We start from the raw sequence: 67,290 nt of genomic DNA, 5'->3' as shown, positions 1-67,290 counted from the left end.
CTTGCCACAATTCTGTCTCTGAGCTCTTCAGGCAGTTCCTTTGACCTCATGATTCTCATTTGCTCTGACATGCACTGTGAGCTGTAAGGTCTTATATAGACAGGTGTGTGGCTTTCCTAATCAAGTCCAATCAGTATAATCAAACACAGCTGGACTCAAATGAAGGTGTAGAACCATCTCAAGGATGATCAGAAGAAATAGACAGCACCTGAGTTAAATATGAGTGTCACGGCAAAGGGTCGGAATACTTATGACCATGTGATATTTCAGTTTGTCTTTTTTAATAAATTTGCAAATATTTCTACATTTCTGTTTTTTTCTGTCAAGATGGGGTGCTGAGTGTACATTACTGAGAAATAAAATGAACTTTTTTGATTTTTGGAAAATGGCTGCAATGAAACAAAGAGTGAAAAATTTAAAGGGGTCTGAATACTTTCCGTACCCACTGTATTATCATGTACCTCAGAGACTTTGCCGTGAATTGGACGCATTCAGAAGAAACCAACAGAGTGATTTAGATTTTTTGTAACTTTAATTTCAGGAACTTTACGTTTATTAACCCGCACCCTGGCCACATATTTTTTGGACACGTGAAATAGTCACCTAAACATGTGAATACACTTAAAATAATTAAATTTTAGCCTACAGATGGGCCACATGACAGAAACTGGCCTATTATTTAATTAAGATCTCCTCCCTAAAATCACGAGGCTGCAGGGCTCGATGTATGAACGTAATGCTGTTGTGTAAAGAATAACTTAATTTAAGCTGCAACCCCAGTGGAACAAGTCAGGATGAAATCTAAAAATATTATATCAAGTGGTAGCCTATATATTAATAGCCTACTTCTCATCATTAACACTGAGTACAGAGTACAGTTACCTGGATAAGCCAGTTACCTCACTGAGCAATACAGGCCACTGGTCTGTATATCTGTCTGTTTAGACGGTTCGCCTGTCTTATTTTGAAATGGTCTGAGTTGGGTGTTTGATTAATGCTTGGTTTCTGTCTGCCAGTGTGCCTTGGTTTGTTTGCTCTGATCCCTGTCACTTGTTGTGCTACCGTCCTGCTCGTTTGTCCATGTATGAATGGCTGACTGTTCTGTTAGTCTGTGTCTGGTCATCATCGTTAGTCGGGTGTTTTGTTCCCTGGTGTGTTCTTCTGTGGGTTTTTTTGGAATACACGGTCTGTTATGGATTTTTGCTTTTCTCACCCAGGCTTTAGATATCACCACTTTGTGTATGCCTTGAGTTTTCATCAGTTGAAATAATTATTGCAAAGAGAACTCTGCTGGCATTTGGGCTCAAACCTCTCAGTCACTCGCCCGACCCTGACACTTGTGATGTCACCATGAACACTGTCAAAGTTCATTTAGAAAAAACAACCTTGGCACTGTGTTTAACCCCAACTTTTTGCTGACACATTGTCAAATTAAAGAGATTACACTCGAACCAGAGTTAAATGAATTTTTCATAAAGCGACATTTGTGAAGGTTCTCATAAATAGAAATATAATTCTCCTCAATTTGCTGTGCTTTTCTTGTTCGTTACATCCAGTGCAGAATTTAAAGTTGTCATATTATGCTCATTTTCAGGTTCATAATTTTATTTAGGGGTTGTACCAGAATGAGAGGGAGCGAGCGGCAGAAAGTGACGGGAAAAGCGAGTGAGTTTGTTGTCAGTCTGGCAGTAAATGTACAGTTTAGGTCACAGTGTGTGCGTTACTAAAATGGATGTCTGGAAAGTGAAGCCGGTTAGCGCTAGCTAACCTCTGCCTGACTCCAGTCAGAGACATTATATATAGCCTATAAGGACTTTGGACGGGGGCGGAGTCACGTGACCACACACGCACACACACAGTAGGATGTTAAGGGGAAAGTACATGAACGCACACTTCACTTTGCAAACCTATTACATGTACAAAAAAGGTATATAACTCAATTAAGGAGAGGGAAAAAGCCAAAAAGCACTATATGACCTCTTTAAGAAGCTCTTATTTTAGGCACTGAGGGCCCTGCTGCTCTTGGGGCATAATTCTTAGTGCAGATAGATTCCATTATCTGATAATTCCCCCCTTCAGAGTCATTAACAATTTGAGATCCATTAATGTCTAAATTTAAAATAAGAAATCTAGGCAGAAGAACTGGACAAATTGGACAAAGGAAGGACAGATAAAGAAACATCCTCTGAGGTTGACTTAAAGCAGATATATTGCAATTGTACAGTGATATTTATCCTGGCTTGAGACACTCAGTTCTGTTTGTTTAATTCTGAGAAATGTGTGTGCAGCCTGATGTTAAGCTCCACAAAGGTACTGGCTATTATAAAAGACAAACAGTCAGCCATGAAGAGTTAATAAATCAAAAGAGTTCCTGCTTCAGTATGAACCGCTACAAGAAATGGCACAGTGGAGCAATGGAGATTGTCAGCATGTATTCACAATATTAGATGAGTCATCGCTGGAAGGGGGAAAAATCCCATTGTAATATAGAACTGAGTATGATTAGGGCCGATGTGGATGAATAACCCTCTCGGTGTTATGCAGATAAAATGGCAGATACAGGAAGGGGAATGACACAGGCTCGTCTATCAAAACCAGATGTGTCCTGATTTCCAGAGCATCTCTATCTTATCAGCCTTATGGATCCCTGAGGGACAGGAGCTGCTGGCTGGTTCTGGGGTGTTTTGGGGTTCTCAAGGACAGGGAGAAATGAATAGAAGATGCTGGGATGGCAGAAAGAGAACTCCTCAAGTTTAGGGAGTGTAGAAAGAGATTCAGTGGCAGCAAAGCTTCAACTAACCTCGACAAACTAACCACGTCACTGCTACAATACTTTTTCCAGCAAACACACAAAACTGTAGATAATATGTTGGCCTTCAGTCAGCAAGGTTTGCTTGTACAGTCTTTTTCCAACAATGGAATGACTCATTGAGTTAAATAACTGTTTGACAGCTTTGAGACATCAAAAGGTTTCAAAAAGAATTCATTCTATATTGCAACCTGCAGCAGTAAAAAAGCAGCAAAATAATTCAGGCCACTTATCTTCAGAAAGTTATTTTTGAAGCTTTACTCTCAGATCAATTTTATTGTTTTACATCAAAAAGAATACTAACACAGGTAAAGTCTGGTAATGTTAAAAGAAAGTAGTTTGACAAATTGGGAAATATACTTATTCATTCTTTTGCAGAGAGTGAGAAGATCATTACCACTCTGATGTTTGTCTGGTGAATATGTAGTAGAAATCAGCAGGCAGTTAGCGTATAGCTTAACATAAAGACCTGAAACAGGAGGAAATCAAATGGCTTTGATTAAAAGTCAGTCTACCTACCGACACCTCTAAAGCTCACTAAATTACAAGTTGCATGTTGTTTGTTTAATTGGTACAAAACCTCAAAATATATTTGTTTAAACTTGAGATGCCTCCTCAATGTTTACCTCCACCTTCAACTATTGATTTGTACTGATTGTTTACCTTATCATGTCCACTAGCAACTTTTGTTTTGCCCACAGCTTTGGTGATCAACAAAGCCACAAATTAAAGGAGCTAACACTTTTAAACATGTTTCTGTAACTTGCTTTGGAGTAAAGACAGAAAGAGCCTGCCTCTCAGAATGGTGGTTTTATTACTTCTACCAACCACTCTTGTGTTTTTAAATGATGGCGTTTTCCAAGTACTGCTTCATATTTTACTGACATCCTCCACTTTCAATTTTGGTCCATTCCCTCTGTACTTTCTGTCCCCTACCATCATGTGATAAGTAGTAATTTTGCTTTCGGAAGATAAATGGATTTCACATTTTGAAGAGAAGTAGATGGGGGGAAGAGAGGGGCGGGATCAGGGTGAAGGAAGAGAGAAAGGAAGTCAGTGGGTGGGGAGATAGAGAGAAAGTTGGAGTGTGGGAGTATTCTTGAGAGATACATTTATCATTTTATAATTTCATCCTCTTTTTGTAAATTTAGAAGTATATCATGTGAAGAACTGAGCGTGTGAAGAGTTGCTTTGAAGATATGGTGAAGATCATCTCTCAGCATGAGAAGATTATACAAATGTAGGCAGTGCCAGCAGCGCTTCAGCATCCTTCAGTACCATATGGATTTTCAGACCATGTTACTCTTGGCCAAGGCTTTAAATAGCAGTAGGGAGATTACTGTATGTGGCATCCCAGCCCGTAGCTCACATTGAGGACACTGAGTTCATGTCCGGTGTATTTTTTCTGAACACCATATTGTTGTTTTTTTTGCAAATAACAATTACATTTAATGTATTTTATTTCTTATTTTAATAGGACATATTATGTATTGGTATATATTTAATATAAATACTGTACATATATGCATCTTTAAAAAAATTTAATAGAACTTCCTTGAATCTGGGGCCATATCAGTAATTTTGAAAAGTCAAACTTTGCCTAGCACCTCTTTCTTCCCTTGTAATGAACATGCCATTTCTGTTGGGTGTAGCAAAACACATTTTGTACTGTCATGCCATGTGTTACTTTTGGATTATGGCCTATTGTTTGGATGAACTTGAGTGTTAGAATACTTATCAGGTAATTTAGGGCAAAGCCTGAAATATATTGCAATTGTGCTCCTCTGCTCCATTTGTTTGACAGTAAAAGGGATTTCAATGCAATGAGAAACTCAAATGAAAAAAGAGTAATTTCAAAATTTGTGACCACTAGCATTTTATTTCTAATAATCTGGCTACATCCCTGGTGGCATCGATGAAAAACCATTGCAGTGTCCAAGAGACACAGGCAACAAACATCAGGAGTATTTTATCTTATTAGTACAAATTCTACTTAATGGTACCACAGTGTGCCCCTTAACAAAACTGCTAAGAGCAGCTTTTACTTTAAGGAATGGAGAGAATGTCACATCTTGGCTTGGGTGGCAGTGGCTTATAGGAAGAGTGGGTTGTCCACTAATCTGGAAGATTGGTGGTTCAATCCCCAACTGTCCTCAGCCAGTATTTTGAAGTGTAAGAACAGTAATGTAAAAAGTTGTGGTTTTACTGTCGCTGTTCATATTGCTTAGAATGCCTTGAAATAATTATAGCGAATGACCTTAATTTTGGAAAGAGGAAGTGGATTTGCTTGCACTTCAGCTGTCAGAAGAAATCAATATTCACATTTATCTCACATTAAATTCACTTCGGAGCAGAATCCTTTGAGAAGGGGAAAATTGATAGCCTATTAATTAATTTAGTCTCGATCTGAAGGTTGCTTCAGAGTTCTTAACTCATGTACATATTTCACACAAACCACATAACAATCAATTTCTTTATAAATTAATTTTAAACTAACTAGACACATAACAAACACCAACAGTAAACTAACTACACATTACTAATATCTATACAACAAATGAATGAACAAAGGCAACCATGAATAACTATGGTTAAATGTGAATGAATGCAATGAATGCAGCGATGAATGATTAATCAACTTTTCTCATTGAATATCATACCCTCTAACTCAACACACATGTAGGCATGATTTAATATTCCCTCCTTTTGAAATTTGCATTTGGCACCTTTTCAATGATAAATGAATTAATTTTAATTCAGGTATAAACGCCTGGGCTTTAATAGCTTCTTTGTTTCAGCAAGTTTCCTGCTCATGTTCAAAACTTTCTGTACATTCAAAATCTATTCCACAATAATAAAGTTGCAAAAGAAAGTGGTAATACCGTATTACGAGTCATAAATCTCACCACAAATCCACAAAAATGTTAACATTAACACCCAGAGCTAAGAGCTAACAACAGAGCAAAGGTGTGGAGGGGAACTGAGAGGCAGCAGCGACACAGAGCTACCGGTCAGAGGAAAGATGCCACACTGCGGTCCAAACTTTTTACAGGTCTGTATAACTGTAGACTGCCAGGAAATAATAAAACATATTCTATTTGTTGTTTCCCTAATATACTTGTAGTTGACAGACTACATTTCCACCTTTTGCTTTATGTTCTCCGCTCTTGCCAATTTGTCCCTCACGGTTTGTGTACCAAATAAATTGACTAGACACTGATGTTAAACAGTGGTTAAATTAAATATTTTTTTTTTATCAAAATCACTGCTAGGGACAATTCAGTAGTTGCTCGATATTGCGCAGTCGATTCTAATGAGTATATTTCTCACTTGCGCATGTGGCGCTCCCAAGAGTCAATATTTCATGTGCGCTCTATGGTACATCTTGCTTGAACCGGAAGTCGTTCTGCTCCGCCATCTTGCAGGCAGTCCCAGTGCTCTTATTTGTGCTCTCTTAGGAGCCCTGAGGGAGGATACACAAGAGCAGCCTTTGCTGAAGTGTCAGTTCTTGATTGGACGCTGGAGCTAATCAGACTGGTCATCATACATCACAGCATCACTGGAGTTTCATACTGGGGTGAAGATAGTAAACTTAAGTGTATCACTCACAAGTTGTTTTCTGATTCACCCTCTAGTTAAAACTAGTTTCTGTTTTAAATGTAGGTCGGAACAACAAAGGACCACAAACAACTTTCTTAAATGAATAGAAAGATTTCTCTTTTCATCATCTGTTATTTCCCCCATTAGCTTTTATTACAGAGACAATTTAAGTCACAGAGAGTCGGAAAGCCTGTCTGTCAGCAAGACTCACTTTTTACATAATTTATCGTCATTTCCATTCAGTCACATCAGTGGGCCTGACAATTTTTGAGTGTTGGGTTTGATATGAGTCACATCATTTGTAATAAATAATAAATCATTTCCACTGTTCAAAAGACACCTTAATCATTCTGGGTTATTCAATCAGAATATCAACAAATACTGATGAACACAATGAATAAATAATATAAACATATTCTGCCAGTAGAAATGATCATGTGCCTCTGAGCAGGGCACAGTACACAGTACAAATACAGAATGTATATTTTTATTTATGTGCAGAAGTGTGCAGACACAAACTCCATGAAAAAAGTCTCTACAGCTGTTAGAGCCGACTGACCGCTGATCCAGCTGCGATCAGCTGCTGCTGTTATCAGAGATGGACGCTGCTTCACATGAGGCTTCGGAGGAAAGGATGTCTCATTTCTCACACACAGGCATAACTTCACCCTGAGATTCATTCATTTTATCAGGCAGGGTGGCTTTTCAACTTACATTTTCTATTATTGCAAGCTATGATGAATTTTCCAATTAGACATATACTCATTTACCTGTGTCATTTACCTTATTATCTAGAGTCTAAACACTGCAACTAGGCTACAACAAGTGGAGTGAGGACATAATGAAGCCATCATAACACATCCTAATAGGCCAATGCAAATTATCAAGTAACCTTATACAGATATATATTTAATTAAACAGTTACGGTTAGGAAGTAATGACCTACACTGATGTAACTGTGTGTCCCGAATTACCAAACATGTCACTAAAAAATATTGAACCATGTTTTGTAAAAAATATCATACACACTTATTTTACCATATAAAGAAACAGTTCTTGATAGTTTAGGGTTATTGTCCCTGCATCCAGCAATGTTAACTCAAAACTTTACATTATCTTTATATGGTTACATAACATATTAGTTAATACATTTTGATTCTGCATGGCAAAGTCATTTCTTAGGAGTCCTTGATGAAGTCCAGATCATGGGCTATTGGCCCATACAAGAGTCAGTGATCGGTCGGTACTATGCCCGATCCGTGAAAGTAAGTCATAAATAAATAAAATGGCTAAACATATCTCCATGGCTCTCAACATTTCAGATTTTTTTTAGCACTTTATTAAATGTCTGTTTCAATACCTCTATAAATGAATCATTGATCGTCCCTCTGACGTTTGATAATTGACATATCACCAATATTGTGGTGAAAGAATGGTACAGGCTCTATAAATAACCACAGCCGTGCGTAATGTGAGCTGCTCTGGTGCTGTTGGAAAACATTGCTGATGCAACTCAGTCTGTGAAATTGTACTTCTTTGCCGTTCTTCTCATTGACAAGTCTAATGAGTGGTGGAGCTTGCACAACTATCAATATGTAAACGGATGTTTAAGCTTGTTTGCATCCATTTATGGCAACCGGTGGGTGTGAAAATGAGGCTCATGCTTGTGCAGCCACAGTGACTGAGATTATAAAACAGAACCAGGCATACATGCAGCTTTATAAAACTGTTTTCAGTCTTTGTGCATGCACACACTTTTAGTTGGGAATCAACAGAGTTGTATCTGGCCCCTGGTTGGTATTAGATTAGTAGGTGTTTCCAGTGTTCATGATGAGCTAAGCTAATCGCTTTCTAACTCTAGCTCTGCACTGAAGACATGAGACTGTTGTTAATCTTCGCATCTGACTCTTGATAAGAAATTAAATAAATATATTTCATGTCAAACTACTCTCTCAAAAGAAGTCAGTGTTGACTGTAGATTTGACATGAATTGTAACTAGCTCTGCTCTCATCATCAACATACACAATACCTTTAATACATTTTTTTTTAAACCTGAAGGTTTTAAAGTCTTTCAAAACTATTGAACCATTTGCTAGATGGTTGCCAGCAGCTTCCATTTTCCAATTTGTGACTTGTATTTTTGTGACTTTTGAGTTGTCTTCACTACCCCTAACTTTCTACAGACTCAGGAGCTGTTCTTAAAATGATACATGAGGACAAAAACATTTTATTAAAGTAATAAAGTTTGAACTGACAAGCCTATCATTTTGAGATGTTTCTCACAAATTGGCCTGTTAAGAGCTACTCATAGCCCCAAGATGTATTGTGACTATGGCCCCTGCTCTCCATTTGATGTGCTCTATAAGAATGTGTGCCAGCCAAAGCTGCCTTGGAGCAAAAGCCATGAGATGCAGTGGAGAAAGGACTTTCTTGGAAACTGACTTGCATCCCTTCACATAGACGGGAAAAAAGAACAAGTGGATAGTTTTTCCAGGAGCTGACTAAGCCTCTCTTTTCACCTGATGTGTTTTGGTTTATCAGGTTTTACCTCTTATCAAGTCTCTCACCGGGATAAGTGTCACATTTTGACATTTCGTTTTCACGAGCAGCGGATATAAAATATGATATGATATTATTTGTTGTTCCACAAAAAATTCATTTTGCAAGACCTTCACATCATAAACAGAGGAGGGAAGCAGATCCTAGCAATTGTTTTGAATGATAAATAAATGCTGATTCGACAGATGGCAACGACGGTGAAGACCTAGAGTGAAAGTTGAGATGACATCTGCAGTCATCCAAAGCTGCTCCTGGCATTGTTTCTTGGGATCAGGATCTACACTATATACCTCTGTTCAGTATGTTTCAAAAAATATTTGGGTTGATTGCTCAATGTTTCTGTGAAACCACATTCACAGCTTTTACATTACATTCGCAATCAGTTGCATTATCCATCTGGTCATTCTCGAAACCAAATCTATACATTCTAATATTATTACTTCAAATCTCTAAAGACAGAATAAAAATATGCACTTCATTATGAGCCCTGTAGCAGACTGTTTATCGCTGTCTCTTTTTTTCAGCTTTTGCAACCGTGCAATGATGCCTCTGCATACTTAATTCAGAAAGTCCTCTTAACTTCTGCCTCTTGTCTTATCCAAAGGGCTGAACCTATTCTGACCCGGATGAAGGAGGATCATACCCGCATCATCCTGCCCGCCATAGACAACATCAAGTACAACACATTTGAGGTGCAGCAGTACGCCAACGCCGCCCATGGATACAACTGGGGGCTGTGGTGTATGTACATCATCCCTCCGCAGGAGTGGCTGGACAAGGGCGATGAGACGGCCCCTATCAGGTGAGGGCCTCGGCTGGCGAACAGCGTCTATTATAGATGAAGATGTTTGATAAAATATGGATAGCCTCGGGGTATGACTTATTTATGTGTGGAACCATCAAACCAAGGTGCTCAGTAGTCTGACGTCCCACCCAAACGCATAAATAAAGCCTTCCAGTAGAAAGCTGTAATCACCATGATGAATATCCTTATTTTGATGCAGGATCACGAGGCTACGGCGATGCGGTGTCATTAGTGTAATTGTGTGTTGAATATGAGCAGGGCATTCCATTATACCACCGCTGATTGGAGGACAGCACCGGCTTGTATCATGTTTCTGTATAATCCTAGAATTCATTATGTGTGTCCTAGGTCAAATCATATTGGATTTTAATTGACTGAGAAAGAGCACAATAGTATTGTGTTGCATGGAAGTGGTCTTAAATTTCAATCAACATCTGTTTGGCCAGAGCAAGCTATAGTAACACTAACTGCAGAGTCCATCTAGTTAAACCAAATGGTTCATCTGCGGACATGACAGTTATGCTGTGACTGTTGAAGTCACAAACTGGAAATGTGGTTAGAGCTCTTGGTTTCAGTATATACAGTATCTACATAAAATAATCACCAGATAGGTAAAAAGAATATAATGTAATCACAGAATTACAATATTGCTCATAGAAGCTGTAGAAAATTAATATTGAACATTTCCACAAAGGTAACAGTGAAATCCCTGTAAAATAGCATTTCTAATAAAAAGAGAAACTCACCAACAGGAAAACACTGCACTGCAAAAACTAAAATCTTAGTAAGATTAATTATCTTAATTGAAGGCAAAATATACTTGTTTTTTGTCTGACAAGATATTTCTTCTTACCAAATATTCTTTTTTTTTTGCTTATTTTAAGTAATATTTCCCCCGTTTTAATGCTTTTTTTCTTGTTTTTGAGAGCTCAGTTTTTGCAATGTGGAACTGTGGTTAGGCTTTCTGGATATTGTTCAAATCTGCGTAAAGTGGACAGAGGTATGGTAGACAGAATTTGAATATCAATGGGTGTTTATCTGCTTGAAAGAGTCAGATTTCTTATTTGTCCATTCCATGTTTTTTCTAATCAGTGTGGACACTAAAATGCATTTTGGATGTGCAATATCAAGTGAGATACTGGGACATGCAGCCCACCAGCAGCTTCTCTTTGAATACTCAAATCAGAATTGGCCAGAACTGTTATGACAATAGGAACATCTTACATCATTGAACAGAGAAGATTACCGTGATTTAGTTACATTGGCAGTGTGGCTGAGCCTGCATGAACTTGAAGGCACAACAACAGGGAGACATCAGTAACTGGAACATGTTCAAAACCAGCAAGAGAGGTGTAGCTGCAAAAATTGATATGATGTCTTTTATTGCTATGTGTTGATACTATTTAGTATCTCTGGCTGGGCTTTATTCTAGAAAAAATATGAGCAAAATTTGAAAAGCAGATGCATGTAGAATACCTATTAAAACCCTTTAACAAAACATTGTCACTTCCTCCCAGGTGCAGGGTTAGCACTTTGGGGTGTCCCTGAGCTCTGATCTCCCTGATGAAATGCATAAATGCATGGGTCTCAGAGGGACATGCAAGGAAATAAATGGCGCTATGAAAATGTATGAAATATCATGACTTAACTGTCTTATGGTATGGACATTTAAAAACTCTCAAAGGACACATTGAACATTTTTATATGCTGCTTCACATGGATGAATTGTAGCTATAGTTGCTGGTGCAGGAGCCAAGTGTGCGAGGTCAAGCTGGAGCCAGCATGAAGTAGCTCTGCTATTATTTTTCATCCTTTCCATATTCATGGCACTGCTGGATTGCAAATGTTGCTGTGGGCTTGGTGCATTGCCACTGCAGTCTTAGTGCTATAAAATCTTGAGTTCAGAAGTTGTTAATGTATAATAAAGATGTTAAAACACACAGCCATATGAAACAATTCTTACCTCAATGTTTTTTAATAGGAAAAAGCACAATTCAGTACTTGGCTATAGGAAAGAGAGAAGTTTATGTGCAAGACTTTTGCAGGAATCACAAAAGACATTGATAAGGTACAGTTTAATATCAGCATATTATTCACTAGTTTGAAAAGAATTTGTTTTTTTTTTATTTTTACAACAAAAGGTACCACAGGGTCAAGTACAAGCATAGAGAGCATACACTGACCTAGAAAATAAAAGTAAGATCACAAAAGTAAATTAACTACTCAAGCACAGTCTTCTCTGCAAGGTTGTTCTAGAGCAGAGGTGTCCAAACTAAAGCTGTGGGCCAATTAAAAATGGACCACTGGCCGCAAATCCTAACAACATACTGCAGTGCATAATTGCAGTGATGAGATAGTATAATGTACGACAATGCTATGAAACCAACATTAGAACTACACATCTTACACTGGTACTGAGCGAGAAGAGAACATTGAGCAAATCTTTTACTCGATTGCATGTGATGGAAGCACAGAGTTGAGGATAACCTTTGCATTAAGGAGGAGCTGCTTGTTGCAGTACCATAGAGAATTTCTAGCTTTTCTATCTGATGTCGATGCTGAATACGGCGACCTACTGTACCATTCTCAGTTAAGCTGGCTAAGTTGCGGCTCCGTGCTATGGCGGGTTTATTCCCTGAGATCAGAAATTGATGATTATGAGCTGAGTGACCCTCTATGATTGGCAGACCTTGCATTTTTGGTTGATCTTACTTATCATCTTAACACGCTGAACAAGTGTTCAGAGACCAGCTTGGGACGCAACTTTATGCGCACAGGAAAGCTTTCTGTGCAAAGCTTCGTCTCTTTGAGACACAAATACGCAACTTCAGTGTTGCACAATGTTCATAATCAAATGTACTTTTCCAAAGGCTGACCTTTCTGCTAAAAAGGAAGGAAATATGTGTCTGTGATAACATCTCTCATGAAAGAATTAAGTCGGCGCTTCCAGGATTTTTCTGTCATTGAGAAAGAAATCAAGGTGTTCTCGACTCCCTTCCTGATAGATGCAAATAAAGTGAAAAAGAGCTCCTCTCCCTACCTTACTTCTACCGGTGTTCAGAAAAGGCCAAGTTTCCTCTGATGAGAAGCCATGCAAAAAAAATACTGAGTCTGTTCTGCTCAACAAAAATATCTGAGCAAACATTTTCGCTGTTAACTCTGAACAAAAGCAGACTAAGAACCAAAATGACCGACAGCCATCTCTGTGATGTCCTTCGCATTTCAACTCCCAAACTTGACCTGACCTGCCAGTCAACCTTCAGTCCAAAGTGCAGCATCACTGCTCCCACAAAGTGCAATACTGTGTTATATATAATACAGTATTCATTTGTCAATAAGCCCAATTATTTAATGATTTCAGTCAATTAAAGTTTTGTAACATTAACATTAGTTTGTGTTAACAAGCCCAATAACTTATTTGTATAATAAAGCAAAAAAATACAAAAAAATCTTCCATTTTGACCATGGGACTTCCAGCCCATACTCATGGCAGATGTTTCTGTACTCTATGACAGCTACCTGGTTATGGCGTTCCACGTTCGCACCTCCTGCCTGCATCTTTACACCCTGCTGTTATGTGCTGTACTGTCTCAGGGGCATCCTTGCACAGTCTACACCTGGGGTCCTGTCTGGTGTGGTAGACCCCAGCCTCTATTGATCTTGTACTGAGTGCCTGTTCATGTGCCGCCATGATTAGTGCTTCTGTGCTGTCCTTCAGTCCAGCCTTTTCCAGCCACTGGTAGGATTTCTTGATATCAGCCACTTCTTCTGTTTGTCTGTGGTACATGCCGTGCAGCGTCTTGTCTATCCATGAAGGTTCTTCGTCTTCCTTGTCCTCACCCTCGGGTTTCTGCTTCCTGAGGTATTCACTAAGCCCTTCATCTTTGGGGGCCATCTTCCTGATGTACTCCTGGATCTTTGTATTTCATCTTGGACAGTGGTCTTGACACTCACTAGCCCTCGGCGTCCCCCGCTACGCTTAGTGTACAGTCTCAGGGTGCTGGATTTGGGGTGAAACCCTCCATGCATTGTGAGGAGCTTTCTTGTCTTGATGTCAGTGGCGTCTATCTCCTCCTTTGGCCAGTTTATTATACCAGTGTCTATGTATTGAGCCATGTGCCTACTCTTCTTAACCTCTAAGATGCCTGACAGGAGCTTCCATGTTGTGCAAAGGCAGGTTATTGGCCGGAAGTTGGATTGGATTGTTCCCTTCTGGGGATCCTTCATGATCAGGACTGTGCGTCCTTGGGTTAACCATTCTGGGTGGGTCCCATCCATCAGCAGGTGGTTCATTTGTGCTGCCAGGTGTTCATGGAGTGCAATTAGTTTCTTCAGCCAGTAGGTGTGGATCATGTCAGGGCCTGGTCCAGCTCTTCATACCTGCCACTCTTTCTTGGATGTCTGCCATTGTAATGGTTACTGGATCTTGTTCTGGGAGATTGCTGTAATCTGTTCTTAGATCCACTAGCCACTGAGTGTTGTGGGATCCACTAGCCACTGATGTTGTGGGATGCCTCTTTCTCCCATATGTTCTTCCAGTACTGTTCAGTCTCAGCCCTGGGTGGATCTGATCTTGTGTTATTACCCAGCCACTGAGAGTACACTTGTGATGGTTCGGTGGAGAACATCCGGTTTATTCTCCTGGCTTCTGCTTCTCCCTTGTATCTCGTTAGGCAGGTAGCCAGAGCGGTAAGTCTTTGTTTGGCAGTCTCCAGAGCCTCAGGTATCAACAGCATGTTGTATTTCTTAGGAAGCCCCTTCCTTGCTCCTTTCTGTAGCTCTGAGAGCTGATTAACCTCTCTTTGTGTTGCCTTGATCTTGGCCTCTAGCCTTCTCCTAGGCTAGAGGGTAATGCTCTTTGGGGCTTGTGGTGTTCATGTTATAGCCAAGCATCTCTAGGATCACTGTTGCTGTGGCGTACATCAGCTTATTGGTCTCGGTTATGGCTTTAGTAGGGATAGTATGTAGGGCTGCATTCACATCTTCTAGCAGACTTTCTGAGGTCACTTAGTCTTGGCAGTCTTGGTCGTTGTACTTGGGGGTCCAGCTTGGTTATGATTTTCAATCGTAGGTCAGTCGCCTTTGTGTTGAGTGATTCTGTGCCGTAAGGGCTTGTTGTTATTGGGGCTTGGGACCCAATCTCTGAGAGTGGGGATGATGATGACATCTCCCGCTAACCTGTCGTACTGGCTCCCCCTTGCTGTAGCATATTTGTTGTACCTAATCAATTTTTAGTTGTAATAGGAGATGATTGCTGATGTTAGAACGCTGAGTTATGAGTTGTTTCTTTGTCAGTGTTGATGATGGGTTTCGAAGCATCCATATATCCCACAGTCTCTGCATATATCCCCTCTCACCAGGATTGCTTGTATAGTAGCATTGCATCAGATCCATATTTTATGCTCTAGTCTTGAATGTCTTGTTCCAGTAGCCCATTTGTCATCAGGTTTCCGTGGTTCCCTAGTATGGCTGGTATGAGCCATACTAGGTATGGGTTGCTGTTTCACTCATGGCTCTTGTATTTGCGGTTTCACTCATGCCTGAGGTAGACAAGTAGATTTAAGGACCTTGCCTAAGGGTCCACCAGGATACCCCCGCCCTGACCAGAAATCAAACCCACGATCACCTGTACCAAAGGCAGTTGCATTAGCCTCTGAGCTATCCAAGAACTCTCTCTCTCTCTCTCTCTCTAACACCCCTCTAGAGCCAAAAGCCTGGTCAACTTTAGTATCAAGAATAGACATTGCAAGAATTTAAGGAGCCTGCCTCAGGATCAGAGGCTTCACACTGGGTAATGGGTGGCTGGGGAGGCCTGTGGTATTTTATGGTCAACCTTGTCAGTCACTCAGTTGCTTGAACAGTTACTGGAATCAGAACAAAGCAAATGTGTTGATTTGTCACTTAAATCCTTTGCTGCTGCATTTTAGCCACGCTGCACACATGAAACACACTGATACAACTATAAGCTAAAACATTCACACATACTGGCGGATTTTGACCAAGGGCAACAAAAACTGAATTCAATACCAGAGTTTCATTACTTTGCTCGGTCCAGCGTAGCCAAAGCAGTAATGGTTTCATTTGATACAGTTGGTCTCATACAAATAAACAGAATAACATTTCATACTGTGGCCCTAAATATTGAATGTCTTATCAAAGCTCCATGAAAATCATGTATTATTCAGCATCAAGTGCTAGACTTAAGATAGGAGAAAGATAAGAGAACAGCCTTAGACACTGTAGAGCTGGTTCGTGTTTCCCTATTGACACTTGGACTGATCGCCTCAAGGACCAGCTGTGTGTCGGCTTTGTGGATTTCTATTGGGAATCATTCTCCCACTTGTTTCCTCATGGTTTCTGCCCATCAACAACAGAAGCTCAGCTGCCATCCAGAGCTCGGTCTCCTGCCTTTTCTGGTAGTTTGGATGCATTCAACAACAAAGCGAGGAAAAGGGCACAAGAAGGCACAAAACTGTCACATTCTGAGAGTACAGAGGATTGCAACCACTTTGGAGATCTGACAAAAAGAGGTTTTCTTTGGCAAACACAGCAATTATTGACAAGACAGAATAGGAAGACAGTGGAAATAGCTACCAAGTGGTTTTGATGTGTGGACAAAAGCCTGAAATCTTTAACCAAAATGACTGTTGTCTGTCTTTCCTAAGTGGAAAAAGTTATGCTTTATAAGGAAGGTCTACACAAAAAATCTGTGTAATTTCTTAAGATTGTAATCTGTTGTGGCCTAAAGAAACCTGTTTGTTGAAAGGATACTTCAACAAAATACTTCAGTCTAACCATATTGCTTAAGCAGATTACAACAATCTGCTGACTAAATGCATTTGAGTGCAGTACATGAACATGACGTAGGGAGAAGAATTAGCTCCTCTTAATGACATCAGCTCCCCTAAAAGCATGACTTGTGATATTTTAGGGGAAAAAAGAAAGGTCAGGTCGCAAACAAGAAACGTAATTGTAGCAAAATGGCTACATATGATAATAATATAATAAGACAAATTCTGCAACTATTAATGATTCAGCAGTAAGAATCACAGTCTGTCTCAGGAACAAAAGGTGAGCTCCCTTGAAAGCTATGGTATAGTTCGCACACTGTCATTATTATTGGGCGTGGCTATGTATATCAATAGTGACTTTCATGGTTAAAAGGTTTTTTATGATAGTCAAATTATCACTTTAAAAATATTGCTGTACTTATTACTTTTAAAAAGCTATTTATTAATTACTGAAAATGTCATTAATGTGTGCATTTACTTTGCTACCTTACTTGAAGCATCAGGGCTTTCATTACAATTTGTAATGAGAGGTCACAGGCAAGTCAGATGTCAGGGTCAAAAAGCAGTTCAACTGCAATGTCTTTATCTGGGAGAGGATGAGTAATCTTAAATGAAAGTCTTTAACTTGCCAGATGTATCAGATGTTCATACTGCATACTGCTAGCAAATGATTTGGGGGCCAGAGTTAAGGGGTGTGAAGGGCGGATGAAACCCTGCAGGCTGACCATCTGTACACTAAAAATAACTAAACCAAATGACATTAAGTGAGAACTGGAAGATGCCACAATCAATCTGTGATGTCTACTACGGTTTTCACAAACACACTTTGTCTTGAGTTGCTGTTTGACAAACCTTAGAGCAGTGATTACTCTGTGCTGTACACATGTAGGTAAGGTAAGAGCCAGAACAACAGTGCAGGTGAAAAAAAGTGGTGATGGAGAGAGAACAATGGCTGGGTGTGTCATTCCCACTTACAAAATGTTACAAAAAAGCCACTGGAGAGTGTGTTGTATTTCACACACAACTAATGGCAGGGCCACACAGAGCAGAGACTGTGGTTGCATTGCATCAAAGTCTATTGAACACTTTTGTCTGTGGAGAAATGGGTACCTCTGCCTCTTCTATGATTGATTTTGCTTTGTTTGATTGCAGAACACTGCTGTAAAATTGTGAGTCAGTGTCACTGTTTGATTCTCGAGATTTGTACAGTATTCATCCTCACTATCTGCAGTTGTGGTGAACAGCTGGCTGTGATTATTCATTTGAATGGCTTCAGTTAGTTGGCTCTAGTAGGGGATTTACTTTTTCATGCCAAAATATTGCATGTTTGATCACCTTGCACACTAGGCAAATACAGGAGGTACGAAACATTGCTAAAATTTGTTCTCTTTTCTTTCACTAAACATTATCAATACATAACCCACCAAAGCCAGAGGTTTTCACTTCATCATCACATGCATCTGACGTAAGGCGCTGAGTCTGTACTTAAACACAGATTGTTAACATTGCCAGGAAGCTTATTCCAAAAGGAACACTCACAGAGAGCTGCACAAAGTTTGCAGACAGGCAAGGTAGGTTACTTGTCAAGAGAGGAGAAAGGATGAGGTGAACAGGGCTGAGTCTGTCTTTTTATCTGCACAGTGAGTGCAAATACTGGCACTTCAAAGCCTCCCCGTCACCATCTTATAATTTAAACAAAAACTATTTGAGACAATAAGAGCGTACAAGTCAGCAAGCATGAGTAATTTTAACAAGTGTGGAACAAAGGTAGAAGGAATAATTAGCTAGTGATAGCAAAGACAGTCTAAGCATTAGTTTGAGTGTGTGTTTTCCACTAAGAAGTGTTTGTCACTGTATTGTTGGATGTGAATGCGAATAAAAGAGCACAACTAAATGGTTAGTTATAACTTCACACTAATGTTTCTTTAAAATGTCTTAAATGAGCAACACATCAATTTGACACATAGCACCTGCTATGAATGTTAAGCTGATGTAAATGATCTCGTTACTGTATTCCCTCTGGTTAAACTGGCCTCCGTTGGTGTCGGGGTGTTCGGTCCTGGTCTGTGTTCAATGGGAGGCTGCTGAGCCTGGTTCTGTTGCCTGCTTGCTCAGCTCCTGTTCTGGTGCTCATTCTGGTGCCGCTCCCCAGCAGCTTTCCCTGCTGGGTTCCTTCACGCCGGGCCTGAACACCTCCTCCTCCCGGAGATCCATAGCTCCTGCTAACACTCCCCCGGTAGTCTGAGTACCCAGGTAGAGACAGCTAATCCATGTTGCAACAAAAGAGATCAATACTTGGATATTGTCGTCACAGGCTTAACGACCAGGATGGAGTTTGAGATTGTTTTTTTGACCAATGAAAAGTTGGTTGACTAAGACTCTTTTCATTAACATTGTGAAGACATTAATAGTTTAGTCGACTATTAGGAGGCATAAAGATTTATGAAGTTTACACTGCATGGTGGTGATCCAGACAGTGTTTTATATAAGGGTCTAAATCTAAAAGCAACTTCCTTTTTGGCTCCCACACTGTATGGCTCAGTGCACTCTTTTAATACAGAGTCAATGAATCATAATGCAGCTCCCTCCTGCTGGTACTTCCTGCTGCCATGTCTTTCAAACTGAAGTGGAAGACACACATTTGCCTCTCCTGTGTGTGTGTGTTTGTGTGTGTGTGTGTGTGTGTGTGTGTGTGTGTGCGCGCGCGCGCGTGTGTGTGTGTGTGTGTGTGTGTGTGTGTGTGTGTGTGTGTGTGTGTAATAATATATGGTGAACTTACCCCGGGCGCCATTTCAGAAAAAACACACTCATTGGTCACTTTAGAGAAAAAATAACGCAGCTCAGTACTCTGTATGAATGTAATGCTTTTTGTGGGGCTTTGTCCCAGAGCACTTAAGAACTGACAGATAATAGTAGTGAAACGCAGCCCTGGGGGGACAGCAGCTAAAGTGGGACCATTTCTTTTCGTAAAGGTGGAAAATAACCACTTTCTTTGTGTTCTGAGTGAAAAACACTCTCTTACTCTACTAGCTGAACTTGGTAGCTTTTAAACGGTAGTAGTTTTGAAAGTATTTTAGGTACTTCTGCTTAGTGATAAATATAATGAAATCTGATAATTACATTGAAAATGCCATTTTGGTTTGTTGTACTGGAATGGGAAGGGGAATAGGACTTGTGTAATGTATTATTTTTTCTCTATCTTCTATAGTACTTTTAATTTCATTGCATTAGTTTTTTTTGCTAACTAATTTTACTATAACAGTGTATCAGATGATTATGTGTAATATGAAGGGTATAGCTCAGTGATGAACCCACAGAGAATAATCCCACGACTCCCCTCAGAGATCCAGAGCATTATTTGCATATTTCCATTCTTTGGTTTCACTTTACTGTTTTGGTTCACTCTCACCAACCTCATTTCCAGCAGAAGCAGGCAGCTGTTTTCAGCAAAAAGCTCTGATAAAGCCACTTTACGCTTCCTGCCCATCATCTCGTTGCCATGCAGAATCGGATATACTGCATCTTAATCACATATGAGACTGTGGAGTTGAAACAAACAAGAGTCTCTCTATGCTGCACACATGCATTAACCACAGTTAATTTTATCTCCAGTGGTAAAATATTTTACCATAAAATCCAAATTCTCCGCGCATAAACATGCTCTTGCAAGTTTTTAAATCAGGAAGGAAAAACCAAAACTGTTTCATACCTGGACATTTACATTCAGTTGATCAGTCTCTAGACTTACGGTAACTTTACTATGAAAACACTGGAACCGGTCATTGCATTGAATATTTTAATATTCTCTCTCTGTGTATACAGGTTTAGTGGTTAGATAATAATAATTCAATAGATGCTGTCTCTCTGTGCTCATCCAGAACTCCAGCTATGATTGGCTGCTCCTTTGTGGTTGATCGGGAATACTTTGGTGACATTGGTCTGCTGGATCCTGGCATGGAGGTCTATGGAGGCGAGAACATCGAGCTCGGCATGCGGGTAAGGACCGTACATTATTACTGATGCTGCTGTTGAAATGGATTCACACTGGAAGGAGACTCTGATAAATAACTTGAAATATAGACTTTATTCTTTTTTAAACTGAGTTAAAAGCCACTTTGTTAAGCAGAAGATGAAATTCCTCACAGAATTGCTGTAAGAAAAGTTGTTTTTAATGAGCCATCCCTTCAAATCTGGAGGAGTTTTAGTGTGCAGATGTACACCAGGAAGGCCACACAAAAAGCCACAATTACAAATCCAATATTTGAGGGGGTAATATTTAGATGTACAGTCCTGGTCGGAAATGATTTGTGAAATCTATATTCAGACTTTAGAACAGCTTATGATGAAGTTTTCTTATGTTTCCCAGCCAGAGGGCTACAGCTTAAGATGCAAAACCCAGGGGCGTCAACAGAAGCCATGATTAAACTTTGCAAAGTTTCTTAGATGGAAGTGCAGGAGAAAAAAATCCCCTTAATGCAAATCTTCAGCCAAACCAAAGGCTCTAAAACCTGTATACGGAAAATGTAAATCTCTTTTGCTGCTGCTTTGAGTTGAATTTAACGCTTCATGTGAGCGAAGGGCCTGCTGAAGAATTGGTTAGCGTTTAAATTCAGAAAATGTTTCTCTCCAGCCAAGTGGAACCATTCTGAATCTAAACGCACTCCTTGAGCTTATTGGAATGAGAAATGCTTGAAAGATCCCACTCCCTCGTTTAACGTCATCCCCACATCCATTTCAAAATCTCGAGATGGCTTCAACAACACCTCTGAAGTGTCGGACGCCTTTGAAAAAGCACTGAGACCAGAGAATAGATCTTGGTTTACAGATTGCGGCAGTGCTTTATTGAAGCCAGAGACATTTACAATTGTTGGTGACAATTTCAGAGCCTCTCATTATTCCACAGAGTAGCTTTTCCCCATACGTCAATAGCATGTTTTTTGCCATTGACAATAATGACACAATCATCTTTTTATGTCTTTACCTGATAGTTGTTTTGCACTTATCATAGAGTGATATCTTAGCATTATGTATTATGTGGCAACTGCCAACGGCCTCCCCCAAGGTTACACAGTGGTTTGTCATTTAGTAGAGCTGCTTATATGTAGCCAACAAACCATGCTCCTGAGTTAGACGAGGTTCATGGGGGAGATCACTTCAGCTACAGCAGCTAAATAAAGTTAGCACAACCCTGTTGAATTATGTGACATAGTGTAACAGTGATGTTCTTTTAGTTCTCTCACACACAGAAGCTCCTCACTCACAGTCTCTGTGAATATTTACTGTTGCTTTTTGATGCAAGTGAAGTATTCCTCTCTGCCTGCGAACACAATGCCATCACAAATGTAATTACCTCTCCTCCTGTTTGCCCTGTCCATGTGGAAGTGAAACACATGCCACAGAAAAGGGGCTATTCATCACATGTACAAGCTTGAATAGGTCTGCAGTCAACAACCAGCTTCAACCATTCATATTGTACAGCCGCTAATGGAATGGAGATGGGCTTCTGGCGAGTGGACAGCAATTACTGCTCTAAGGCTACTACAGCTCAGGCAGCTCACTGTAGCGCCGGCTGAGGAGTTGCCATTTGGGATAGGCTTGATTGACAAGAACATGTATAACAATTAGCCAGGGCAACTCACAATGGCTGAGCCTGCCCAGGACCATCTGACTACAGGGGGCTGATGAAAGGCAGGGTTCACACCGAAAGGTTATGGCGTATTTATAATTTATTGTGCGTTCCAGATTCTGTGTCTAGCTTTGGGTAAAACGGCTTCCAGGATCCAAAGAACTGGCCTCTTTGTAAGCAGAAAGGAGACTGGCATGTACAGGGCTGATGATAGAGTACAAAGCACTGCGTGCGGTGTTGTTTCCATGAGGAAGAGAATGAAATAAAACCAAGGGAAAGGAAAATAAATCATAGATCCCACTGAAGTTTTCTGTTTGTTCAGGTGTAATAATTTACAGGGTAGAGCCTGTGAATGAAAAGAAATGAACAGAGAGACGGTAAAACTGCAGAGACAAAGAAAATGGATATCTAAAAGATGCTCCCAGTATGATGTAGTGAGCGATATGTAGGCTACATAATCTATAGCCACACCACTAATACATTATACAAACCTTGTAAAATTAATTAGAATCAATTGGATATATTTTTTACTTGATCTGCAACTGATGCTTCTTACTCTCATAACACATTTGTCCCTTGTGCCACATCTATTAGCTAAGTAGGAATTTGAGATCCTCACCTTTTAAAATAACTGGAAATGGCCTGTCTGAACAGAACATCCTGCCAGCCACGAGGCTACGTTTGCAAACAGAGAAAAATGTTTGGGGATAGAAATGACGATTTCTGCCAGGAGTGTCGATATGAGTTTATCTTGTAATGCGTCTCCCACCCCTCCTGCATTGCTGAGTCTTTGCTGATAGTGCATCTCAGGAGACCAGGACATTGCTTTTCATTTCAAAGTTCCTGTGGGCACAAGTATTATGCTGTGGTAACTCTGTCAGCAAGTATACTACTACATCAAATCAATCAAGGGTCATCCCTGCAGCTGCTCCTCATATGCTCCAGCTAGTTCCACAAAAAGCTGATGTGTAGTGAATTTTTTCTACATATAGTTTAATTACTCTCACAACTTCTGCAAAGCTAACAGCTCGTATAAATTAAGATAAGGGAATGACAGTCAACATAGTGTTAAATATGAATCAGTGATTTGGTGACTAAACCTTAACATTTGGGGTCCACTTTTTTCAAATGCACACTATGATACCTTTATATTTGTATAGAAGTTGTCAGGGGCCATTGTTTATACTATATTTTTCATTATAAAGTAATCATTTTCCCTAGCCTCTGAAACGTCATACCACATTTAAGTGAACAATTAATCCTCAAAAATATTGTTAAAAAATTAAATAAAGACAGATTGTATTAAAACATCATCGCAGTGTATCGAGACAGGTTTGGGAAACTGTGATCAATGCAAAATCACATCCTTGACTTAGTTCATGTACATGGCCTGGGCTTTAAATATATCGGACTTTAAGGTTTTTTTCCTTATAGGCCACAAGAGTACAGGGCACGCTAACAATGGTATTTAGTGGAAGTAAAGAAAGGTATGAAGGTACATAAAGCTCATAACTTATGAAATAATAGTGTTTTACTTTACTTACTTTGATAATTTTGTTTATTCTACATGTGTATTTTTTTTCCAGTAAATCACAAAAAATCTTCTAACTCACTTGTATGTTGAATCATGACAGTAGCAGAAATTAATATGACAAAATTAAAGTACTTAAACGGGCTATATGTAAGTTTTTGACTTTAATAAATCTAATTTTCATTGCCTTATTGTCAATGGGCTCAAAACTCACTTAGAAATGAAGCACACGCCTGTTTTCACTGTTGCTTGCATCAGCCACTATTCTGCTTTTAATGTGAGGTCTCCGGGTCGGATTCAGCCCTCTGCGCGCTCCCGAGCCTCTCTCAGACTACAGCGACAATACGGCAGCAAACGACATGCAGTCCACTAACACCACAAAACAACCGGCTCACAGCAAAACACAGGCTCCACGTAAGGATCCAAAACAACTATAATGGTCTATGTGATGTCATCCTATTGTAATGCAACCACGAGCAGCCAGCTAACGCTACATTAACCCCGACCTGCTGGTGTTTGCTTCATAACGTTCAATTTAGATTTATTGCCTTTTACCGATACACAGCTTCTCCACCTCTTAGTCGCTGTAACTAACATGACCCACATAATATACGACCCAGTGGAAGAGCCATCCACTAACACTACAGTAAATTTACCTACTGCGGTCTAACTGTTATAAAGTGTGACACAATCTCGTTATAATATTCAGTCCAGCTCACTAACCGTTTCATTATCATCCAGTACATGTCGCTGTGCTGAAATTGCTGAGCCTCCAGTGAAAGATACACAGATAGTAAAGACTAAAAGCAGCAGGCGAGCTAACGCTGTAGCACGTCGGCTAAATCAATGCAGTCACTGTAACTTTATCATGTAACGAGCATGGATTAGTTCAACATCAAGCTGATAAAAACATTACTGTAACGTTGCAATGGGAGTTTAACTGAGTTTCCACCATGTTGTGTGAAGCTGGCTCCCTACCTGTCTATAGCCGCTCTTATTTTGCCTTTTTTCGGGAGTAACGTTATTGTGCCAATATGCCGGTGTCTCACTGCGCTGAATGAAAGGTACGGCGCCGGTGTCGATCTGCCTCTGAGATGGGAATGTTGAAGTAACAGAACCTGAACATGTCTGAGTGAAAAGCCACAGCCTGCAGGATTTCTGTATGAAAGTGGTTGTGTTTTGGATTCTACTCGCTCATGAGTTCAAGCGAGCACGCGTACGAGCACACGCCTGGTAGCAATTTTAAAACCGCACCGCTAGTGGCCGCTGGAAACTACATAATGCCCCTTTAAATAAATATATAACGAAAAAATTGCCACTAAAGGCGTGTCTACACAGGAGGCGTTTTACATACGTTTTTTTTCTTTTAAAGGTCCGTTTTTAACGTGTCTGTTTAAGGCAGCTTATTTCAATTTTGATTGCTGGTTGATGCAGGAGAAGGGGAAAGCTTTTTGCAAGCAGTGTGTGCCAGTGCAGACTTGGTAAATGGGGAACTCGAAAAAGTTGAAACCACATGTTAATTAGATTTTTAATAGAGGCCTGCAGTCCCAAACACAGTTCAGCTTAAACAATTAAGTACAGATCACTACTTAGAAACTAAAATCACAACATCCAGTCATCCTTTCGATGATGTGTACTGATTGGGTTAATAAAAATGTTTTGCCAGCCAACATGATGGCAACCTCCTCTCTGCCTAAAAAATGTGTTCAGTTTGCCATCAGAAAACTATCCAAGCTGCTTTATGAAATATGTCTTGTCTTTATAACAATAAATCAGTCACTCCCAAATCTAAGAAACTCAAGTGTGATCTCATGGGGTGGCCAGCTTGTCTCAGTGACATTCATTAAACTCACCAGGAACTCCGTTCAGAAGTAATGAACATCGAAATCATTCTATTTTTTTTCTTTGAAGTTTCATCTCCATAACCACCTGGGTTTGGCCTCGGGGCATCTGGTCATAATCTTTCTGTAGTGAGGAGAATGGAGCTAATTAAAGTCTAGCAGCACCAGCAGCTATAGAGGAGTGGGACATAATTACACTTCACTTGGTCCCGTCTGCATCCCATGCAGAGATATGGCAGTGTGATGACAGTTTACAGTACAACAGTTCAGTACATGTATTACTTTGGGTTTAGATTAGATTGATTTAAAGTTTTTTGTATTAAATATTTCACAGAAAACCAAAACCACCAACACGGTAAGCAGTTGGAGCAGCAGCAGTTAGGGTACTTTAAAAACTCTTAGAGCCCAATTATTGCCATAACTTGCAACAAAAACCTCACTATGTCTCTCAGTTGTCAAATTTGAACACACAGACATGATTCACAAAGTTTTAGATTCTTATTGACTTACACTTCCCAAGAATATCCTATTGATATCCTCGATCAGTGGCACCCCCAGAAGATTTTCCTAGGGGTGGCCAGATGGGGCCATTAAAAATCCTGGGGTGGCACACTAAACCAAAAGCCATAACTGAATTTCAGGAATTCTATTATGCAGTATATAGACTAGTTGAATACTACGTACACATATGAGCTAAGGAATTATAGACTGAATTACTTTGGTTTCTTATTTTACAGTAAAAATTGTCTAACGTCCGTAGACTAAAACCAGTTCAGTTAACATTCCTAAAAAATCCTCATAATGTGTTATCTGTTAGGCATTAATTGTTCTTTAAACAGGCTAGTTGACCTTTTCCTTTAAGAGACAAATACAGCTTTTATTTGTAGGAGTGCATTGATGGGGAGGAACAAAACATTTACTGGGAACAAGCCAACTCAAGATTACAGACATCATGGAGCAGAAATATTTTTCTTTAAATTTTTTCTAACAATTCAAATTGAAATATACAATATGTGTCTGTATAGAGTAGTGTAATTATTTATTAACATACTATTTCACAAGTTTGGTGTTATTCTTGTTACAAACAACTAGGACAGTTGTTCTTGAAATATCCCTCACAATCCAGTACAACAATTTGCCCATGCAGGGACCAGCAGCAGAGTCAGGATGATAAACGATGCTTTCACTCACCCCAGCTGAGGTCTCACCTGAGGAGAAAGGCGGCATGATGGTTTTTCCTCTGGGCAAACTTCTGGATGACTCTGAAGTTTTTCAGACAGCCCACCGACTCGTTGTGGCCCCGCAGTGTTTGTTGTGCTGCTCAATGGAGCACCTGTTGGGCAGCGATGTTTGCCCTTCGAAGTAACATTGAGCCCAGTTTCATCGTCCGGGTGACTCCCGCTGTTCGCATGTTTTGCAATCCACAGGACAGTCTCCATCGAAGCATAACGTTAACAGCCGGTCACAGACAGCGCTGTCAGGGGCTCCAGTGCTCGTACCACGTTAGCTTGCTGTTAGCGATGGTGCTAACCTGTTGCTATCTGCAGACTATTAGCTCTCACACACAGTACAATACACAAAACTGTGTATCAGTGTGACAAACTTATTATAAACTAGCCAGGCTACTAACTGTCTCTGTACATTAATTAAATTACACTTTTCTTTCTTCTGCAGCTTGTCGCTACCGCCACAGAAAACGCACACATTTGGCAAAACACCGGTGTACTCCAATTCGCTCTGCCTGTTAGTCCCGCCCCTTAACCAGTCACAATTTTAGAAAACTGATTGCCATCTACATGGACGAATCGGAGGCCTCTTCTAAAATAAACATAATAGTCTGTCACACCTCAGGGTCAGAGGTTACCCGCAACACTATCTGAGGCTCTTCACGTGCGAGGGCCGAGAGTGGGCCGAGAGTGACAGAGCCTAATATGAGAACACTTGTATGCTGCTATTTACCTTTGAACTCACACCAAGGAGTTTGGTTGGTTTACTTTTGACTGGTGTCAATGTACCAAAATGTTACAAAAACCCCTAGTTCTGTCTCAGACACCTGCAATAGAAATATGATGTGTATAATTATTCCATGTAATGTATGTACAGGACAAAGCCTTAACCAACACAGAAATGATTCCCTCTGTTGTTTTTGTTGTTGGCAGATGAACTGCAGACCTATGGCACCTAGTTGTACATCTGCTGTTGCTGAAGTTTATCTTATACAATACTGGAATAGACAGGACCAGCTCATAGCACCTGTGTTCAATTTCCTGACTCTTTACTATTCAAATATTGTGGTGACTTCTGCTTAAATTCAGCTTCTATGCAGTTTGCTTCAGCTCCAACTGGGAATGGAAACATTTTCCAAATTATTATGATACAGTATGTCATTTTGTAATAAGGAATATTTATTCATGGTCAAATATTGTAGATTATTGTTGAAATATAACAGCCCTGATCTAAAAGATGGATTATCCCTTGACTAGGATGCTTCATTTACCAGTCAATCACATAATAAACCCAAGAAACCATACTAAAGTTATCTGCATCATAGGCCTCCCACCGCTCTCCTATCACAGTCCATAATTTTTTCCAGATTGCGACTTTGCTTGATAAAAAATAAATAAATACAAAAAACCTGTGAACTCAGGATGAGCCTGTAAGCATTTTTTCAAGCGTTACAAGAACAGGTGCTGCTTCAAAGCAGTTGGTAGATGCAGTCAGATGTTGCTTTTACTGTAGTTTATTTTGAGAACATCTGCCCCACTGATACAAATATGAAACCTGGACACTTTAACATGGTTGATTAACCTCACAAGCCATCTGGCTAGATACAAATGGATTCAAAGGGAGTTAGAACACTCCAGATGTGTTGCTTTGTATTGTATCAGGTCTTACATGTATGCATGTCTGTATAACTATACATTTTATTCCAGTTTACATGTTCTCCCCATTTCTGTGTGGATTTCCACCGGGTGCCCCGACTTTCTCCCAGGTTAATTGGTGACTGCAAAAGTTAAATGGTAATAGATAAATTATGGACTTGCACATGCACATATCCTGTGATAATACAGGGATACAGGCATTACTATTATAGTATAGTTAACCATTATGTTTTGAGACTGTAAAAAGGATTGTTTGAGTGAAACAGCTCTTGAATGTTTCTCTTACCGACGGTAAAAGTTCTGTCTGCATTTTTGGGAGTTACTTTCATTTTATGCTGTGTTTTGTTCTAATCTATGGGTTGGAGTTTATAAGAGGATAAGGAGGTTGACAGTGACTGTGGCTGACTTAAGCTGGATTTATACCTCTTATGCCGTACCTATAGTGGCTCTGTGTGTGGGCTCTGAAGCTATACTGTAGGCTAAACTGTAGCTGCCGTGTGCTTCCTCAAAATGAAGATGGCAAAAAGAAAACAGGCCGTTTGTGTTTTATTCAAATTTCTGATGCCGGGAGAGATTGATAAGAACGAGTGAAAAAATCGAATACAGTGTAACGCAAGTTGAAACAAGGCTCCATTATCTTTTAATACATTCTTATGTCTGTGAAGATTCTCAGTCATCCGGGCCATAGTTATACAAGGGAGATTAGATCAAGGGCAACAGGACTTGGTTTAAGATACCTGAAGAAGTTTCACTTTTCAACCAAGAGGCTTCTTCAGTTCTGACTGACTGGCAGGGTGTTCTAGCTATTTACCTATGTGGGGTCGTTATCAAGGTGATGGATACCACTTAGTTCGTTAATGCTCCTGGCTGTTGAAACAACATTGTGTCATTGTGGTAGTTGGAGTCACATGATGCCAAGTCTAAACTGTCATTAGCAATGTCACATGAGGTCGAGTGTGAGCGGAAGGGATGAAAGGACAGCATTGTAGATGGGGGATAAGTGGTGTATCAGCCTTCCTCCCCTGTTGAGATATGGTTTCTCCACCACGGTGTAAATGCCTTCTTCCATCCCTCTTTTGAACCATCTGTTATATCACAGGCATGCATCATACACCTAAGCTGTAGGTGCTTTGAGCGGGACTCCTATTAACCCCTTGCATCAAGTTTAAATCCAGGCTTACTGCATTGAGAATCAGGACTCAGCAAGACTGCTTACACCATCAAATACACATCGGCTCTGCTTTTCACAGATAGTGATCCTAAAGCTCTGCATTTTGGTGTTAAAATCTTCTCACTTCCGTCAGCCTAGCCCATAAATCACAAGTACAGGACCATGACTTTTCGCAAGTAAATGTTATTGTAGTTGTTGTGGCTTACTGTCAACTTTCTGAAAGAATGCAGTAACATGATGGCAATGCCATGCTCAACACTGATCCTTTCCCAGGACTAACACAGGGAATTTTCAAGTCATCTACAGGCAACAAGGAGTTATCGGGGGCTGCTGTGATAAGCCCTGAGCAAGTTACTTCCTGATAAGTTCCTTTTGGAAACAGCAATGCTGTGTGCGCTCTCTCTATCCAATCATACCACATCACACTGAGGATTCTCTTGTGCTGGGTGATGGAAGTATGTTTGTGTGTGTTTCGGTGGGATGTCTAATGTTTTTAACATGCAGGAACATTCAGATCATACAGATTATATCATGAACATTTCTGACTTACACCCAATATCTGTACCGGTCACCTTGAAATCATACAGGCTGCAGCCCTCCATAGCGAAAGTGGTCACCTTGAAAAGGGCAGGAATGTCGTTATGAAGCGGCATTAAGCGCCAGCCATCTGTGGACACCAACCATTCTGGCAGTTTAAAAATCACCAGCATGCCCATGTCCATCAAGCAGCAAATTACAGTGGGCGCTGACCATATGTGAGCCCTTTCTAACTAACCGAATCGTTCCAAAAATGAGAACAAATCTTGAGGGATTCTGATATTACACTTCATCAAATGGAAGAGATTAATGCGGACAATTATTGGATTAATGCCATAATGAGGAATGCTGTAGGAACCTGTGGGCAAGGCACCATATATAAAATAATTTGGTTACATGCTGTATACAGTTTCCTTTATTGACTTCTGCATATGTACAGTAACTCCTGTGGGGATTTTATCTATTTCAGGGCTGTGATACTTGAGTCAGGCCTTAGGTAGCCTTAACTACAACCCTGCTCTGTTTGCTAATCCCATCCCTGGTACCGAACTGATGCATTCTCTCACAGTGCCGCCGCAACATGGGAGGAACCATCTGCTCTCTATCAATACAGTCAGAGTAAAGGTAACAATAGCATTGGATATCGATTGGGCATTTGTCTTTTTCAATGTCTGCATTATTTAGTGGCTGAATCAATCCATAGGGCTTAATAGACTCAGGTTTGCTTACTCCATGGTTCATTACTGTATGTTCCAGCCTGCATCCATCTCAGGGAGGAGAGACAAGTGAGAATAGATGCAGGTGGAAACGTTCTGACTCAGATAAGGTATTGTTTCAGAGGAATTACTGCAGCTATTGATGGACTTAACTGCTGATGTATGGCGAAGTGGAGCAGCTCTGCATACGTTTTGTGTTGTTGTGGAATTTACTGTAGGATTTGCATTCAGTCAGCTGGCATTATAAACGCTCATGATTTGCATTCATCTATGTGTTCCATGCAAGACTTTTATTATTGTCTGGTTGTTACTTCAGGTCCTGCTGATCCAGGCTATATCCGTAATTTACGCCTCAACAGATTGTGTGTTTGGAAAGCATATTTTATGTTTACCATTTAAAAATGATATGTAGCATACTCCTCAGTCTGAAATGGCTTTGGAAAGATAACATGGCTTCTTGAGCATCAGCATACCTCAGAGAGTTGCTGCTTTGGTGTTCAGGGCCACGGGGATAAGTAATTAGACAGACCTTGTCAGCTTGCCTATTATCCATGTGAATCATAAACTTCATTAAAAACCTCTTTTCAAGAGTGACTGCAGATACTCCCACCTTAATTTGAGCACATTTTGACAAGGTAATTAAAATATTTTTAGATGAATTGTGCTTTTCACATCCTTCTGCAACTCAGGACAACTGAATTATATGGAGAAGCATCTCTGTGGACAGGCTCATCACCAGGAAATACAGTAACGTTTAACAAGCAGAAGCTCATCTTATCATTATTAGCATTAGTTAATCTGTTCACGTAATTGCCTCTGTTAGATGTCTCAGAGTCAGGCTGAAAACTTGAAATGATCTGACAAGGCCGAAGTATTTGAAGAGCACTAGCACGCATTGATTTGGCCACACCAGCAAATCGGCAGGCAAATCAAAGACAAAGGCCAGCAACCGGATGGAATTAGCTTTTGACAGGCATAGTTAAAAGGGGCCCTGTATCTATCTATCTCTCCATCAACATCTTCCATTTTAACGATGTATGAGGAGGAGAGGCTGAAAACGAAGGCATTAAATGAAGTGATGGCCTATGGGGAGTGGCTCATATCCAGCCTCTCAACGGAGAAGGGAGCCTTCAGTTCCCAACACTTTGAAACATCACTCATCATTACACAAGACCTGGGAGGAAGGGAGTGAAAGAGGCTAGCATGGCAGTGGTGACATGACATGTCAAGTAACTGGGGAAAATGTGTTGAAAAAACAGGTGTTGAGAAAATGAGTTTAATGAAAGAGGGCTCAGTGTACCCTGGCGTGGGTAACGAAACTTAAAAGAATAGTTAAACATTTGGTGAAATGCTCTCATTTGCACCTGTTTAATATCATTCTCTTGTCTGTATGGTAAATATGTAGGTCCCACCAGTAGCCAATTAGATTAGCTTTGAGTAAAAACTGGAAACGGTGGGGAACCTACCTGGGCTCTGGGCTCTGTCCAAAGGTCAAAAGAAGTTCATCTAGCAGCCCCTCTAAGGCTCAGTAATATCATATTACATTTGTTAACGTAAAAAAATAGAAATGTAAAAACATCACATTGTGGTTTTTCAAGTGGTTATGTGCAGGGCAATTTCTTGGCTAGATGTAGTGACTTCCTGGACAAAGAGATATGACATTTTAATAAATTAGCTTTAGAGGTGTGGGCTTTTTGCCCCTGTTTCCAGTCTTTACTGAGTCTATGCTAAGCTAAAATAACTGTCAGCTGGCTGTAGCTTCATATTTAGCATACAAACATGTGTCTTCTCCCTGTCGACAAGAAAAACAGTGAAAAAAGTATATTTACCTAAATGCCAAACTATTCGTTTACCAGTCTTTATTTTACATTGCACAGTTAAAAACCAAAGAAATGGCATAGGCTGTTGAAGGCTCGTTCAAGGTGCAACACATCAGTCAAATGTCAGGTGAACTGAATAAGACTTCAGGATCAGGCTTCATGTCACTGAACACACAATGACTCTGTGAGTATGTTTTGCATGGTGCTCTAATTTTTGCCTTTCAAAGGTTTTCACACTCCTCCATCATACACTATTCAAAGAAAAACACTTATTAGTACACATGTATTTACTCTTATATATTTATTATAGTTATTTTGAGTGACTTCTTAACTAGATGTAATGTTGTTGGAGCTCTGTCCTGATTAGCAAGCTTGATTGTGCTTTTGTAAAGATATGAATTTATTATTTATGCTAATTAAAGGCCACAGTAGACTCTGCCAGAGACCTGTCAATGTTGCATTTCCTCTTTGGCTGATGAAGGTCTATATATCATTGATTCTTAACTTTTTAAAATGCCAATGTGAAATGAAAGCATCTGACCTTATCGTGTTAGATAAGGTCTAATTCATGAGATCAAAAACAAATCCCTAGAATACCAAAATTAATGTTATAAGAGTAGCGTTTTATTTTATGCTGTTTGTTCACATTATAATTGTTACCTCTGTATTTCTCTATTGACGCTCTCCTCACTCACACAACAGCTTTGATAAATGACTTGCTACCATGTAATATTCACAGCTTTCATATCTGGAAATTAGTGTTGGTGTGAATAAACATTGCATAGATAGTGACACATTCTAAATGAGGGAAATGTTATATCCATGCCTGTTTTAATATATTTGGCCTTCTCTGTGTTTAATAACTGTTTTGCCAGCACAGGATGATTCAACACATCACTGGGAAGTCAGATTGTATCCAGAGTACACCATAAAATCACTTGCTATGTGTCTTCATGTCTTTCTCCCCATAACCTTAAAAAAAAAAAAAAAGAGAGAGAGACAATATAAACATACAGTCTGGCTAGCCTGCACCCTTAATAAGCATTTCCTGGCATTTCTCTGAAACGGGTGAGACTTTTTGGGATGTTATCCTGCAAAAAGACATCCCTTGGGTGCAGAGATTGCAGAGTGGAGAGCATTTCAATTAAAAACAGGGACGTGTAAAATTCCCCAGACACAACTGAGTGCACACAACTCATTATCTCAAGTGGATACAGCAAGTCTGTGGATGGCTTTCATCCAAGATAATTGTGAAAATGTCCGTGTGAACTTGAAGGAAGTCCTGTGACACAGGTCTGCACATGAATCCATCTAATGTAACTTTACCAAGAATACCTGAAGCGTTTTTATTTATTTATTTATTCTGCTGAAGGTTTCACTCACGGATTAAGAACTTGTAAGTGTTTTTTATGACTTCCATCCTGAACTCCAAAGTGGCCAAAAATGATATATTTATATATAAATTAATGCAGGTTTGAGGTTTTATCATCTTTGATTGGTAAAGAAGGTTCTGACCAGAAATGTGATGGAGGCATATTTGATGGCTGCAGAACAGTCCCTGTTTCCTCTGACTGCAAAATCTAGCTTCATATTCAGATTCTGGACTTTCAGACATTCTGTATTTTTTGACGTCTTAACTCATCGCAACTATTTTTTTTAGGAAGGGTAAATTTTCATTTCTTTTTAAAACTTTATTTTTACCAGTAAAAATACAGTTATCTACTTTTACTTTGCTACATTTAGTTTATACCTTCATTACAACTAGTCTGTCATCTACTATGCATTTGGCTACATTATCTGAAATGAGATGTCATTCATGCTGTGTGCGCGGTTACACGGAAGAGGTCCGTTCTCCCTTGCAGTACAAAGAGATGTGCACTCATGTAAGATATTAATGAGTTGGGCAGGTGCAAACATTTAGAAAATAATACCTTCTAAATTTAAGTTTTGGTTGTTTAATTAATGTAACTCAAGTCCAGTAGGTGCACACTGTGCCCCTGGTGGCCAGGTTGGAAAGCAGCCTGCATCAGCCTTTCACAAGAGAAATACTTTCTGTGTATTTAAAGCATATTTAGTTTATGCAGAACAAACGTAGGCTACACATTGCATACACATCTAAGTCAGATGACAACTGGATTGTTTCTGATACATTAACAGAATCCTCTTGTTGCAACTGATGAAACTGATCTTGGCTCTCACTCAGCAGGCAGGCTCTTTGGGAGGCTCTCCCAAAAAAAAAGATTGTTTCCTGAATAAATAACAACTGGTTAGTAAATATGGGTGGATAAAACTTGGCTTTACACATGATGCACAGGTATCTCTCTCTATATAGGCTTACCCTACTTCATCGATCAGGCCGCTATCATGTTATTGCCACAATTATTCTTTACATTATCAAGATTATGTTCATTGATGCTTTAGGAATTATCATATTATACTGGGTGCCTGAGCTATTGGAGAAAGGCAAATTATATGCATCGCCTTTCATATGAAATAGTTGGCTACATGTCCATATCAAGATAACAACAGATACAGGCAACAATAGTAGGCTAGGCAGCAAGCATGATATTGTAAAATGACCTTATCAATACCTTCATGTAAATACAAAAAACAAGGAAAATTATTGTTTTAAACAGAAATAGCGAAATTAGAGATATCAACATGCAAAGCTGAGTGCATTCTCTAGAAATAACAAAAGTTGTCGACTTGCTAGTTTTTGATCCTAAGTAATGTAATCATAACAAATGCAAGCGTACAGCTGTCCTTATTTACGACAGCGGTATATTACATTCCAAACCGGTAGGGGCGACAAATCACTACAAAATCTCATACACGCCAAATCACTGCAAAATCTCATACACACTACAATATTAAACCAAGTAACTTGTACTTTGAGTAGTTTATTAACCAAGGGCTTTTACTTGAGTAGGTTTGAAATTGTAAGTTTTACTTTTACTTGAGTACAGATTTTCAGTACTTTACCCACCACCACCAAGGTTTTGTAGCAGTAGTTCTCATCTTAAGTGAAAAAGTATTACAGCCCTTCTGGTTTTCTTATCATTTTGTCAGGGACTGACTACCACCTGGCATTTGAGATGCAGGGTATTTGTTGTCTGATAGGACAGAAAACCAGCTTTGATGTGTTCTCAAGTACCAGAACTGAGAGCTGCTGGATTAATGCATAATTATGATCAATGAATTTTGAATGCAGCAGTCACGCTGCAGGATGATGATCTGTTCAGGTTTCGAAATGTCACTTGCATGCAAACGGAGCCTGTTGAATAAAAACAGATAAAATAAAAAAGGAACAGATATTTAGGCTTATTTCTTATAGTGAAATTATGTAAAATGTTCTTTTGAATAGACAGAAATAGAGACCACAAAGAGTTGTCGAAAGTTTGCATAATCACAAGCCACCACACTGAGAGCTGCGAAGAATACTAAATAAATGGAACAGTTTGAAAGTAGAGATGAGTTATATAAAGTTAATTTCCAGTGTTCTGCCAGCAGTGCAGTAATGACACAGTAGTAATTATCTTCTGCTCCATATGGAGAAGAACAAATGACAGGAGGAATTCATGCATTTTCATGACATTTAGTGAAGAAACTTCAAGCAAGTAGGTAGATTGGCAGTCAATTAATGCCCCCAGTGACCCAGAGAGGTTACAAAATTTCACACATGACACATTAAGTAAGAGCCTTGTTCTTTTGTTATTTTGTGAATATCCCTCAATGTTTCTGACCAGAATGAGTAAAGTCAATGTTACTTTTTTTTAAATTGCAAGCCACTGTAACTTGAATAAGGATGATGGGAATGCAGTCATACCTACGATATCTGGGGTGTCAGACAGATGTAAAATAATTAAACTGATGTTGAAATTTACTTCCATAGCTTTATCCACTGCAAAGACAATAGCAATGATGTCTCATAGGTCACAGGGTGGACAGGACCTGGACAGGAATGGGATCCTGGTAAAAACTTACACATTTGTAAAAAGATATATAGTGACAGTCACAATCAAGAGCACAACAAAGAGTTTTCTGTCAAGATGAAATCATTTGAAAAATGTCACAGTAGAAGACAAAACAGGAGAATCAGGACACAGTTTTGAATGTGCGTGTTGCTGAAAGGGGCTGAATGCTATGTCGTCTTCTTTTTGAAAAGATCAATACACCCAGTGAATCAGTCTGTCCTTCAGTGCACACAGCTCCAGATAATCGTTCTCTCAGTTATGTTCAAAAGTAGATCCCTGCACATTTTCACACCTAGTTGTCTGTGTCTGTGGCCGAGCTGTCATGCACACAGAATAGCTGAGAAAGGTGGAGATGAACTCTGGCTGACCCCAGGAGACTGCTACATTCATCTGGGCAAACCTGGGGCTTCTGTTGCTGCAGGATAGTTTCCCTCCCTGTCTGTCAAATCTGTCATGTATGCATATCTTCAGCACTACTTTTCACCATCTCTTTCCGTGTTCTTAGCTGCTCACTGGCTCCTTCTCCTTTGCCCTATTTTCCATTTTGACCACAGAATTTCTGTGTCTGACAATGTCTGTAACCAAAACCAACAATGTGACATTCACACCCACTTCATGCTGTGATTGGCCAGGTGTGTGGAAGTGAGAAATGAGGCAGGGTCTGAACTTCTCTCTCAAGCTCTTTTTTCCCCCCCAAAACTATTTGGCACTTTTTGTGTATGGACGGTGGGTCTCATCAACATCAATAATGAGACACACTACAGAAATGAGATGAATCAGCTGGCCACATGATGCAGCGGAAACAATCTTTTCTTTATGTGGGAAAAACAAAAGAGATTGTTATTGACTTCAGGATGACACACACTCAACACCCCCCTGCTGTCCATCAATGGTTCTATTGTGGAGAAGGTGAGAAGTGTCTAATCTTTGGGTGTGCATATTACAGAGGACCTCTCCTGGTCAATGAATGCTACATCTGTTGCAAAGAAAGCCCAAAAGCGCATCTACTTCCTCCGCAAACTGAAGAGAGCAAGTACCAATCATGGCCTCCTTTTATCGAGGCACCATTGAAAGTATCCCGACCAACTGCATCACTGTGTGGTTTGGAAGCTGCACTAAAGAAAAACTGAAAACCTTGCAGTGCATATAGTGAATACAATGGAACAATCATAGGTGCCTCACTCCCACCCCACACACAGCCTCTTTAGTCTCTTGCCATCAAAGAGAAGGTACCAGAGTCTCTGTGCCCAGGTTGTTAGGATGCTGAACACTCCCCCCTCTTCTCCCCTCTGCCCCAAAAGTCTAAACTGCAAACCCCAAACCCACCCATATCAAGCACCAGCCATCTTACTACAAAGGACCGCAAAACAAACAAAATAAATTGCTGCTGCTACTTAGCTTTGCACTGTGGAAACAACATGAACAATATTTTCACTATTGCACTGCAGACAGTTATTTATATTAGACATTTTTCGCACTAAAGTTTGTAAATTATTTGTAATTTATTTGTTTGACTTGTAAATTATTGGGGGCTTTGTTGTCTCGCATTCAACGTGAGTCCTGAGAGAAACACAATTTCAATCCTCTGCATGCCTTGTACAAGGTACAATTGACAATAAGGTTGACTTTGCCTTTGATATGTCGGGTCAGATGGCTGGAATTCCTTGCAGCATCAATATTTCCAAAGAACAACACTAGGTTCATTTCGAGTAGTAGCCTGTTAAATTTATTCTAATCCCATTTATTTCTCTGGATGTCTGGCCATGCAAAAGTTAACCTAAGTCTTGCCAACGGAATAAAAGGATGCAGAACAAAAGAATCAATTGAGCCTGATAGCTTGACACCAGATCAGGGAGTCTGTTGTTTTAAATATTATCCTGCTCTAGTGGCTTTTCTCACTTACATGTGAGTATATTTTACTTTTTTTGTCATGAAAAAAGCCCAGATCTTAAATCCGAGACCCGTCTACATGCCCATCATAAGCCTCTGTATGCTGCATTTTCCCAGTTTATTGACTGTATTGTGTAATGGTGCTGATAGAAACCTGTTTACTGCTGTTAATAGCTTTTATGTTTTTTATGGCTGATGTTTTCTGTAGCCCCGTGGAGCTTATCACGCAAATGGTCCAGCTGCAATTAACTAACTGCATGTACAGAGACAATTAGATTAAATTAGCAATTACATTACCACTACATCAAAGTGCTCTGTGTTAAGTGCTTCCTCTTAATGACGCAGGCTGCAATTTTATGAAGGGTCAGTGCCAAATGGACCTTGCAAAAATGCAGTCCTGAGGACCTGTGTGTGGGATGTCATAAGAGGTAGATTCACGGTAGATTAAAACAGCCTTATTTGGTATTTAGATGTGAAGTGATTTTCATATTATAATATTTACAGCTGGGATTGGCTCCAGCCCCCCCGCGACCCTGTACTCAGGATGGAATATTTAAAGCCACAATCTATAACTGCAGCATGCCCCCCAAGCTCATTTTCCCTTGTACAGTGGTATACATATAGTGGTATAACATATTTCAGAAATCAATTGTCCATTCATACATGAAGCCAAACATTTATTTTCCATGTGTCTCCTAATGTTGTCTCCTAATTAATTTAAATAACACAGCACTCCAATTGCATTAGTAAGTACAGCAGCAGATAACCATTTGGCTTAGTGGTTAGTTTATTTAGTGTAAAAATATATATAGTATATACCTTATAGTTATGATTTACAATACAACAACATAAAGTGAGACACTGTCATTAGTAGAGGTGCTGTCAGGGTTCAGTATCTTGCCCAAGGACACTTTGACATGCAGTCTGGAGGAGCCGGGGATTGAACCGCTGACCTTCCAATTAACGGGCAACGCGCTCCGTGTCCTGAGCCACAGCCGCCCCCTAATGCTTTGACTAAAGCCCGAGTTACGAAGAGACACGCTGCAGGATAAACTCATGAGAGAATGTAAAACACACTGTTCAAGCCAGCAAACCACTATCCTGTTTGTCCTCAGATTGGTGTTTGTCACGCGCAGAAAAAGGTCGCATCAGCACTGATGTCTTGTCCCAGGTTTTCTTGCTGAATCAAGGAGTAAATGTACCCCGCCCACCGCCCCCTTAACTCTGGTAAAGGAGCCTGTTGAGAGAAGACTAATTACGATTACTTTTCAGTTACATCGTGACCATGCAGTCAACAGGCTCGTGTCCACTTGTCACATATCAGCAAACACTGCAGTTTGATCTCAAGATCTTTGGGGTGGCAGTCTGTAAGGATTAGGCTGGGAACCGGAAGGTCGCCAGTTTGAATCCAGCTTGGACCAGAGTTGCAGAGCATAGACTGGTAGCTGGAGAGGTGGCAGTTCACTCCTGGGCACTGCCAAAGGAGACCTTGAACAAGCTCCTTTGATCCCCACTGAGTGGCAGCCCCCTCACTTTGACATCTCTCTGTGTATTGCTATGGGTCCTGTTTGTGCATGTGTGTCTTTCGGACCTGTGTGTAACATAATAACAGAGTGAAAACATTGAGTTTTGGGATTAAATAAAGTATAAAAAAATTAAAAAATTCCAGAAGTGGATCACAATCTAAATACAGTGTAAAATATTGTCAACTCTGAGAAGCACCACTAAATTTGACCCTGTAACTTCCATCTTTGATTTGGTACATGTGAGCTCCTTCTAAACTGTGGCAGCAAGAAACCCTCCTATTCATCCACTTCTTTTGCTGTAATGGGATTTTAGGACTGGAAATGTTTTTGTCACCATCCCACACATTGTACAGACACACACAACCAACCATACTGATTATACTGAGTCATATTGACAAACAAGGTTATCCCCATAAGATAAAACACATACAGTTGGCTTATAGATGTTCCATCTCTCAGCCCTGCTCCCAGAGGTAAACAGAGCTTAGCATGTATGTAAGAAGCTATAGCAGTTCAATTTATTCAGCCATGCTATCATATTTTTTCTGCGCTGGAACACTCTTGGAATAGATGCTCTTTTTCTGCTCTTTATCTAGAACTCAGAAACCACCCACAGCTACCAAAATTGGTAGATAATACAGATTTACTTTGTTGAATATCGCATTTAATAGTAGCTTTAGTTTGAGTTTACATAGCGTGTGATGTACGGCACATCATATTGTGATATATAATTATAAGAAATTATGCTTATTGAGATGATTACAGACTCACAGTTGTTATCAGCTCTCTGGAGCGGTAACAATATGTAGTGAAGTGCTGCCACATGAAAGAAATAAAATAGAAAAGAAAAGAAATACTTGACACTTGATCTACCTATAGCCTTATTGTGTATTTTTAACAATGCATGGATGGTTTGTGGATCCCGTCATTTCTGAAAAAAGAAACTGTGTTGTGTGTGTGTGTCCAGTGACACCACATGAAGCCTGATGCAAAGAAACCAAAGCCTGTTCCACAAGCCTAGTTAGCTATTAGGTTGCTGACCTTCTGGAAATGGTGGTTGAGAAAATATTGATCTTCAATTTGCTTTTAGTGCTGGGCAAACTGCTAACTGCAATTACACATATACACATTTTCAATTATCCACGAGTGCTTCACGACACATATTCACAAGCACTTAACAAACACACACACACACACACACACACACACACACACACACACACTTCCACACATACACACACTCATACACACTATTGATTGTAAACAGGGAACCTAGATAAAGAAACTAAAGAAAGACGGCATTACACAGAGCTTAATACGGTACAAAAGGTGATGGAATCTGCAAGGGCTAAACACTTACCATTAAATTGGTATTGCACTTACTCCCGCAGAAATGCACCAGCCATAAAGGCTAGTGTGGAAAAGCAGCACTTGTCATGGGCTGCACAAAGCAGGTGAAGCCTACTCCAAAGTACTAATGGATTTCTTAGGCCAGGGTCACTGTGGATCACCAGCAGTGGAGATGAGGGGTCAGCCAGTCAATGGAGGTGTTTAAACAGCCCTAGTGAACTACTCCACTACTGATACAGCCAGGGCAATTAAGGGTTTCAGGGTGAGAGAGACTAAAAGAGGATGGATGCCTTTATTAATGTACAATTAAGCACAAGCTTTCACACACCCTTGAGCATTACAGAAACCTGTAAATTATGATAATTGGGACTTAGCTAAATGTTTGATAGTGTCTCATTTCCATGAACGCTGCGCACTTTGGCCATATGGCTCATTCTGATTCAAACATCTTGCCTTCCCACAAGAGCACAAGTTGATGCGGCTCACTCTTGTGATTTGATTTGACTTTTTGCTGCCTTAACAAATGCTCAGCCTGCCGGGTTTTTTTGTCATCATTTTAGTCTATTCATTAGATACACAAAATACAGAGCAGTTACCAAGGAAGCTGTAAGGAACAAATTAAGAATGAATAATTGATGAATCACTAATAAGTAACTTCTAAATAACTCTGAATCCAGGGCTATATAGTAGATAATGAGAGGTTACTCGAGAGAAGTCTTTGTGACATACCACTTCTAGAGAATTATTCTATTCTATATTATATATACCACGAAAAGACCAAATCAACATTGAATTGATCCTGCTAACGGGTATTGTGTGTGTGTACCCAAAGCCTGATGGAGCTTAATCCTTTTCGCCGTACAGCTCCATTGTCATCCAAAGCTTTTAAAAACACATCAGTGAGTCACACCATTTCCCTGATCCTTCATTACCACAAACATGGGCACTGTAGTTTATCTTAAGTCAATCCCACATACACCATTCTGCTGCCAGAAGTACTCAACAGAGCACCACATGTGTATTAATCCAAGGCTGAAAATAGTAAATTGCTAAAAACTACAGTGCACAACTGTTTTAGGAACATATTTAGCTGTTTTTTAATAATAAGTACATATTTGTGACCTGATCTTCAGTAATTATTTTGGCTGATCAGGGTGAGGAAGTCTGAAAGTATTTGGAAATGCATTGTTCATTTTGGTCTTTTCATGGGATTTGTTGACAATAACGAAAAAATTGCATAGATTTACTATCACCTTATTCTTTAATGAGTGGATCCTGATTAATCTGGATTCTGCTGCTGAGTGGTGCGATGCTAATACCTACTCATTCATTTCTAATTACTTCAACATCCACGAGTACCTCACCATTACTTACGATTTTTGTGCCCCCTAAAGTAAAGTAAGGTGTCATCTAGGGGTGTGCATCTTCACTGGTCTCACAATTCGATTCGATTATGATTATCAGGTCAACGATTTGATTCCAAGGGTAGGATAAAGATGTATTTTTCTCACTGTGTGACGATTTGGTACTTTTAAAGGTTGAGTGTGTAAGTTTTAGTGCCATCTAGTGTTGAGAGTCTCGAATTGCAACCACCCATCCAAGTGAGTTGTATAGCTACGGTGCCTGAGACAGGACAAAAGATGTCCTCGGTGAGATATTAGAGAGTTGCAAGTCAAGAAATCAGGTCTCTATAGATAGAAATTATATTTACTTGATTGTTCAGTAAAACCATATGTTTTTGTGAATATTATTGTTACTTAAACAACAGCCGTATCAAGAAATGTTACATGATGTCTCATACTCCTGTAATACATTATTTTACTGTACTGTAATGTACAACATTTTTAATGGGCATTTAGCATGTGAAATTACAAATTACACTTATTACTGTTTTTTTTAATGCAAATTCGGAAGATATTCATTGTTGATCACTTGATAGGCACATGGTCATGTTATGTGTCTGAGCTTCCATGCTATTCCATCCAACAACATATTTTTTTCTACCAGGGCAGTAGAAGTTTAGCTGGCTGATTGCTTCCATGCTCTAAGCGAATGTTACCGTTTTATTGCCAATTACTGATCAGCTGATTGTCTCGCTAATGTTACCGGAAAAGCACAAGGCTACATGAAATAAATACAACTAACATCACATATTTTACACCACTGACAGGGGAAACACGTCACTTTTCTCGGTGATTATGGCCAGCGTTTGTTCGTTGTTGGCTACGGTAGAAACAAAATACAGCGACCTCCATAGGAGGGGGTGCCCCTGGTTATGTAGATATAAATGTCTCATTCTAAGGTAATAAAAACATAAAGGTTCATTATGCAAGTTCTTTATACACAACTGAAAACATAGTTATGGATATTATATTGCATTTCTGTCAATAAATCCTACACACTGAACCTTTCAAGCAAAGTATTTGTATCAATCCTAACAAGTAGGTAGTAATGAAATGCAGATATTTAATGTTACTTAATATAAATGTAGCTAACATTGCATAGCATTATTACAATATTACTGCATTATTACTGACCTCTGCTGTTGCTATTTTCATTTCTGATACTGCTGTTATTAGTATATATTCAGATGGGGGTTGAACTATGCACTTTACAATGCTCCAAACATCGTTCACTCCACCTTAATATATCTGTTCCTTTTTTATGTCTTGTCTAGTGTAATTACATGTTTGTGTCTTGTCCTGTAAGTTGATTATTGTAATCTTGCATTGAACACCTTGGGCCTTGAGAAACAGTATTTCGTTCATTTGTGTACTCAATATGTGGATGAATGAGAACAAACCTAACTAGCAGCAAAAAACGTCCTGCTCAGCTTCCAGACCGCAGTCTGAAGAGGAGATGTTAGCTTGGGCTAACTGCCTTGACTTTCCCAGTAGCAGGATCGCGCCAGATAGACTTTAATTAACTGACACACTGTGATCTACACTGTACATTTACAGCCAGACTGAAACGGTGTGCTCATATTTTCCCTCTGCTCCGCTCATTTTCACCGTCACCTCCTGCCGCCTGTCATGTAGTTTTCGTTTAAAGAATGAGGAGAGGACGCGCTGCACAGTCTGGAAATCATTAACGTTATTTGCGCATTGATTTTATTGATCATGTGAAATTTTAGTAGCAGCAGTCACAAGTCACTTAACAGCTGTCTGTCTGCCGAACAGGGAGAACCACACGTCACCATTGTGTGCACTGCACAGACGGTCCAGGGCTGCACTTCTGCATTTCCTAGTTCCGCCTCTTTGGATCCGTCAACATTACCATTATAAATTAACCTCTAGATAATCGATTATTGACATTTGTGAATTGATTCATAATCGTCCAAGTCCGCATCGCGATGCATCTAAAAATCTAATATTTTCCACACCCCTAGTGTCTTCCCACAAATCTAAAAAGTAGCAAACAACTGTGAATTCACGTTTGTGTGTTAATAACAAAACCAGCAAGAGCAACATTTTCAAAATAAATTTGAATCATCTTCAGAGCCTTTTCATTTCTTCAGTTGATTTAAGATCACTTGTCACAGGCGAACTACACAGAAGGAGAATGATTAGAAGGCCCACACCTGAGGTCGTTATTTGTTGCTATAAGTTCAAGGCCCTGTTCTGGCCTGACTAGACTACTGGAGGAAAGCTCCAAAGTTTGAATAAACCACTCCAAATATGATTATTGTGAACATGCCACAAACCACAAGAAGCTGTATTTACCTCCATGGCGTTAAATAAACATGGTCAGCTCAACACAGGCTTCACCCATGCTCCGGACTTAATTGAGAAAGTAGTTTTGCAGCAGTATTCTCCTTTCAAACCATGCAGGGGGCATCGTTTTGGGTTCAGAGAGAAGTTAATGGATCAGAACATCTGTTACCCATTGTGGCGATCATCATTAAGAGACTGTGGGTGGTAGAGGCTCTGCAGTTTATACGGTTGGAAGGACATTACCATATGCTATGGCATTCTGATGACGTTGCGCGAGTGTGTAACTCCTGGGCCACTTTCCCACAGCACGGCATAGATTTGCAGATTTGTAAATCAATGCAGGGTGTTATTTCACAGAGAATTCTAAAATTCAAATTGTTTGCTGCCCTCTAAGAAATGACAGTTTTGCTACAATCTGACTGCCTGCCTCTATTTTCTTAGCTGAGTATGTCGGACGAGTGTCACAACATCCCTGCGCCTACAATCAATCAATGTTGGCAGATGACAAATATTTGCTATATTTACCTGGCTTTATATATCATTCCTTATGCCATACACGCAGTTTTCACAGCACCAGGGTTTTCTGGCTGTCAACTCTCCGAGGACTTTTGCATTTATGGGCCATAGGCTCACAGAGCCACTTATCATACTCTTTCTCTCACTTCAGCAGAAAATAAAGAACAATAACACCTAATTGCAGCATGCAGCACATGTGTGTCATGTTAAAAGCTAAAAGAAATGTTTAACAGCACATTTTTTGTGTGTCCATGAATACGTCTTATATGTTAAGCAGTAAGCTGCATCAGAAAGCAGATGGCTTGTTACAGAAAGTGCAGTTATGAACACAGTGCAACTGACACATTAATGAAAATGCATGTTTGACCTTTGTCCCTGTATTTAAATTTGCTCTCAAGTGGCAAGATATGAATATGTTCACAGTGTGTAATTTCCTCCTTAAACTCCTGGGCGTCAGCTGCAGAGCTGCAGTGATAAGTGGTTAAAATGTCAGGTTTATTCACTTGACTACTATTTAATGCACGATTTCATATTGTCACAATGTTTAAATAACAAATAGAGTGAATTTTTTTTTTTTTTTATTTAAAATCAAATTTGAACTGAGATAGTCTAAGACAGGGGTGTCAAACTCATTTTCCCCAAGGGCCAAATAAGCATCACGGTTACCCTCAAAGGGCCAGTTGCAACTGTAAGACTATAAATGTAACTACTCCTTAACATATTGTTAAATAACTGCCTCTTTATTTGATTATGTATTCAAGTTAAGGACATTTATCAGATGTAAAAAAATATAGCCTTAGTAAGAAAGTTTTTATAGTAAATATTTATATGTTATGATAAGATAAATAAATGAATTTATCAGATTTAAAAACCCTCATTACTCCATCAATCAATGATCAAACATTTCAAGTAAATAAAGAGAAATATCAAACATAATCTTTTACAGTAACCTTTTTCATTTTTTCACAGTCCAGAGGTGCAGAACCATGGTAAAACAAATACAGTAATTGTGAGCTGCTAATAACATGAGGGACAGATGTGATAAAACAAATAGTCCAGCTGCACACAGCCTTGCAGAGGGCATACATCCAACTAATGAGAGATAGTTTGATTACCTGGAAAAATGCAGACGTATAGGCTACTGTAGCCTAGTTCACACAATTTTTAGCCCGATTTGCCGCTCGGCGACCGTCAGGCTGTGATCGGGAGTAAATCAGCGATTCAACGGCAGTCGGCAGTCGCTGTGTGAACTACTCAAAGACGCATCAAAACGGCTCCCCGACACATTTGTGCCACATCGCTGACGTCTGCCAGATATCTAGCATGCCAAATATCTGGAGGAGTCGGACGACTCGACATCCACATCCAGCCAATGAGAGCAGGCAGCTACTTTTCACCACAAAACATATTTTACTCCCCTCCAGCTCTCTCTGTAGCTCAGATGATCCCTGCTACCTGCGTATTCTAATCCATTCTTTCACCCAGATTCTTTGTCTTTGTAATTGCTTTCTTTATAATAACAAACAACAGCTGTTTTGTCTGTAGGTTCGCTCATTTCCCGTTTCACATGTCACGTGTGTTTTCTTGACAAAACGTGGTTTGGAGACCAGTGTCGGGTGATAAGAGTCGCTGTCAGCTCGTGTAGTGTGTGACCCCCTGTCACCGATCAGTCACGTAGTGTGAACGCCACAACGACTTCAAGATCCTGTCAGAAGACGGCAAGTTGTGTAGTGTGAATGGCACGGCCATCGGCCGACGTTAACAGTCGTGTAGTCCACACAAGCCTTAACTAACGTTGATCCTTCATCACTGATACTGCCTCATAACACAAAAGACATAGGCCTAGCTAGTTGTAGTCAAGACCGCCCAAACCGAGACCAAGTCAAGACCAAGACCAGAGTTTATCGAGACCAAGACAAGACCAAGACCAGTTCCCTGCATTGCATGGCACGCAATAAAATGTGGAACGAGATCACAGGTAGTTCTCAAAGTGATCTGAAAGATCCACTTTCCCATTAAAACACCCAAGTTTTACTTCCAATCAAAGTTAGGATGTTAACAAATCAGACAATGCAAAAACAATTTATTGATACTCCCATAGTTATGGTCTTGACTGGCCTTGAAATAAAATCCCGAGTCCTCAATGTCCGAGACAAGACCAAGACCATCAATAAGTGGTCTTAAGACCAAGACCGGTCTCGAGTACTACAACACTAGGCCTAGCCTACCGGGTTTTCTCCTTGAAGCACAATCATGTATTCACTTTCCCACCATTCATGAAATTGCCTTCCTTCTGCATCAATTTTTCTGGTCTTGGACATTTAGGGATTGTTTGTATACATTTCTCATCTCCACTTGTCGGACAATTACCGTAGTGGGTGTGGAAACATCGCAATCTAGTGGCGGGATGCCGTCACTTCTCGGGTCACAAAATCGACATGCATTGTGGGAGATGTAGTTTATGGCAGCATAGACTTTTATTTTATTTTATTTTTTTTGAATCTTTAAAGATTTCGTGGGCCACATAATATGACGTGGCGGACCGGATTCGGCCCGCGGGCCTTGAGTTTGACACATGTGCTCTAAGACATGAATTTCTCTAACCGCCACATAATGCAAATGTGACAGAAACGGTCAGAAGAGAAGGGAATAATGCTATAAATAGGGCTCTAAAAGTTTTATGCAGTAAATTGTTTTGGTAGTTTTATCCATCCTTCCCATTGGTAATAATTACATTATACTCACTGAGTAGATTGCTAAAACCTGGAAATGTGGTGAGATTACTAAAAGAAAGGTCAGATGGGACAAGGGACACAAGCAGCAAGACAGTCAGACAGGTTTAAAATAAACTCCCATTAACCATTGCAAACATCCATCACTGTTTACAGACCAACCCCCGGAAATCAACAATGACCTTCAGTACTTGCTGTCTTTCTGTGCAAAAATTATTACAGATTTTATAGCTAAACCTACTTTCAGGTGTATCTTGAAATACAGTGTTTAAAATAGTCTGGCTAAACTGCTGGCTTGTTTACAATTTAGCATATTTTCTGACAGCTCTTTCTTGTCCGGGCTGACTTTGTTGTAGCACTGTTGCTGTGTTCCAAAATCTGAGGGCCTTGGGATTCTCGATTTTGGGTCAGAAAACTTGAGTAAAAGTGAATTCCTGAGTGCAAGAATATTTATTTTTTGAGTTTGTGATGTATTACAGTTTTATTAAAGTCATCAGATTTGTGACTTTAGTCTAATTTGAGCCCACTCTTCTGGTAAGCAATAGCTGTGAAATACTTTAATTCCCACTGATCGCAGATAGTGGAAATTAAGGATCCAGCTTTTGTTTATGTGCATTTAAAAAATAGCTTAGTACAGACTGTGTAAATCCACTTTACTCCCAACATGTACTCTTTCCTGGTGCTGTCTAGGTGTGGCAGTGTGGAGGGAGTATGGAAGTCCTGCCATGTGCCAGAGTGGCTCACATCGAGCGCACAAAGAAGCCCTACAACAATGACATAGATTACTACGCTAAGCGCAATGCCCTGCGAGCCGCTGAGGTGTGGATGGATGAATACAAATCCCACGTCTACATGGCCTGGAACATTCCCATGAACGTAAGTTTTTCTCCGTCTTAAATCACTCCCTCCCTCAATCCCTGAGCTCTCTTTGCCCCCTCTCTTCCCCTCTCACTTGTTCATTCAGACATGCAGCCCGGGTCTCCGGAGACACCAGTCAATAGAAATTCAAAATTCAGATTTCATCCCACTTGACCTTCTCGCTGGCAGTAGAGGAAAGGCAAAGCAAGGAAGCAGTGGAGTTTCACTCCAGACAGATGAGAGAGGTGCACCAAGTGAGTGAGAGGAGCCTTTTGTCTAATCAGTCTATTTTTGTACACATCAGTTTAGCTTAATTGCTTTCAAGGGTCTTCTGAGATGGGCTGCAAAATAATAAACAGCTACTTTCATTAGTAAATAGTTAAATATTGACTCCTAATTGCCTCTTCAGCCATGCAGAATGAGATGATTGTCAGGGAAGAACTGTGAATGCTGCCCAAAACAACACTGCTGTTCATAACAAAATAATAACCGGCTGTGTAGCAGTCACATACAGGTCTGATATGCTGCTGATACCTGCGTGTCGTCTAGAAATTTGGCACAAACATCATTGCATGAGAGCTCACTAAGTCAAGTTAGGAAGTGCCAACTGGGGAAATATTGTAACTGTTGTGTGTGTGCAGCATGTTGTGGATGGGGGGTGGCAATTTTGACAAACTAGCCAATCAGGCCACATCCCTTCTCCAGTGTAATTACAAACACAGTGGTGTGGCACGTTATTACCCCAGCTGTCCTGTGGCGCAGAGTTATTTTGTGTACAGTACAAAGACCTAACACTACGATTATTCCATCCAGCCCCCCACCCCATCCCTCCCACACACACAATCACAGATTCTTGTTATTGTCTGAGGTACCCACTGAGAGTACAATTACTTTGGTAGGGGAAGGCTTTATGATTCACCACAGTAGCCAGCCCCAAGTCCAAATACCAAACAACATCTCACTGAAATTGAATGCATTTGTTACACTTGCTTTATGGTACAAAAAAAGTGGACATTTCCAACTAGAATTCATTATTAACAGATGTCGAAAGCAAGTTCAGTTCAGTAGCTGGCTGTAGACTTGAGGACAGGGGAACAGAGAGGGGGAACTGATAAGGGGGATTTGCCTAGAAACACTGCCTGGTAATAAGGCAACTTGTGTGTGTTTGGATAAGACACATGCCTTTGGTGTGAGAGACCCAGGTTCAGTTATCACTGTGACACATCAACCATTGTGTCTCTGAGCAAGACATTTAACCCCTAGCTGCTCCAGAGGCGTGCAACCTCTAACGTATATAGAAATTGTAAGTTAAGCTAAATGTGTAATGTGTGTGTGTGTGTGTACCTTTACATCAATGTCTATGTGTCAGTGTCATTGACCTTTCATATACATGTAGTGTATATTTTACATGGTTAAACAGAATGCGTGTTTATTTACATTTTCATGCACATTTAAGCAGTGCACTGTAAATGCATATACTGGAATGGGCTTTGTGTGTGTGTGTGTGTGTGTGTGCGCACATCAGGATTAGGTCTCTGTGCCGGGCAGTGCAGCTATTAGGCATTCCCCTAATCAATCTGGGTAGCCACCTCCATAATGCAGGCACGGCCGTGAGGGCTCATAATTAAGCAGCTGATTAGAATTTGCTCAGCACAGATCATGTCTAATGAAAGAACAATGAAGGTCCCACATGACAGGCACATCTATCCATCTCTAAACTAAATGCCTGGTGCGTCCTCTCAGCACCTCAGCACTCTTGCGTCTTCCTTATCTCCAGCAGCTAGTACTCTCTCTTGGTTCGTAAGTAAAGTGCCCGCTGGCTGAGAGTTTTTTCGTCTTTATTTTGTATCATTTGTTGACAGAACCCGGGGGTTGATTTCGGGGATGTCTCGGAGCGCTTGGCCTTAAGGAAGAGGCTGCAATGTCGGAGTTTCCACTGGTACCTTGAGCACGTCTACCCAGAGATGCGGATCTACAACAACACCATCACATACGGCGAGGTGAGAAAGATACTTGCTACAAGGATTATAGAAATACTCAATACGCATGTTTCCATATCATCATCTGTAATTCTATTACAGAGCTGTGGTTTAAAGAGGATGCAGAGAGCTAATTTGATCCCACGGATGATAAATAGAGAAAATGAGTTGGTGAGAAGTTATTAATTTGTGAACTGTACATTATCAGGATCTTTTCTGTGAAATTATTATTTGAGAAACGTTTGGAGTTTGGACAAAACCCTTTGCAGTGGTCAAACACAAACTGATATGTACAGAGAAAGAGTCAAGCATCTTCACAGTGACAGACTCATAACATCCACAATTACACGTTAAAGCAAAAAGAAATATGCATTCACTGTAGCCCGTCTAAGGTAAAGGTATCTTATTGCTATAGCAAAGCAGCATCACCGCACAGGATTAAATGCAATTTCCTCAGAATGAGTTTTAATTAAACACTTATTAGTTTTCCATTCCAACTTGATTGTTTTGGGCTTGGCAACGCACTCAGCACATTGGGGGAAGAAAACAGGATTATGACAGGTTGAAGAAATGAACACACTCTAGAGTCAGACACTATTTGGAGGATTGCTGAAATGCACCATTTTTCGCCATATCAATTTCTGCAATGGAAAATAAATGTGAGTGCAATGTCAGAATACATCAGAATTAACCTCTAGATTCATCAAAGTTGTGAGAATTTACTCCCCCCTTTGTTTCCCCTGCTGCCTGTTTTGGCTCTGACACCCAGCTAATGGATTTCTTTAGAGCGGCAGCCACTTAAGTGGCACTATTTCAGATCTGTCGACAAGCTGGGAAACAGTTACCTTGTGTTGCCACACAGCCACTGCAGCTGAAGTAAGTCTCATCTGTCACTGAGCATCAGCACCGAGCTCGGCCATGCTGACCAGACCAGCAGAGTGGAACCTTCCCTGACAACAGCACATGATAGATATGTCACAACCTGGAAATGAAGCCGTACGCATTCAAATCGGCCAGAACCAAAGCTCATGCTCAATGCACACCACCATCTGGAGGAGAGGGAGAGGGAACTGGGACTGTTCACTGCGTGATGATATCCTATCATGGCCAGGTCGTCACTTTGAGATGACAGAAGACTCTGCTGTGTGAACAAGCCACAATGGATCTGGTAGACAGGTGTCAGTGTGACATGCAAGTAGGAATTGATTTGCTTTCAAATTAACTTTTGTGGCAAATGTAACCATGCCAGCAAGTTCTTTTTGAGCAGTTATAACAAAGTCGTTGTTATCTTCAACACCATGTTAAAATTTCAGCTAAATTTCAGGATGTTTAAATGTGTTTAAAATTTTAAATGTGTCTTTGGTAATAACCCATGTCATGCTAAGAAAATAGCTTTTTTGTGTGTTAGCCACTCTTTTCTTAACTCATGCAACAATGAAACACTGGGAAATATGCTTAGGCTACTTGCTTTATTGCCATCACTCTCATGTTTGTACGCTAAAGTGAAAGCTCTAGCCAGAACGCAGTTAGCTTCGCTTAACAAAAGACTGAAAAACAGAGGGAAACAGCTAGCCTTGCTCAATCTAAAGGTAACAAAATCTTCCAGCACCTCTAAAGCTCACTGCTAATATTTAATATCTTGTTTGTTTAATTCACACAAAAGTCAAAGTGAAGTCATTTCTTGAAATTAGATAAACAGCAGGACAACCAAGCATATTTCCCAAAATGTAGAACTGTTCCTGTAAAATGCTTCATAGAAAACAACCCTTAATCCTGATGGCCATCTAGGTGGCATCTACCATACTAGAACCTTCTCTCTTGTCTCTTACTGACTCCAACCATATTCCCTTCTTTAAAAATTCAAACATTCATTTAGTACCAGTTACTCCTGTGTTGTCTTTCAGGTGAGGAACAGCAAAGCTAGCGGCTACTGCCTGGACCAGGGCTCTGAGGACGACGATAAAGCCATCCTCTACCCTTGCCACGGCATGTCCTCCCAGGTCAGACCAGCCTCGTGAATAGTTTGTGTGTCCATGTCCACTGCTGTGCTCATGAAGCATCCTTGTTCATCAGGCAATCAGTCAATAATGCAATGCAAGTAAGCTGTCAGTCAGTAGGTGTATTGTGTTGATTCTTCCCAAATAACATTACTGTGTGTCCTTGGGCAAGATACTGAACCCAAATTGCTCCCGACGTCGGTTCCATCAGTGTGTGAATGTTAATTTGTGTTTCTGATGAGTAGTTGGCACCTTAGCAATCAGTGTATGAATGTGTGTGAATGGGTGGCTATAGATTCTTAGATTTATGAATGAAAATATTCTGCATTTTAAAACAAGATTGATGTGATTCCAACCCGACAGAAGTTAAATCAAATTTTATTTAATAAATGGTGGTAGCAACAGCACTATGCAGAGAACTGTTTGCCTGACTGCTTCCCATTTAACAAAAATATAGACCCCACACACATCTCAGCCAAGGCTTTTAAGTGAACAGCTACTGAGGGCAGATTATAATATGATACCCCAAATCACCAGTGAAGTAGTTAAAATAAATTGTCAGTGCAGTGAATAATAAGTCTTCATTTGGAAGATACATAAACGGACTGTATGGATTTAATCATGATGCACATTCTACTTCTGTATACTACCAAAGATGTACATCAGGAATCTCATGGATAAAGAAGTATCTGAGTCTACTGTCAGTTTTAAAGGTCCCACGCACCTACAAGGTGTTCTCATTCATGGAGGTCACCAAATTCCATATATGTAAAATGACCATAAGAGTAAGTGGAAATTTAACAAACATAAAACAGGACATTCAGATATAACAAAGACGTAATTTAGAGGAGACACGTCACTTTAAGAATCCTCAATACAACTCTATAGGGAAAGCCTGTAACGCCAAAGATGTCGGTGGTCCCGTCCCTCCTGCTCGAAAGCCAATTGTCTTCTTTTAACAGCCGAGGCGGGAGACATATTTCAGCCAATCGTGTGGTTCCACTGACGTAAGGGGTCTACTGCACATTCATTCAGACAGGAGCTTGGTCCAAAATAGTTGCCAAGAGGGCTGCTGAGTGGCATGACTTGCCTATAATGACTAAATGATAATAATTACGCATGGTCTCAACACATCTCTACTTGATACATCCACTAAACCTGTGTGGCTGTACGCTGTGTTTAGGACATCTAATAAATGTAATCATCTTGAAAAATAAATGTTTGGGTCCAGGTTTAAAAAGACTGTTCTGAAATATCTGAAAATAAATGCAAACTACTAATCTACTATTGAAGATTGATAATCTTCTACAATAGTCTAGAATAAGCTAAAAGCTAATAAGCTAATTAGTTAAGAGGTCTCACCATTTGTTTAAAGGTTCAGTGTGTATGATTTAGCGGCATCTAGTGGTGAGGGTTGCGGATTGCAACCAGCGACCCCCGGCGGATTCATGTGCTCCTCGGATGGTCCCATTTCCTGAGTTGTGAAGTCGTTCATCCGGCTTCAGGGCTCCAGTGTGTTCATGTGCTCTTAAGTCGGAATGTGGAATCAACATGGACGCTGCTACAAAGATGTGTTGGATTAGTATTGCCAGAGTGTATAAACAAAACACAGACATCTAGTTCACTGTACATGGACAGCAAACTAACCGTTTTAACCATATTACAAATTACATGTAATACTTCTTCTTCTTCGTACGTATTCAACAAAGTGATAAAACACAGTCGGTTTGTCGGCTACTGTAGAAACATGGCAGAGCAAAATGGCGACATCTATGTAAGAGGACCCACTGTGTATGTAGATAGAAATGGTTCATTCTAAGCTAATAAAAACATAACGATTCATTATGTAAGGTCTTTATACACCACTGAAAACATAGTTATGGATATTATATTGCATTTCTGTCAATAGATCACTACCCCCTTGAGGGATGGGTTAAATGCAGAGAATGTATTTCGCAACATGTATGTGTATGTGACAATAAAGTATCTTCTTCTTCTTACATCCTCCTAAATATTACGCACTGAACCTTTAATCAATAATATTACCGTTAACCTTCAGAAACCCTAGATCTGAATGCTCGTCTTGCAGCCCTGGGGATTGTTCTTAATGCTAAAAAGTTAAATAGACAAAATAAGACTTACACTACAGTTGATATATTCAGAACCTAATGTACAGATTCACTCTTATTCAACCATACAGTCTTATCTTCTTCATCTTCCCGAATATCTCACCCGCAGAAGTCATTTAACGTCATTTACAGGGCGTCTTAACTCTTTTTCTCATCGAGTTAAAATGACATCTTCTTTAAAGTCAGACAAAGCATGTTTAAAATAAACTTTGATTAAGTTTCTACATTACATATATATTTAGACTGTATATACTCTATAAATTCATTTAAATAAGTAGCAGGAAGAACAATCTGTTTTGTCCTTTTGAAAAGACTAAATCTGAAAGACACATTGGCTTGAGAATTCCCATAAATGAGCTAATCTAGTCACGGATGTATTGCTTTAAAACACAGAGAATGTAAATCCCAAATTCCACAGTATATTTTGCAGTTTAGATCTTACTGGAGATGTATGTGTTTTTTCCTTAACAGTAGAGAAGTGCAGAATATAATGGCATTGGAAGTTTGGTATTATAATAAACCAACTATTCACACTGCTTCATGATTAGGCAAATCATGTTTTCACTAGCTTAAGATGATGTCAGGATCTATGGTGTATTTGGAAATTGATCATCAGTCAGTTGAGGCAAAAGGTCCAAGGTAGTACAGAGTGAGCAACGCATCACCAACAGCTCTATTTGCTCAGTAGGAAACACTGGAAAACTGGGCCACTCCCAGGTGTAGTTATTTGAATATGCAGTTGAATGCTTCTGAAAACAACAAGATGTGTGCTCAGCATAATAATTTGTTTGAATACATACCAGGACAAATGGCACTGTGGGTGGGAGGCTGTTGTCTTTTTTTTTGTTTGTTTGGTTTTTTTTGCTTATTTTCCTGTTGTGCTGTGAAACAAAAGATAATCCTGAAGACAAACCATGTGAATGCTATTCATGCATCATTTCCCCCACCTTTCCTAACCACTTCTCCTGCTGTTGGTGAGCGGCATGTTCATTATCTGCCATATGAGAGAGTATTATAAGGAGGCCAGCAGCTCACCAGCCTCTCCTCTTTTCCTCTGCAGGGAGAAGTCAGTGGGGTCCAGTAATGTAAAGCTTCACTGACTCTTTTAATCCTGATCCCTGGGGGGGAAAAAACAAATGGAGATGAATTTTGTGTCTTTGTATCATTAGATTACAGTGATGACCGACATTACTGTGAGTGGGCCAAATTTAATTTTGTGGGACACTGTGATTTTGCATTTCTTTTTACCATTGCTCCTTTTACTTATGAAAAAGATATTGGCCGGAATAAATCTTTATTGTGCTTCTGATGAATGAGTCTCTCTCCTGGCTCTCCCAGTGGAAATCTAAATCATGGATAATGTCTCACCTTTGTCCAATAGTGCAATGCATTGAAAGCATAGTGGAGGAGCTACAAGCCCGCATTATTGCACTATTCACATATACACACACAGACACACACGAAGCAGTAGCCTTTCAAAACATGAAATGGCAATATTGCTAAAAAAAATTGTTTGAAAGGAGGCTATGACAGGAGTAATAAGCCACAGTAATCAAGCATTTCCTGAATAAACAGGCTGTATATGAAAAGTCCACAGGTGTATGGGATTATTTTGTTGTCATTAAAGGTAAACGCAGTAGATTTCTGTTCGCACTGCACTCTGGCACTGCACAGAATCAACCATGTTAATTTATTGATCAATGCACGGTGCTTTAACCACATTAAATGGGTGTTTAATTCAAGCAGTTTATTTACATTTGAAGCCTTATTCTATTATTGCTGTGCATTTGCATCATGTTTAATTTATTGTTGTTGGCCAAATATTTCTCAGACAGCTATCCTCAGTGCAATATCTGCCAACAACAGTCGGAGTGCTGCTTGCACTGGTCATTTCACCAATAAAAAACACAGGTCATGGGTTTCCTTCCACAAGGAATTGCAGCTATCTGTAGTGCACTTGGGTGCTGATGGACACACTCTGCAGCACTTATGCTCTGAGGCCTCTTAAGCCATTTCCGTGCTGGACCATAGTCCCATATAGAGAGGACATGTGCTAGGTCCAGTGCTGAGGCCCCAAGCCAAGCCTTTCTTAAGAAATTTGCCATAATCTGTGGAATTTGTGTGGAACGTACTCACTTCCTGGTGGAGCAAGGTACAGGAAAGGTAGAAATGCGGAAACCCAATACAATGTACAAACACACCATCTTATATTTACATTGTCACCGTGTTGCGCCATTAATGAGCTAATTAAGAAACTTGGGATTAGCTTGACCTCCAAAATACGGCTGCAAAACTTTCACGATGGCAGGAAGGCAATGGAGCGTCTAATGTTGCTGCATGAGGCACAGGTTAATTGGCTTGGCAGAATCATTTCCTTGTGTTAATTATTTGTTATGGTCCCATTTTAAATGTATTAGCGTATAAAAGGCTGCCTGACTGCTCTGTAAACAGGTATTAGTGAGGATTATATGGGGTTTTCCTTGTGCCCAGTCATAGTTTACACCGTGGATAAATCTGCTTAGAGCATTATAACCTCGAAAGACCCAAGACAGCAACACAGAAACTGCTTGTAATAACGACCTTTAGAGAAAAATTGTTCACAGTTTTTTGTGTTTCACATTAGAGAGTTTGAAATATGTCTATGTAAATGTCTGACATTGCTTAGTCCAAAGAATTATCCATATCAGCATCCTTATGAACAGCCCAACAGGCTCAAGTGAACCTTGAGTGACACACAAAGTAGTGCTTTATTGTTTTCCTGTTTGTACTGAGTGGCTCTTTAGGGCAGAACATTGGATTAAAACCCACCTGCATTCTGTCGCAAGGAGCAACACCCACACAGGACACTTACTGCAGCTCTAGTTTCTCTGTCCTTGCTCCAAATATTCTGGGGCAAGGTTGTATCAGTTTGGAGAGATTTTTACATGCTAAAATTGATTGACAAAAGTACTATCAAGGACAGGGACTATCAGTTTATAACCACATAACAGGTTTTCATACCATTACATTTAAAGCTTCAACAGATATCCTTTACAGGTTTGTAGAGATAGTACTCACAAGACCTGCTTTTACAATGGAGTCAACGTATTTTCTCTTTTTCTTAGCCCAAATCTCCAAAGCCCAAGCTTTTTTGAAAAAGATTGCATTGTGAGAGGAAAGGATATAGAATTTTTTTGCATCAATAAAGGACTGTTCAGCTTTTCAGCAGCCTTGGTTCAGAGGCATTCTTTTCAGTGAATAACATAGCTAGCTACTCTGCTTTAATAGAAAACTGTGTGTGTGTGCGTGTGTGTGTGTGTGTGTGTGTGAGACTCAGCACAGACATGTATGTGTGTTACCCTCAAAGCAGGGCTGCTGCCGTACTAAAGATCTCCCCCCATCTTTGGCATCTCATTTTTCAGAGAGGATCACTCCCATAAATAATAAATGCTATCTCTACTGTATCCTTACGTAATAGATACTTATCGTCACAGAGCCTTTCATGTGCAGGATTAAACAGTGAGGGATCAAGTTTTGGTGTGGGGAAATATTGCAGCATTAATAAGCTGTACACTGTGGTTTTCATGCAATGCTATACACTGAAATATTCTACAAAATGTCATGTAATAAGGAACAAGGTTATTATAGTTTTGGATTTTTAATCCAAATTTTTTATTAAGTTTTTATTTTTATTTTGTTTTGACTTTTGGTTCTCTCTTTCAGTTTAGTTTTAGATTTGGTTTAGTTTTTATTTTTTTGAAAACGCTTAGTTTTAGTTTAGTTTTTATTAGTGTCAGTGTTAGTTGTAGTCTTTGTCGCTGCATGATGCCAAGTTCAGTTCAGTCTAGTTTAATTTTTTCACAAAACATTAAAATACAAGTACAATCATTAGGAATAATGTAGATTTGTGAAAGAGGACACCTTTTTTAAGCCATCTGAAGCTTGCACGTATGGGCCCAAACACTAAGCAAATATTTGAAGTACTAACACGTTGTCTAAATAAATACTACAAATAAATGAAGCACATGCTACATCTACAGTATCATTTCTTACCTACATACAGAAAATCCTAAGAGCCAACTAACCTAATCCTGCTACCCAGCGGTCCCAAGAAATCATTACATCAGTCTCTAGCTCTATCATTCTTGGTTAAAGAGGTGAAATACAATAAATGGAGGTAAAATACAATTGATGAACAGCAAAGAAACTGGAAGATAGTCACAAACAACATGTCCCTAGCACCCTGAAGGCAAGTATGACTGGAAGCAGTTCAAATCTAAACCTTTATTAATAAAAAACAAAAGAAAAAAATAGGTATTAAACAATGGGAAGCACAAAAAGACAGGTTGGCTGAGATATCAGTGAGCCCATAAAACACACACTAGCTGACATGAACTAAATATAATGACCAGCAGACACGTTAACCCAGCGCAAGGGGAGCTCACAATCAATCGGCAAGTTTATCCCACACGCAGGATGCTAAGCCAGACCATCCGAACGGAACAGAACAAAACAAGGAAAAGAAAACCACCAAGACAGTGACTCACTACCTGCAACCCATCCATCTATTTATCGTAAACTGCCTATCCTGCGTACAGGGTCGTGGGGGGCTGGAACCAATCCCAACTGACATCGGGCAAAAGGCGGGATACACCCTGGACAGGTCGCCAGTGTGTTTTTTTCCACACCTGTAATGGAAAAATACTAATTTTGATAAAATGACATCTTAGAAATTAATTTTGTTATTCCACACACAAATGAATGGGGCAGCCGCTAAACAATTGAGAGAAAAACATCAGCTAAACCTGCTGAGGTTAAATAGCTTAGCAGATTCTCAGAATCTTAACTTTTGATGCAAGTGGAATTTGCAATGTACCATGTGATGTGCTGCAGTTAAGAAACTTTTAAATAACACATTTAAATGTATTAAATTGTAAATTAACATATTACATTGATATCAATATAAATACTTAGAGTAGATGCACTTGACACTTGGCAAACAAAACTTTAATTTCACATAAGATATGGACTGTAAATAATGGAAATAAAGTCTCTGATCTTGAACAAATTGTTGAACTGGCTAAGGAAGCTGAAGGAACACATTTTGATGGTAGAAGCATTTCCCCCTGACTTTCGGCGATGCTTATGCAAAGGCAGAATGCAGTATCTGCATTTTCCATGTATTATGTAGATAAACTTTTTTGCGTAAAATAATCCCCTTAAAAAGGCATAAAATTAAAGCATTACATCCTTTCTATCTGTAACGCAGTCTGCATAACGGCCTAAAAACTTCAGGCTCTTTTTGTTCCCAACTTCACTTCTTGTGTAGTTACTGCTATATGTCTTTGTAGGACAGAACAGATAAACAGCATCACTGCAAAAAACATTCAAATCATTTACAGCTTGTGCTTTCCACGGATGTTGAGGTGCTCTCTAAAAACTTGAGTGTTTGTTTTTTGAAGCTATGATTGCTGCTACAGTACTTGAGTCCAGTAGTGTGACATATTGGTTATCTCTGTGTTGCAGCTCGCCCGCTACTCCACCGAGGGTCTTCTCCAGCTAGGACCCCTGGGGTCGACCACCTTCCTGCCTGACACAAAATGCCTCGTTGATGATGGCAGAGGACGTACGCCCAGACTGAAAAAATGTGATGCTGTTTCAAGGATTTCCCAGAGGCTTTGGGACTTTACACAGGTAAAAATATCACATGTGCAACACTTCCAGCACACCAAATGTAATGAAATAATAAGTGATACACATGTTACTGAATTCCTAATAACGACATTAGAATATAGGAGTTATTCTGCTCTTGTTTCTTAAGGTTATTCGGCAAATTGTGTCATATTTTCATGTGGTTTTGTTGCAGAATGGTCCAATCATCAGCAGGGACACTGGCCGATGCTTGGAGGTAGAAATGTCCAAAGATGCCAACTTTGGCCTTCGCCTGGTGGTCCAGAGATGCTCTGGTCAGAAGTGGATGATACGAAACTGGATTAAGCATCCCAGGCACTGAAGCCAGAGAACAACCTCTGAGACAGTTTGGGCAGTGTTTCAAGTAGCGGTTGGATCTCAAACTGTGGACAGTTCAGAGAGGAGCAGGGACTGATGGTGCTAGTGTGTGGTATTTCACACTACAGACTGCACTGCACACTGAGCTTCCCTCAGGCCACAGAGCTTTCCAACACGGAGTCTTAAAGAAGAATATGATCAATTCATGTGTTCCACTGCGTGTTCACAGAGACCTTACGGCAAGCCGGACAGCTTGAAATGGCCCATATTTTTGACATTCAGCTACATGTATAGAACAAAGTAACAAGACACCTGAGTGCAGCCTCAGAAGGTGGTTCAGATTCATAGTAATTCTTTTGTTTCTACTGTAAAACTATCACATCTTTGGAGATGAAAAAGAGCATTTTTTTCTGAGTGCATCTGAGCAAATCAAAAGATATGTTTGCTGTCAGTTGCCATATCAAAGTGATTATTTTGGGCTGTGATTTGGAAAATTGTTTTGGACATATTGTGCTACCCGGTAAGACGTGTGATAGGCTTCAAAGGGGCTGGTCACCAAATCCATCATGTGATCAGGAGGCATTTCACCTGCACTCACAAAACTCTACAGTTCTTTGTTTCTTTGGACGGTATTGCTCACTGTGGACAGGAGCAATCATGTGCCTTTTTTTCTCATTTTTCTGCTTAATCTGACCAGGGAATGTCAGTCCCAGAAGCATGTACAAAATTATTTGAAAATTATAATATATTAAACAATGTATAAGACAGTCTAATGATAGTAATATATTGTAAAAAGTGAAAAATTGATATCGTCCACTGATAACAATTAGGATAATAAAAAAAGTTTTTTGATGACCCGCCTCCGTTTTTCTCTTCCCAAGAGTTTATGTCACCTTTGTCATCAATTCAGAAAATATAGTATCAACTTTTGCTCCCTTGGCTGGGTGTTACATAAGGACATTTTCTTTTGTACTGTTGTACCAGCACCAGTACATTTGCCTGTTTTGCCTACACTTACAACCACCTCAAGCCTCCATCAGGTTTCTGGCCCTGTGTACTGTGATCATTTCAGTCCACCCACTGGATAACAGGTTTTCAGAAAGCACTGAAAGCTTTCCAATTATTACACCCAGAAAGGAACTTAATTACTTGCTGAGTTTTTGTCATGTCCAACCAAAGGAAGGAAGAATGACTTGAGTGTCTTTGGACATAGTTTTTACTTAAATATCAAAACATGTTCAAGAGATACCCACAATTTTTATTTGTTGACATATATCATAATAAATATATTACACCAACATTGGCAGGTTCTTTACTGGTGTCCCTCCCCTGAAACCGCAATTACCTTTAATAAGGCACGGCAATCCTGTAAAAGCTTTGATTTCCTTGCATTGTTTAGAGGGTTTAATTATTATTATTAGACTTTATTGTCCACCGTAGTGAAAATTTATCTTTGTCTTCTCCAAAAAGATATGCAACAATGACACCAAAATTAAAATTACATAAAAAAAATACACACAGTTAAGAGTACGACACTGTACCACCATCAACATACATCAACAGAAAATGGAAAGCAGCGCAGCAGATGGAAACAAGTTAGGTTACAACTTACAAGAAACACATTTAAAAGTGCTTTCAATTTACACTTGGAAATACCTGTTTACAAAAACACAAGACAAGAAGTGTAAATATTAATTAGTAGTAAGTATTAAACAGTGTGTTTGTTTGCTTTAATGTAAGCTGCAAGTTTCTTTTCAACGGTCAACGTGAAAATCAATGTTCGGAAACACCAACAAGTATGCAAGTTAAGCAACCAAACAGGGTTACCTTGGGATAAAAATACTATTTAAGTATTAATAAAAGTTAAAATAAGAATAAAATGACAAAACTTGACTACTTTTCCCTTTAACACAGACATCATACACAGTGGATGTAAGCTAAAAAGTGCTGTCTATCCTGAAAGCACTGAACACATTTGTTGCGTTCACAAGAGGCTTCCTTGTGTGTCCAATCTATTTCTCCACTATCCTCCAGCCCAGATATACAGAGTATTTTAGGACGCAATGGAAAGTGAAAAGTCCTTTTTACTGGGGTTAGCCATGCTATCCAACCTGCATGTTCCAAAGGCCCAATTTAATTTGGTTTCCAGCTGGTTTACCCTGAGAGATTGCCTGCACTTGCCACCATGTCATGCTTCTTTGCCTCTAATCATTTCATATAAGCAATGCATCATCTGAGTGTCCTCTAAACGAAGACTGCTTTAGCCCTCCTAAGGTAATATCTTACTCTGGTCTGCGACAAGGTTTACAAACACACCGCCAGTGCAATGTCTCATGGCCCCCATGTCAGCAGATAGTCTGAACCGGGAAATTATTATTCTAGCAATATGGGTTTCCCCGGACTTAACACCTGCAGAATAATGTTACCCCACCTGATAGAATGAATGGATTCATTGAGCTACAGCTCTGTGCCATAAAGGCTTGCTTGCTGAGTCAATTTACAGCAGCTCTGAGGAAGTGTGGTGCACATGTCAGACAGCAGAGCCTGAGAGCTACGGTACTATATGGAGCTTATCATTAAGTGATTTGTGTGACCAAAGGACCAAATGTTCTCAGATAATTATTTGAATGTATGCTTAAAATTACTGTTGGACTTGGGGTAGTAGTGATACAAACACTCACCCTTTGTAGACTTAAAATGTAGTGCTTTGCCTGTTTACAGAAAAGCGTGAGTGACAGTTTCATAGTCAAAGAATCCATTTTGGGTGGATTATTATCATTTGAAGTTAGGTTATGGATTAAAGTTAGGGATTAAGGTTAGTGTGTCACATGTATAGTGTAAAAATTGCATGTGCACAGTGTGTTTATGTGTGTGTATGAGCCCTGCATGCGTGATAGTCAGACAATAGCCGCTGAGCCCTCTGCAGCAGGTGAAAGGGAAGGTTAGCCTGCTTTAAAGGTTTCATTTTCCCTGACTTTGGATGACAGAGTGACAGTGAGTGATGGGCTGGTGGAAGGCGGGAAGGTGGGTGTAAGGTGTGTGTGACAGGGAGCTTGAGGCGGGAAGTGGCGCCGAGGGTTGGATCGACAAGGACACCGCATCCGTCTCATGAGCACGGGGCTCTCGTTCTTTCTCATTGTGATACTGACAATAGTCTTTTTACTCCTGGGCTACAGCCAGGAGGGAGAGGTGACTTCATTATTCAGACAGCTGCGAGCTGGGGGGCTGGGGGGTGGAGGGATTTGTGGGTTTGCTTTCAATGGTGTCTCATAGAAGTGTAGCAAAAGGCAGCATTTCTATTGGGAGACCAAACTGATGCTAATTCCCTGGACCGGCCACGAACGGATCCTGTTTGCACATATATTCATATATTCATCTAGAGAGCCAGGAGTGCAATCTGTGTATTATTTATCTGCAGAGAAACTGACAGCAATTACTGCCCTGTTTGGAAAGCACAGCTATCTGGACAGATAGCCAGCTCAATAAGAGAAAAAGTAAAAAAGTTTTAATGAGGAAAGTTTGAGGGGCAAACACACACAAAACCTGTATAATTGTAGAGTAAGTGTACAATATACAAGATGCAAATGAAGATTCATCTTGTCAAAAATGTTATGCATAGGTGCAATGCAGATGTTATCTTTAATAAATATGTATGACTATATTTATCAAAATCACAAGTTTTTTCAATTCTTTAAAAAGAAAAACACAGCAGAAAATCCCCCCTGATTTTTTCCTCATAGAATCGAAACGACCTTTTGACTCCGTCTACTCAAATCTGTCAATGGGGATTATTAAAAAAACTCATATTTTCCTGTGGTCTGGATAACAGCCAGACTTTATGGGAACTGTGAGTGGGTCATTCCTGCACAGATTAATGTCATACAGTTTATGAGCACTTCTTGTGATAAAATGATAATTTCTCTATCCAATATTTCACCTCTTTAATAGTTCCTGTCCTAGATGACCGATGTTCACTCTGGCACTGGGCTGGCATAATAGGAAACATTTCTCCTTGTTATATTTTTGCCTGTTTCATAGTGTGCCATTTACAAAAACTGGGAATATACTGTAAAACAATACTACCACTACTACTAATAAACAATGATTATATTAGAGGTGCTCCGATCAGTATTTTTTGGGACGATCACTGATTGCTGAAAGCAGTATCGGACAATATCGATCACCGATCACTGGGTCTATTTGAAGACTTTTATTTGTCATGTAGCATTATACAGTATACTGTATATTTATTTAATAAGTCCTAAAAAGAATGTATTAAGTATTAAAATGAACAGATGATAAAGTATAATGAAATGACAACTGTTTATTTTATTGCTGGAAACATGGGCAACAAATTACACACCGTCTGTCTTAGAGTCTATAAACTATAGCAGCCTTTACTGTGAACATCTTATAGCTTAACAAATATAGCTTTACTGTGGAATAAACTACAAAAACAAAACAAACAGCATCTTTGTACATTTACTTTAACTGTAAAAACTGCAATAAAAAAGGCTGTAGCCAAAATATTTAGGAGATAAAGGAGCATAGAGACCAAACAGACCAGGTCAGCAACGTTTTCAAACAAACATCTTCTGGTTCGCCGTTTTAATCTGGGAGGTGGAAACGTAGCAAAAGGTATCTGTTTTATAACAAAAAGGGGGAGAGAGAGGCAGTCAGCTGACTGAGTGCATGGCGGTTCTCTTTGCATCAGGAAACTCACACTGAAAGATCAGTCTGTCAATCAAAACCTGACTCTTATCCAGTTCTATTCCACACTTTTTCGTTACATTTTTTATATCCTTTTTATTTAACTTAAGTTTTTAACTTAAGTTTTACGCGGGTTAAGGATTTTAGTCATCCGACATGGATTTTAAGCTAGATGACCGTAAAAACGCCATCAACGCTACTGATCACAACAAAGCTCTGGCGACTAACGTTATGCTAGCCGAGATAACTCTGGCCCATGAGGACTGCACACTCCTTAAGAAAGCGAACAAAAAATTGCTGACCTGATGGAAGACATCCGACGACTTTCAGAGGAACTCAAAGACAAAGATTCCCTGCTGACTGGCTTTATGGATGTGGCTTCAGTACAAGCCAAACAGATTGTTTCTCTTAGCGCAACCGCTAACATCCAGGACACCGTGTTTTGGGACACCTCTAGCCTTCCCAGGCTTTCATCCTGCTCGACTCCGAAGCATCAGTCAACCTGGGCTGAAGTGGTGGTCCGTGGCTGCAAGAGAGGCTCGGATGGGGCTGCCTCTCCTCCGCACATCGGCCTCTCCAACCGTTATGCAGCCTTGTCTAACGACACTCTGGTCCATCCAGCTGATGCACCTGCGGCTTCGAGTCTCCCTGATACAGATCTCTTTCGGCAGACAGTGCCGGCTGACACTGTTGCATCTCCTCCTCCGGCTACATCTCCTGCACTGGGCCGCCAGTCTGCCGCCGGGCCTGATCGGCGGCCGTCATCCCGGTCAAAAACCTCCGCTTCCCGACGTAGGATCCTGAAGGAGGCTGTGCTCAGACGCTCTGGAGGCCGTCTCTACCCTGCACCGTCGGGTAGCCCTTCTCTCAGGTCTGTTACTGCTACTCCAACACAACACTCGGCAGCTCACACACTCCATCCTCAGTCCGCACGCAGTGTTGAAGCAAATTCTGCTCAGTCTTGCTCTGGATCCCCACAACCAGCATCTCCTCGTCCTCTTTTCTCCCCAACCACACTAATAATTGGTGACTCCATAACCAGAAACCTCCGTTTCTTTAACGCTACCACTCACTGCTTCCCCGGTGCCACCACAGCTGACATTTTAAAAAAACTCCAGGACCTGATGCCGTCGCTCCCGTCCTCCATCACAAGAGTGATAGTCCATGTGGGAACAAATGACACAGCTCTTCAGCAGTCTGAGCTGACAAAATTAGATTTTAACCGTCTTCTTAACTTTT

At 40.0% G+C, this 67,290-nt stretch overlaps 1 protein-coding gene across 1 annotated transcript; it reads left to right on the top strand.

Moving 5' to 3' along the window:
- The first annotated feature begins 9,580 nt into the window (after nucleotides 1-9,580).
- LOC123968598 (polypeptide N-acetylgalactosaminyltransferase 9) lies at nucleotides 9,581-62,099 on the top strand. Its single transcript, XM_046045462.1, has 7 exons — nucleotides 9,581-9,771; nucleotides 20,444-20,561; nucleotides 49,081-49,266; nucleotides 51,111-51,248; nucleotides 53,132-53,227; nucleotides 60,859-61,026; nucleotides 61,199-62,099. Exons 1-7 carry the CDS (start codon nucleotides 9,596-9,598, stop codon nucleotides 61,343-61,345), a joined length of 1,029 nt encoding a protein of 342 aa, XP_045901418.1. The 5' UTR covers nucleotides 9,581-9,595; the 3' UTR covers nucleotides 61,346-62,099.
- The last annotated feature ends 5,191 nt before the right edge of the window (nucleotides 62,100-67,290 follow it).

This window comes from Micropterus dolomieu, linkage group LG03 (genome assembly GCF_021292245.1).
Source record: "Micropterus dolomieu isolate WLL.071019.BEF.003 ecotype Adirondacks linkage group LG03, ASM2129224v1, whole genome shotgun sequence".
Lineage (NCBI taxonomy): Eukaryota > Metazoa > Chordata > Actinopteri > Centrarchiformes > Centrarchidae > Micropterus > Micropterus dolomieu.
Note: the sequence above shows the minus strand (reverse complement) of the source record. Positions and strands in the feature narration are given on the sequence as shown.

Excerpts from the sequence above, each read along its gene's own strand:
- LOC123968598 (XM_046045462.1), top strand. The coding sequence starts at position 9,596 with ATGAAGGAGGATCATACCCGCATCATCCTGCCCGCCATAGACAACATC. Across the intron at positions 49,267-51,110 it reads CCTGGAACATTCCCATGAAC|AACCCGGGGGTTGATTTCGG; the intron begins GTAAGTTTTTCT and ends ATTTGTTGACAG. Across the intron at positions 53,228-60,858 it reads GCCACGGCATGTCCTCCCAG|CTCGCCCGCTACTCCACCGA; the intron begins GTCAGACCAGCC and ends TCTGTGTTGCAG.